Here is a 72,089-nt window from a genome sequence, read left to right on the forward strand (position 1 = left end):
TTATTTCAAATTTACTATAAAAATTAAATGTTTAAATGAGATCAAGACGTGCCATGATGAGTCGCCCAAATCGTACTCTTCAAATTTCAACTCCTCTCGTAGTCAATTTTCCTATTTTTAATTTCTTTGTCTCTTTTTATGAATAGATGATTTGTTATTATTTACGTATTTTCTGGGATATGCATTGCATGAGACATATAGGAACCTATTTTTGACCTTGTAATTAATATTTGGTTTGGTAAAAAGTGTTTCAGATCGGCTATATATACATATGGATTCTTTATTCAAGTCTTATTAATTATTTTGTTTATAGTAATTGGATGGAAAAGGATGTTTGTTAATGCCAAAATTATAACAGAGATGACTGAAATATGAAATCAACAAGTGATATGATAAGTTAAAATCGAATTGTATCAAGATTCAGATACTATATTGGATAAAAAAAACCACACAAAATTCTTAATATTTCATTTATAATAATAATAAAAAATTGCCTCTGTTATGCTAAACCAACCTTTAAATAGTTCTCTTAAAAAAACAAAAACCTAATCCCAAAATTCAAAGGAAAAAAGAAAATTAAACAATTATCAGAAAACTCTAAAAGTCCCAAAACTTGCAAAAACACGCCGTCCAAAAACCCATTTAAATGATTCTGAAAGGCTAAAAAATTGACAAAACCCTTTCTTTATACTGAGCCTAACTTGTTTGGCCGTTCCGGAGTGCCCTTGCCAAATTTAGTAGCATCTTGACATTGTCTAGACTATTCATCCCATGGGCTCTTGCATCATCGGTATTTTACCAAAATATAATTTGTAATATCTATTAAATAGATTGACCTAAATTCAATTGGGAAGGGAGCTTTTTCCACTACAGTTTTTCTAGAGTCCGTCTCCACCATAGGGTAAGTCGTAGTCTTGTTTGAAGATTTGAGAGGATAATGCATCTTTGAGAGTAATAATATACATACTATTTAGGGTTTGATGATAAAAAAATAAAAAGAGGTTTCACGAGTCCTTATATACACTAATAGAAGTGGCCATTAAGGAACTTAATTGGTTGTTAACTTCAGAACATCGAGAGATTAGTTAAAATATGTGTAAATTTATTAAAAAATCTCTAGTAAATATATATATATATATATAATATTTGTTCAACTTCTCTCCATCAATGCACTGGAATTCGAAGAATGGTGTATGTGTAAAATCAAAACTTAACTTGAAAATAAAACGATGGAAAAGGAGATTTTAATGAGTTTTATAAGTTGCATTCTTCAAAACTTAACTTGAAATCATGATGATGAATTTTGAAGTCAACCTTACCTAATAAAAACCATTTTTATTATGTTGGCCGCTTCTTGATCCTATTTTTATGTATATCTTTCAAACATATTTATAAAAATGAAGTGACTTGACCGATGATATAATCCTATCATAAGTTTTATTATAAAATTATAATGTCTTATTTTTATGTTTATATACAAATCGTGCCTTTAATTAACTGGTTCATCAATAATTCCATTTATAAAATTATTTAAACAAATATAATTATCGTTTTCTAACATACAAAATTGTATACAGCTATAAACAATGCATGACCGTTGATATTCTATCTTCATTGTATTTTAATATAATTTTGATATTAAACAATAAAATATAAAAAACGATGTCGAGTCAAACAGTCACTTCTACAGTTGGACCGGGCGGCCTGATCTGGCATGAGGTGGAACCCACTGGAGCTGGGGCTTTTGCTGTCTTGTGGGGCCGTACAACAATGTCGTTTTCGAAACAGTGAGATGCGACGATGCTGCCGTGCCACCTCGCCGGTTCAACGAACTACTCCACACCCTCCACGTGTGTTTTCACCAAACTGACAAACCCGTGTCTGCCACGTCATTACTCGAAATATATTAATATTCGCTAATTATTGGTGTTTTTTTTCATGTTCGATTTGCCACCTTGCTGTGCAACGGTAACGTACAGGCCGTTCAATTATTTTTAGATGGTTAGATGGTTGGATCGAAATTTTGAATGTATTATTTAAGAGATCTTGAGTTTAAGTTATCATCGTATGCTAATAAGGGTAGTCATTAGAGTTTATACTCGATCGATAATTTTAAGATTTTAGATAATTAATTGAAGTATGTGTAAACTAGTTTGAACAATCTCGATTATTAAAAAAAAATAAAAAATGTATAAGCTTCACTGATTTGTTAATGGCAACCAAATTTGTTAATTTGTATCATTGGATTTGTCACTCTCTCTTAATTGATTTAGGAGGTAAGTAAAATTGACGTGATTATTTTACACCATCTTCTAAAATTAAACATATAAAATCAACCCTAAATAATTGGAAAATAATATGATTTGTTCAAGTCCTTGTCATATAAACTAAATAATATTTGTTGACATCCATCCGCAAACGAGACTGGTTAAGGAGTTCATTGAATAAATATATTTCTCAATGCTGGCTGGCTGGTGTCATAGTTGACCAGACAATCTTCAAAGACAAAATTATTTGTATTATATTATTACAATATACACAATTACAAAATATTAGGTTTATCAAAATTAAATTTTTTTTTTCTAATAACCGAAGTGTTTGAATCAGTTTATACGCAGTTCAATTAAATTTTAGAGTCATTGAACACGCTATAAACCCAAAATAACTGGTTTTAATATTTAAACCTAAACAGAACTTTTATATCCTTCAAATTGTCAAAATAAAATTCTAACTCTAGGAAACGTGAGAGAAATGTAACTAGGACAAGGGTCAAATCGAACAGGAAGAAAGGAGGAGTTGGGGAACACGGCCATGGCACGGTTGTCAGGAAAGAATGGAGCAAGGAGCAAAGCATGTGACAAACTTTGAAAGAGATACCGCAGCAATTTATCCCATCTTCATATTCATATTGATATTATTGAATTGAATGGTGAAGACATGGCAGTCGGTTGGTTCACGCGCTCACTAAGCCCCACCAAGCTTTGTCATTTGTTTTATTTTCTCTTCTCTTCTTTTATCTAAATGCAATCTATTTGTCTTCAACTATGCCAATTGCCCACCAAATATTTGTGAAAATGATCAATACACAATAATAAAATCAACTTTGTTCATGCAACAATTTTGTGTCAGACCAGGTGGTGGTGCTGCTGCATGTGGGCAGTGGCCTCAATTCTTGGTCGGTTTAGGATTCCATAAAGAAATAGAAATTACGTATGAAAAGGGAATTTTAGAAGTCAAACAAATGGATATAGAATTTTGCATTAATTTGTGCCTCAAACAATGCAAAATTCATACAACAAATCACCAAATAATTGGCTGGTATAAAACTTAAGTCAAGCGTGGTGAGTTCAACATTAATTGTTAGATTGTTATGCTAAACATTTTGCCATTATTTTTACGTTGAATATTATCAAATAATTCACGAATTATTTACTTGTTCAATAATCTCCATCTTAGATTGCCTAGTTGCTGTTTCAACCCAAATTTGGCCCAAATTTATTACCACCAACGAAGCCCGAATCTGACAATTTTGTTTCATAAAGTTGCATCATTTTCGGAAATTTCCCGGAACTAAACCACGAACATGAAGATTGAAGTTTCTCTCCGAAAAAAAAAAAAAACTGTAAAATCTGGCAGTGACAGAAGCTCCAGGAAAAAATTGTCTTGTAATTAAAGAGAGGTAAAGGTAAAGAAATTATTTGCATCGAAAGCACAGTAACAGTAACACCACCCACCCAACAAGCAGAAATAATTTTTGTCTTGGAATCAAATTCAAGAAACGTTTTAGGTGTACATAACTAAAATTGACAACTCACTACTCACTTGGGAAATGTCACTCTCAACTCTCTTAACCCTTTGTATTTTATTATGTAATTTTTTTTATTTTTTTGATGGTGAATATTCTCTGCCAGGCTACAGTTTCCATGTGTTATTGGTCATTCCAAAGAGTAATATTGAACTACTCCGTCTTCACGCTTCATTTCAACTCTATTATAAAAACGGAGTTCTTGATTGTTTAATTGGTTGCTTACTTGCTTTGTATTAACTTTTAGCTAAAAATAATCGAAGTTTAACGTGGTTGATCCATGTGATTTGGTTTGAATCCATAATTTAACCTCCTTTAGATTATAAGTTAATTACCTTTATTGGCTGTACATGTGAAATCCATCAATCTTAACATGCATGCTTTTTAACTAATGTTATATAATTAGGCAGAAATCAAAGTAGTTAAAACGAGAATTGAACACTTGATCACCACAAACCCACGTAAAAAAGTGAAAGCTTAAACATTGAAAGTTGATAATATGCTTTCAGTTTTACAGATACAGTATCCATTTTCTATTTTCGTGAAAACAAGCCTTGAGTGAAAGAAAAGAGAAAAGTGGTGAGTAACTTCAATTGAAATGTGACAAATGAGCAGCCGACCAAGAGAAAAAGAAAAGCAGCCGCCCTACTCTCTGAAACTTATCAATCTTGATTTACAACATTTACAGCGGCAAACAGTGAAAAAGGGCAAGCTTAATAAATGCCATCCTGAAATGACATAACAAAGCCGTCTCGTTTTGCCCAAGTAATATAGAGTTGCAGTTTCGAGTATAGTTTTGAAAATGGTGATGGCCAATGACACCAAAACAAAAAAACATACAATAAATAAGATATGGTGACGTTTCGGTTTTCAAATTCTTAATAAAAACACAAACGCCAGGCTATGGATCTGCTGTGTTTGTTAGGCTTGTTCAGTTTAGGTCTTTTTGTTATTTAGGGTTTTGTGTTTGCGTGGTTAAATGGTTAAGATTGATTGGACGGTTGGATGGTGTTATGGGGAAGTGGATTCGTTAAGTCACAAATCCATCTATCATTATGCAAAGAAAAAAAAAAAAAAAAAAAAACAGAAAATTTATTAAGAGACAAGAGCAGAAGCTGCCTCACAGAACTGGGAAACTGGTATTTTTTTGCTTCTAGTGTCAGAACCCGTACCGTCATTGCGTCATTGTGGATGTAAGCAAAGGGAGAAAGATAAGAGAGGTGTAGGTAGCTGTTCGAGATCTTGGAGAATATATCATAGTAGATAGGTCAAAGAAGCTATTATCCTGTTGAATATAAATATAAATACATAAAGGAGTGGAGAAAGAATAGTGTTTCTTTAGTTCCATTAATAAATGGAGATTTATGGACGGCTAGTGAAAGATGCAAGATCTGGTTAATTGGAACTTAAGACAGATTCAGAACATTATAAGAAAGTATCAAATCTGTTGTTCCAATCTCCAGCCGTAACTTAAGACGGATTCAGAACATTGAGCAGANAGATATGGTGACGTTTCGGTTTTCAAATTCTTAATAAAAACACAAACGTCTGGCTATGGATCTGCGGTGTTTGTTAGGCTTGTTCAGTTTAGGTCTTTTTGTTATTTAGGGTTTTGTGTTTGCGTGGTTCAATGTTTAAGATTGATTGGACGGTTGGATGGTGTTATGGGGAAATGGATTCGTTAAGTCACAAATCCATCTATCATTATGCAAAGAAAAAAAAAAAAAAAAAAAAACAGAAAATTTATTAAGAGACAAAAGCAGAAGCTGCCTCACAGAACTAGGAAACTGGTATGTTTTTTGCTTCTAGTGTCAGAACCCGTACCGTCATTGCGTCATTGTGGATGTAAGCAAAGGGAGAAAGATAAGAGAGCTGTAGGTAGCTGTACGTGATCTTGGAGAATATATCATAGTAGATGGGTCAAAGAAGCCATTATCCTGTTGAATATAAATATAAATACATGGAGGAGTGGAGAAAGAATAGTGTTTCTTTAGTTCCATTAATAAATGGAGATTTATGGCAGCTAGTGAAAGATGCAAGATCTGGTTGATTGGAACTTAAGACAGATTCAGAACATTATAAGAAATTATCAAATCTGTTGTTCCAATCTCTAGCCATAACTTAAAGACAGATTCAGAACATTGAGCAAAGGTCATTTTCAGGACTGACTTCTTTCATTCCAGGCAAAACCCCCTTGAACATCAACTAATGCAGGAGGACTGATATTAGACAACAATTTTTTTTTTTTTTTTTTTTTTTCACAAATTAGGAAGTTTCGGATATAATTTAGGTATCAGCAAAATTACCATATATAACACAAAATTTCTCCGCCAATTCTTTCTAGTGAAGCTCCGGTTTGTCATTATACCCCGAGAATTAGAGAGAATTATAATCCCCGCCCTGTCTAAAATTCTCAGAATTCGTTGATAGTTCGAATAGATTCGGAGACCGGATTGACTTATTCAATTTAAATTTAAATAGGTTCTATATGGTCTTTTCCTAAGATTGAACTTTCTACAAAAGGTTTTAGATAATAAATAACCTTAATTTTACACAATGCTTCGATTAAAACTAAATCTAAAAGTAATCTCAAAAAATTTAAAAAAGGTAACCACTTGAATCATACGTAAAAGACTGGCATAGTTTCAGCTGGGATAAGGAATGACATAATTTCAGCTGGGATAAGGAAATATACCCTGCCAATCAATAAAAATGGAAAGACACAAGATGGTAATTTTTTTTTCTTTATTAAATGCCAACATCCTAATCTAATTTACTTACACGGATGATTATGGGGCAATCATTAGCCACCGGAGAATAAATGTAAACGAATGAGGAAATTTGAACTTAGTCAAGGAGTTGATCAGAAGGGATATGGCCAAAAATATCAGGACATAAATCCCAATCTGCTTTCTCTCTGGCTTCCCAATAACCGCCTACATAGCGATACGCACCAGTTACTTCATCCTTAGCAAACCATCTCGGTTTCCAGCCACTCTCTTGCATCTTTCTAGCCTGAATCCCATTCGAAACAGCAATTCATTACATTCATATAACCAACTAATATAATCAGCAAGTCTTAATGAACATATATGAACAAGAAATGGTAATATACTCGTATGCGTCTGTGCAGACTAAATGTTAACACAAAATTTACCTGCCGCTGTCGCTGCTCTAGCCGTAACTTCTCAGAATTTGCCATTTCGTACTCCCCATTTTCCAAATGCCTTTGGTCAGGTCTGAGTCTTGAATCTGTTGGTGGCAGTTTCTCCTTCACATATAAAAGAAAAAAAAAAAATTACACATCAAACAAAGAATTCTGAATGCATCTAGAAAGCACCTTTTTTTGTTCTCTTGGAATTCAAGTATTCACTATGTGTATCAGACCATATGATGAAACATTATAGTATGATATGACATGTAAAATAACCACCTTTAGATCAGTGGTGAGCTCATTCAATGTGATAGCAAAACGTGTGAAGTTATATCTAGTGGGAAATGTAGGAGGAGCACTTCGCTTCCAAAGTAGACGAGCTTCTGATAAAGACTCAAATCCTTTTCCTTTCCCTGAAAAGTCTCCAATCACAAAATGCATGCTCTCATCCCATTTTCCAAATAGGGTTGCCAGTGTTTTCCCATTCCTATCTTGAACTATGCCTTGCACCTGAAAAAAATCAAGCATATACGTAAGACATGATCTATCAAAGATACTACTCTTTATCATGTCATATCGGCCAAACTACAATCATATACTACTGAAAATATTCTAGGACACATATATAGATGATATCTGAAGAGAGAACCTGGTGAGGATTGCGGTCAATTATAGACTGCTCCTTGAATTTCAGCTTGCATGAATATTCATGATTTCCCTCAATACGCATTGTTCCATAGTGATCGCAATACAACTTTCCCAAAATGAGATTATATATTGATGTGGTAACCTGACAGAGAAAAAATAAATTAGTAACTAGACCTTACTAAGAGCATGAATGTTATTTCGGTTGTTAGAATCATACCTTACTCCATTGAAAGACTTCTCCATCATCAAATTCCAAAGTTAAGACACCAACAGGGTCAAGCTGAATTGAGCGACCCCAAAATTTGCTCTTCAGATTGCTATCTCCCCAAAATTTCCAGCCAGTACCCTCACAATGACAGGCAACAATCATGGGGTGATGACTGACCTGACACCAAAATAAAATGAGATCAGCTGCTCAATATGTTAAAATCATAAAGGATTTAGCACAGAACTTAAGTTAACAGTATCGTCAAACTATGAGGGTGAATTAGTAGAGTTCATCTCGAGTAATGAGTTGTATTTTACACCTAAAATGAAGCGTGCAATGAAATTTTCCCATTAGCATATGGTACAATGCATATCATACTCATCTAAGATTCACTCGAATTTAGAAATTTATATGCCTGATATACTCCTACAAAGTTAATACATGTTGACTCTAAAGAAGATTTTGCCAGAGCTATGTTACAGTACTCATAAGAATTGAAATATTGTCTAATTGCATAGATGAATGAAGTGATCCACAGAAGAAACTGACTATATAATTTGAATTCTGGGCATGGAAACAAACCTTCTCTGAGAAAAAACGGAGGCCTTTATCTGGATAGTCAGCTTCGTATGTTTCGCCTAACAGTGGATTAAACGGTTTACATATTCTTCCTTCAGTTGAAGCATAACCAGATACAGCAAAGGCAGCCACATTTAAAATCCTCATTAGTTTATTACCCTGTGAAATTTCAAGGAATTGTCAAAGAAGCTTGTGATACAAGTAAACACTTAACAGAAATATATGCATGAAATGGTTGTCTGTAAGAAAGAGAGAAAACCTAAAGAGCAGTAAAAAGGAGCAAAATCAAGATGTTATTCATAGACTTACCCTTTTCCCCCATTCATATGCTCGGTCAAGAAGATATGAATACTCCAATTCTTCAAAACACTTTTGTAGAGAAGAAAGGGGCTCATTAAAGTAAACAGGAAGACAAATTTTTGTGAGGTCCTTGCCAATGTTATCCTTAATCATTGACCAAAGGCTGATACCCTTCTCTTTTTCAACTGGATCAGGGAGTTTCTTACGCCTCTTAATAAGAGGATAGTTAGTTCCAACAGATCTGATGGACGGATCAATGTCGTCTTCAGACTCATCTATATGAAGCCCTTCCCCGTCTGAAGAGAAAGATGAAGTACGAAAATCAGACCCATTACTTCTGAAAGAACTTGACGATAAAAAGTCACGAGTATCAAAGAAAGCTGTTTCGTCTTCATCTGTTTCTTCCTCTGCCACATCAACTCTTTCAATATCATCATCAGATTCAGTTGGACTTTCTGACAATAGGAAAAAGAAAACCCAAGAATAAATATGTAGTTTTGAAAAAGAAAACGTAGAAATGACAGTATGGGTCTAATATGTATCAATTTCTGAACACGTCTGATAGGCATTTTAGATAATGCCAGAAATAATTAGCCATTATAACAGAATACGTTCTACACAAGGACCAACTCTAAATGTTAATTTTATGCATGAACTGAGAGTCAGTACAACTCACTGTAATGTAGTAATATCACATGATTGTAACCTTAAATAAATGGATTTACTTTACACAACTTACCACTGAATTTGTCTTGCCTTAATGTCGAGGAAGCACCTAGATCACTCAACTGTCTTTGGCTCTCATCAACTACTGTATTCTCCAGGTCAACCTTTTCTGTCTACAAAATACAATTTAAAAGAATGTTTTACCATAACAAGGAAAAATTTAAGAGATAAAATCCTGCAGTAGAAACATAACTTAACCAACAAGGATGCATGGATTCTCTAAAAAATTATAACACTAGCTTAATCCGTAGACTGAAAACCCTTGAATAACTTAATTATGATTTGAAATATAATTAGTGACTACCAGCTTGAGCCCAAGCAAACCGCAAGCATGAACTAGCTTCTTGAGGTGTAAAGCAAAATCGAGAACCTCAAGCATTATAAGGCACAGCATAAGCCTTGCAACTATCAACTACACTAATTGTAGCAATTTTAATTTTAAAAAATGACATAAATAGCAAAAAAGATTATATGATGATGATATAAATGGCAAGACTTGGGTGGGGGCCACCAATTAACTCAAGGCACTTATATCCAACCTCATGTAAGAGCTGAGAGCATATTAAAGATAGAGGAACATTTTATCAGCTACTGCTAGAACTGGTCAAATTCAGCAACTCTTGCTCAGCAATATTTAAGACAGGCATATGATACTAAAAGTCACCCCATCTCAATAAATCGTTCAATTTGAAGATCATGATGATTGCATGAGATGGGGCAAGATACAGCATAATACCGCTCTTTTTTTTTTTTTCCTTATTTTTTTGCTTCCTAAACCAAACTAACTTAAGCTTGCTATTACCAATTGACTATGGTCAAGAAAGCAATTTAGCAGGAAATAATAAACACACTTGCTAAGTGCAATAGTCAGAGTACTCCCCAGCCTTCATTAAGGATAGTTTAGCAAATTGTGATATCCAAACACTAACAACTATGTTTAGCTAAATTATCCTTTAATCATTTCAAAATCGTATCTCCAAAATCCTATACATTGAAAACAAAAAGTTCTTTCATAAAGTTAATCAGATTTTCCAAGCCAGAAACATCTGTGGTCACTCAAACAAATATCCTATGAGGATATTGCTGTCTGATGGTAACGATATGTTAGTTTTGCATTATGAAAAAAAGGACCATGACTATACACACAATGAAGCATGAAAATTGTATGTCAGAATCTACATTGTTAAAATAATCGCTTACTTTGTGAATTCATAATTTTTGAAGAATGATTTACGAAATTCTAAAGCACTCAATCCCAGGTCAAGTGCCCCAGCCTTGATAAAACCATCAAAACTGCCTGCACCATTGCTGTTCCACAACTGGCAGTGATCCCAGCACCAAGAGCTGCACCTGCCACTCACCACCATCACTGTCATTATGACCACCACCACCACAACATACCACTAATATCGCGACCAACCCCACTGCCATTAATTTCTAATGCCTCATATAAATGCAATGATCTTCTCTCATATCAACAATATCTTAATCTTGAACAAATTCGGGTCAGCTACATGGGTCCTTTCATCCATAGAGCCGCCCTTTCCACTGAAATTTCTTGTATGACAGACAAATATCAATTTCCTTTTGATGCTTCTACATGAGTCATTTTCTTTTACTTATTTCCCTTTGGCCACTTCTGTAAAAGTGAGGAGTAGTCAAATAATACCACGCCACTTTGTGAGGCGATACAGAACTTGAGATATCGATAACAGTCAGCAATTGTTAAAGACGCCACTTTCCTACCACTCCTACTAATGTTAAGAGTACTTCAATCATTAGACACTCATACACCACCACAGAAAATACTAGAAGAATTAGAAGCAGATGTCACGTACTAGCAAATCTTGTATAAGGGAGACAAGAAATACAAAAATCATCAGTTACATAAATTCTGATTACAAACGTTGAAGGACTCTACTACCTCCTGTTCTAAATAACATTACGTCGACTCTTTTCCAAAATTGCATAAATAATCTCACAAAGGATCCTCAATAGAAAATTTTGGTTGTATGCACAAAATTCGTAAGCCATAGAAATTCTCAATAGACACAGGAAAAAGAAAAAAAAAAAAAAAAGAGATAGATAAGATATATGGAAATCATAAAAATACAAAATGGTAATATAAAATTTAGATTGTGTTAAATTATCAAAATAAAGAAAAAATCTGTCAACTCGCCTTCTCACTTAGTGACCAGACATGAACTCCTAAGACCCAATACATCCATAAAAAACCAACATCCCCTTCGGGACTTCTACTACACTACTCAGAAAATTAAAAAAAGAAAGGGAAAAAAAAAAAAAAAAAAGGACTACACCATATACGTCGTATACAAGCGTTGAACCGCTCTACAAAACTCCAACACGAAGAATCACATAAACACCAACAAACTAGACTTTAGACTAAACACACCCAATTTCATTCGGGGCACATTTGGGAAAATTGTTTAAACTAAAAAATAATAATCATTTGGCAATGCGAGGAGTATTTGAGGCGGTAGAAGAATTCTTAATCCTGTTTCTAGTTTTCATTATATGTACCTCTAAATGCCTCAGCGTGTCCATCAGTAAACACTGCTTCTGCTTCAGCAACAGCAACTGATTCTGCAACATGGCAAACTCGTCCTTCATTATCTTTTCGCTCTCTTGTATTACTTCTTCTCTCACTCCCTCCTCCAACAAGCGTTGTCTCAATTTTTCAGTAGAGAGGTGAATGTTCTCAGACGGAGCCATCAATTCACTGTTCGACATTCTTGGAAACATGTCCTTCACTGCTTGCAGTGCCTCTATCCATGCCAAACGGTCCTCCCGCGTTTCAGCCCTTAAGTGCAGTCGTTTTGTGCCTGTAAATATCGAGAATCTCTTGTCGTCCGATTTGCTCTCACGGATTGAGGACACCTGTCAACCAATAAAACCGAATGCATTTAAAACATTTTAAAAAACAATACCGTTTAAAACAATTTTTATAAAAAAAAAAATAAAAAAAAAATAGAAAGACCTTGAGATGGATTTCGCCGAACGGTTTGCGGTTAAGGTGGTGTTGATGAGACGGGGCCGTTTCGTACTTATTGCAACGCTTGGAGATTCTTCGCATGGACTCTTCGCCGATAATTTTGCAACCTTTCTCGGTCTCTTGACTCAGGACGATCTTATCAGGTCCATGGATCTTGAAATACGACAAAACGCCGTCGTGTAATACGAACCATCTCGGCCTCCAACCTTTCCNGCGTTTCAGCCCTTAAGTGCAGTCGTTTTGTGCCTGTAAATATCGAGAATCTCTTGTCGTCCGATTTGCTCTCACGGATTGAGGACACCTGTCAACCAATAAAACCGAATGCATTTAAAACATTTTAAAAAACAATACCGTTTAAAACAATTTTTATAAAAAAAAAAATAAAAAAAAAATAGAAAGACCTTGAGATGGATTTCGCCGAACGGTTTGCGGTTAAGGTGGTGTTGATGAGACGGGGCCGTTTCGTACTTATTGCAACGCTTGGAGATTCTTCGCATGGACTCTTCGCCGATAATTTTGCAACCTTTCTCGGTCTCTTGACTCAGGACGATCTTATCAGGTCCATGGATCTTGAAATACGACAAAACGCCGTCCTGTAATACGAACCATCTCGGCCTCCAACCTTTCCCGTAATTCACCCACTTGTACAGCACTCCGGCTATTCCGTTCCCTACTAAGTCGTTTATCTTCACGTCCACCGGCTCCGCCCTATGGCTCAGCCTTTGATTCAGTTCCGTCCAATTGGCACTCCCGCCGTTGTGGTTATTGTTATTGATGTAATTATGATGATGGTTCACTTTCGCCGGAATGGATCGGGCCGACGGGTCGAACCGGGTTGAAGACGTGGTTGACGTAGTCGTTGAAGGAGGGAGCATGGTAGGGAGATGATCTGTAAAGTCTTTATGAGACGCGTGGGTGTTATCGGATATGGTGGAGACGCAACAAAACGGATGCATATCCAATTATAAACTAAAAAACTACCAGATCGCCAGATTTGACACTGCTGACGGGGCGGCGGAACATGGCGGCCGAGTTAATTGCGAATTTCATGCTATTTTTCGTTTTTCTTAATCTATGAGACGAGAGATTGCGTGGGAGTATCGGATTCGGTTTGGGTAAATTGAGTGTCGGTTATTAAAGGGTAATAGAAAATTTTGATTCTATTTATCGGTTAGAAATAGGTTTATCCTCGAGAATTTCGGGGAATGAAGAAAGAGATGAAGTGACTTGCGAGAGAAGGAATGTCCGGTGAGTTTCTCTCCGGTGGGGGGCTAGTGAGAGATTTAAAATACTCGGACAAATGTTCCAACAAAATTGAAGGAGTAAATGAATTAATGCGATTGTTTAAATATGAGGCGGTTGGTGACTCATTTATACGATTTTCTTTTTTGAATTTTTGTTTATTATTATTATAGAGAAGTGGGGCTGTGATCCTGTGCGACATGGTGTAGGCGAATAAAGGAGGGGTGAGCCGTCGGCTAAGTGAAATTGTGACATGTGGAGAAGCAAAAAGAAATACTGTGAGTGGAGGAAATGATTCCTGGGAATGGGCAGAATTTGGTTTTGGTGGCGGCCGACAGATGTTTTGATCTTCATTCTTCACTATGAACTGTTCTAATTTAATGTAAGGAGTGTCTGATTAGAGTGGTCCATGCGATTAACGTGGTCCTTTTTAGTATGCAATCATTTCACCTTCTACAATGAGATATCCCATGTTTAAAGAACTTGGCCTAAATTTTGTGCGATTAGATATTACTCCATTTTCATGTTTTTACGGATAGATAGGTATGGTAAGCCTAAAATAAAAATAGTAATATTGTATTTTAGAGTTAAAATCAATTTTTATTTAATTTATCTTTCGTATTAGTTTGATAATTGTAAAATCAGCGGCTGGAATTGGGGTTTAATATAAAGACCCCACAATCACAAGTGATAAAATCTACAATAAGAAAAGAACAAAAAGTAGAGGCATATAGAGGGTTATACAAAGACGCCACCAACACCTTTGGAAGTTGGAACTTCGATGGTGATTGGTGAGTGTCTTGGCTGGATCCAATCCCCAACAGTCTCACAATTTTATGCCACACCCAAAAGCCTTGATGCTCTTGTTGGTGCTCCTGCTCCATGCTTTTTTAATCTAACTATATCATTTTATTTTTAAATTTTTTTAATGATAATGAAGTAGTATCCACCACGACAAATAAAAGGCTGTCTATCTATTCAAATGTTGTTGTACTTGTACCTATCAATCTTTGTTGATCCAAATATTGCGCCTATCCAAGATTTCGTATGGTAGCCACCCTAATTTATTCCTTGTCTTTGGCTGATTGACAAAATTTTCAAACATATTAAAGTTAATAGATGAATATAATGTATGGTTCATGGATTGATTGGATTCTTTTAATATCAAATTGAAACTCTCTTAAATTAACATAAAACAAGGTACTAATTTTCATTATTAATCATAGACAATAATGAACAATAGTCATTTTTAATGATAGAAAAAACTAATAATTAAACTTTACTTTGGGGGGAAATGACTTGAAATTTAAAATTAATTAACACCTAAAACACGGCTATTTATTAATCATAAACCATTAAACCCTTGCATTTGGTGTACCAACACGCTTTCAATGTGGGGGATAATTGAATAGACCCCACAATCTGAGGGAGTTGACGTGGCCGGAACTTTTGGGAGAAGATGATCAAAACTCAAAAGAGGATAAACCAAAGTCCGTGAAACGTCCAACCATATGCACCACGTGAGAAATACTACGACACCGTTGTAAGCGAATTGTCATTGGTGAGTGCTGTTGCAAAATGACACGTCTCCGTGTCCGACTGTTTCGTGTGTGCGTCGTGTTTGGTGTCGCCTCCGTATGGCTCACTATTAAATTTACTGTACTATTTTCCGTTACAATGGGAACGGAAACTTAGAGAGAATTTCTGACGTTTGAGGTGACAACTCACGCGACGAAACTACGGTCACATCATAATTAAATACATACACGAAGTTTTAGCGATTTATAAAATTCCAAAGATTATTATAATTTATAAAAATAAAAGATTTACAAAATTTTGCTCCTGATATCTTCATTATTTATACTAAATATATTTTCAAATATCTAAAACCAACATACAACCCAATTTTTGGATTTAAATTTAAAAATTATTGTGTACATAAAAATTTATAAATTTCGTGTACACCTAATTTTAGTATAATATACAAAAATTCTGGCAGAATAAAAACATGTTAAACAAGCTTTTTTCTTTTTTTTTTTTTTAAAAAGTCAACATTAACAATCAATACGATTATGCTAAAAAAAACAAATTATGTACGTGGTAAGTGTTATTGGTTTGATAACGTGTTATACATGAAGGCTTTGAAAAAAAATCTCAGTAATTCCAGTATTTTCAATAAAAATATAAGAAAAAAATTATGCCCTTCACTTATATTTTGGGAATATTATAAAAAAATGAGCAATATTATACATTGACTAGGTCCAAAATTGGTACATGAGTGTTGGGTTTTACACGCCAAAGTCTAAACATTAATTGGCCACGAAACTTCCACTAAATGAAAGACGTTTATAACCACTAAAATAAAATGTAAAATATTCGGCAATGAAATTTCCTCTAATATAATACCAACGAATAAGAACAATAAGATTTTTATAGAACATGTGGATTTATAAAGAAATGGGATTCCTTACCCTCCTCCGTTTGAATACCAACGAAATGCAACAAATGTATTGGATCCTTCTTTTTGTCAATTTTGCACGTTTTGACCAATTCATATTATAAGCATATATTTGAGTTCCTGGGTTCAAACCGTGAGACTACCAATCACAATAATATTATGATTTACTTACTCTTTTGGGTTTGTAAGGTATTCAATGGACTTTAAAAATTGGTTGAGGTGAGTGTAAATTGGTCAAAACACTCCCCGATTAAGTGATTATCAATATATATATATATATATTACAAGCATATGCTCCAAAAAGTTTAATATAGCTAGATGATGGCTCTAATAACAATGTGACCAAGCATATATTAAATTGAAATCCCAAATACATCTACCATTGAAAATGCTAATTAGTCTTTAACTTACTGATTATGTTACATTTAATTAATCTTGACAATTAGCATTTCCAGATTTGAAAGTTTCCCAAATTTTATTGATACATCATACAATTATATATTTTACGAGGTTTTATGTTTTCATTTATTAATCCTATTGAAGTCAAAGGAAGGAAAAAAAAAAAAAAAATTATATGATTAAATAAATTTTATTCGATTATCTTATAAGAGAACCAAAGTATATTCGCTTCCTTGATGATCGTACAATTCTTGATGTTTATGGAAGGAAATTATTCCCGTTCAGATGGTACACAAAATGATGAAGTAATCAAACAACATATGGAATCTTTGCCTTTTTGAAGATCCCCCATTCCCACCCAAAGTTTCAAAATACTACATTCCCACCCAAAGTTTATATTCTATTAATACAAAAAATACATTTCACTTTCTCTATCGGTGTTCGACGTGTTACCAAGAGCTTGTTTTATAGAATGGAGGCCAATGGATTGAATAATGATGACTAATTGAATATTCACCGTCAGAATCAACCGAAAATTAGCTAAAAATAGGAAACCCTTTATTTGTGGTGGCTGATAATCGACAAAAAATTAGGTGCTAGAGTGAGAGAGATTTTGTAAAGAGGAGACCAGAGGTTTAAATGGTGATAAAGAAAAAAAATTTGCCGTTGAAATCAGCTTTGGGTAGTAATGGAATATTAACTTTGGGTGAGAAAGTGGTATTTTAAAATTTTTTGGGTAATAAAGTCATTAAGGCAAACCTTAGGTGGGAAAAAGTGGTTTACTCATAGCATGAAAGCATATGGAATCTCTGCCTTTGGAAGATCCAACATTCCCACGTATAAACATTTTTTGATTTTTACACTAGAAATGATATTTTGAATTTGATTCAACCAATTCGTTGTTAATAAGAGAAATACTTTAAGCAGTCTTATTTTTGGCATTTTTTTGGAGTTTCCATATCATGGCGGTACTATATATAATTATACAAATATTAGTGAAAAATTAAAATTCATTATTGGTAAAAATAAAGAGATAAATCTGTAATAACGCTATTTTGGTGCTGCAATTTGTCATTTAATACTTAACTAGGGGCAAGCATAAGCAAAGCAATGTTTCTTGCCTCCACAGAATACGTGTTGGGAGGTCACTGTCGGTGGTTGAAGAGAGATATTTAATTATTTATTTAATACAAAGAAGGAAGAGGACAATTCACAACTGTTCACTGAACGTTAACATGTATCAGAACACAGAGGATCAGCATGCAGAAAGCCGTTTCGTGAATGAATGATTATTTGACCGACAGTGAAGTCAAAGTTTTCAGAAGCTGACCTGTACAACACGTGGTGCTCTTTCCATCGTTCACTGCATCTAATCGTCCTCGTGAATAGTAAGAAGAAGCTGCCTTTTACTGCTCACAAGGCACGACATAAGTCGTCAATAAATAATTGGGAGCTGCCTAATCAGTTTTCCTGTGGTTCTAAATTCAAGTTGTATTTTTTGAACCCAACATCATATCACTCGGCCTTATAAAATCGCCACCGTTGATCCTTTCATCCCTGAACGTGGCATAGAAAGGTAAGTCAAAGTAATCATAACAAATATATATTATAAATATATTTTTATAACTTTATAATACCCTTTTAATAAATAATTATATTGGATCTTACTCATTCTCAAAAGTAAAAAATGGGAGTTTAAAAAAAAATGAGTGGGTGCATTAGGTAATGAGTGGAACAATCTTAATTAGGTACTAAAAAGATTGAAAAAGAAGGAGCGGGTCCAGTTGGTAATTAGTTAGTAGTGGAAAGCATGTGCTTTTGACTAACTCATATTAATCAGTATCCAATTATTCATTCATAACCATAATAAATCTAACAAAATCTTTGCATGCGTGCTGGATTTATACATCGACTATAAAGACTATAGAGAGAGAGAGAGAGAGAGAGCAGCTTTAAGTGTGGGAAAGTCGTCAAATTGTCACAACTCACAAGCAAAAGGAATATCAACCCAAACTAACGTCTATATATCGTTTGTTATTCATGAATCAACTTTTTTATGTTCTATTCACACCCACTTAGATCTTATTTTTTAAAGTGACCACCCAATTGGTATATTTTATTTTTTTATTATTTTTTTTGGTAGTCGGTGTCTCCAGACTAGCTTACATATATTGCAACTAATCACTAGAGTCCATTTAACACCCTATAAACCTAAATGACTATGTAAACCACAATATTATTGTAGTAGGTGGTTTTAAAATTTGAACACAAGAACTCAAAGAATTGAATAAACCTAATTGACCGTCAGACCAACCTCTTGAGGGTTAAAAATAAGGAGTACAACACGAGGACTTCACAGAAGGTCGCCCATTTTAGTACTGCTCTCGTCGAAACATGCTTAACTTTGGAGTTCTGATAGGATCCAATATTACCGTCTTCATTTTAATTGTGCGGACTATGAATTGAACTGATATATCTTAGAAAATGTATACCCATTTTTTAAATAGATGGCTAGAATATATCAGTCTGTTTAGTTATATACTTGAGACATTGGAATCATACGATATCGTCGTTCTTAGAACCTAACAGAAGAGATTCGAGAAAGAAAGAAAAAAAAAAAAAAAAAAGAATTATGGAATTGTTAACTTGCAAGTGTGTATGATATATGCTCCATTTTATCCTGCTACCCGTTCCAACTTAGTTCCATCCACACCTAAACAGTAAAGAGTATTTGATTCCTTCTCTTAACTTGGTCCACCATCCGAACTTGCCATGTGACTCAGTGACTAAGGATGTTTGACTGGTTTGGTTTTTAGCTTCTCTATTGTGTTTTTCACTCTTAAGAAATAATCNTTATATACTTGAGACATTGGAATCATACGATATCGTCGTTCTTAGAACCTAACAGAAGAGATTCGAGAAAGAAAGAAAAAAAAAAAAAGAATTATGGAATTGTTAACTTGCAAGTGTGTATGATATATGCTCCATTTTATCCTGCTACCCGTTCCAACTTAGTTCCATCCACACCTAAACAGTAAAGAGTATTTGATTCTTTCTCTTAACTTGGTCCACCATCCGAACTTGCCATGTGACTCAGTGACTAAGGATGTTTGACTGGTTTGGTTTTTAGCTTCTCTATTGTGTTTTTCACTCTTAAGAAATAATCATTAGTTCATGTGCATATTGACATTTTCTCGAGTGAAATTAGCTGTATTTCGATCCTCTTTTGAACTTCTATTTCTTTCTCTCTCCCTCATCTCCTTTATGACTTATTTACACTAACATGTCTTTTCTTTTCACATCTTATTTATTAGATCAAGAACATCTCTGAAAGTTTTACCTTCAATACCAAGAAAAGTTTAGTGCAATTATTGAACCAATAATTCTCAAGTTTAAACCTGATTTTGATTTGCCATGTAGCTCCCTCTCCCTTTGTCCCAACACCGACAATATATTATTATTATTTTTTAAAATTATTTTTAAATAACTTCACAGTTCGCTTGAGACTCATGGGTATATTATTCAAGAAGTTATGAATTCGAATCACTACTACTACTAATAAAGAGTGTAACCATTAGAGGCTTACCTAGCTGTCATTAACCTAGATGACTAGTTGAGGTACGTACAAACTGACCCGAATACCCTAGATACATGAAAAAAAAAAAAAAAAAGTTTTTTTTATAAAATCAGAATCTCTTTCATATTTAACATAAATTTTTCTTTAAGTTCAATGAAATTTCGATGCAAAAACGGAGGGTAAAAAGTCCAACCACAGTATCTAAATTCATTCCAAAACATTTGTTGTGATTTATGAATTTAAAACGATCTCTTCCATGGAATTTCTTAACCTACACAAAATTTTAGCTTAACTTTATCTATATTGCCAACATGTAAGATGTAACGAAGGATCCAAGAAATTTGCCTTTTTCTTTCAATTTTCAAAATTTTCTGCATCCGACGCCAAATTGGCAGTAGATAAGCACGGTGAAATAGTCACACAGAGAAGCACAATTAACTGGGTTTTCCTTCTTGTGTGTGTGCCACATTTTATTCAATTTTCACAGGCTCTTTGGAACCAATGTTAACCTGTAAACTTAACCCATATCCAATAGGCAAATTGACTTTGACTAGATCGCGTACTTCAATTTTTTTTTTTTAATCTCTATCTATATCACCACAGCTGTTTCTTTTATCATTAAAAAGATGTCACTTGTGCATCAGTTAGATGTCGTGTGTGACAGTCACAATACAGGGGATTGGCATATCGAATAGAACAGCCTGCGACAACAATATTATATTTCAAGGAAGACAATGTCACTCAGTATAAATCTATGACTTTTCACACTTAAAAACTCTTTTAACAGATTTAGTAATCTAATTCTGTAAGAGTCACTTTGCAAGCACAGACGTATCAAACAACTTTTAGTTTGCGTTTTTCTTCAAGCAAATCCTTTTTAATTCTTCTATTTGAAAGTTCAAAACATGGAAGACACTACTACTAGTCAATAAATTTGTGACTCTTAAGATTATCCCACCATCGAATCTGATTAGGCAAAGGCATCAAGTGTTGACATCATGATATCTAAAGGATAAGATATCAATCACAAATCTAAAACAGCATAGCGCAGGCAATCACAACTTTGAGTTGCCGTAATGTGCGGGCTTACATTATAAACTCTCCGCAAGACAAGCAAGGACAAAAGCTGCAAAGTGATATGCTTTTGGTGCACAGAGGGACCCTAACTTAGAAATGGAACCTAGAAGCCTTCATGTATGACAACCAAAAAGAACGTAAGGGCATTTGTATTACCTATACCTGCTTTTGTCAGACTTTGTCAATGACTAAACCTCAATTTAGTTTCATCAAGTGATGGAGACAATGTCTGTCAACTGTCAAGTGGACCTGATGGGCTGTGGCCACTCCAATAATAGAACAGCTAGAACCTTCCTCTCAATGTAGAATTTTGTGCATGTGAAGCTGAGTGAGTCTCTTTCTTTTCATACCAACAAAATATAACAGACACAAACACAGAGACACACAGAGAAAGTAAAGAGAGTGACAAGCGAAGAATGAAAGAAAGAGAGAGAGAGACAAGCAACAATCAGAGGACATACCCATGTCTTAGGGTCGGACTACACTAGTGTCAAGATATCCCCAGTGAAGATCATTGCCTTCTTGAAGAAAAGCTTCTATTTATCCTGCATGCATGTTTCAACAAATCAACAGTGATAGAGGTTAAACAAGTCACGTCGACATCACAATGATGGATCCATGCCCAATAGCATAATACTGAGACACCTGGTTCATAAATCATAACGGGTCAATCAATTATGGAGAAAACAATAAGCTTAATTCAATTATTATCAAATAAAGATGATGGACAATCAATTATATAATTCCTAATTCGTATCAGTTGATAGCTGGCAAAGAAGACATCAATTTTTCACCAATGAAGGATTTCTTAGCAAAATCAAGACCATAATTTCCATATGACAGAACATATGACCATAAATATACAATCTCAATTTAAAGCTGTACAAAACATTGTACAAGAGTCTCATTTATTAAATCTGAACTAATGGAAATAGAATAAGTATTGGGACAATGAGACAAACATAAAAACAACAAAAAATCTTCAGTTCTGCACATGATGCAGCGTGACAGTTTCCTCCAGTGGAAGGGTACTCTGAAATCTCCTTCATTGAAGTTTTCTTCTGATAAGTCCTTTGAAGAAGTCAAAACTGTAGCCAAAGGAGAAAAAATGGTATCAATACTTGTTCTGATCTATTATTCAAGTTAATGTTGCATTATGCATATACAAACCACAGCATCCAAAAGTATAACTGCAATGAAATTTTAAAACGCTATATAAAGCTTTATACAATCATAACATCCAAATGTAAAATGCAATACAGCTTTAAGAAGGTTGTACTATGCTTTCCTATAATGTCTCCATGGCAGAAATATGATATTCATTCTGGGGGAAGAAGACCCTATTGAAAGTAGAGTTAGCATAATATACATCAATAATATCTGGGTACTTTTTGGAACAGAAGTCAACCAAAAAAAAAAAAAAAAAATCCTCCTTCTCTCATCCATAGGAATTCCCGTTCCTATATTCTACACTGCTTATAAAGAGATTTGGGAGATCTGATAAAGAAGAGAAGGCTGAAACAACAGATATTCTTGAAAAAGGTCTTAAGGAAGGGAATTGGGAAATCAAAAGCAGATTGCCATATCTTCAGAAGGCCAAAAAAAAAAAAAAAAAGGATACTACGCTGAAGATTAGCCTAGGAAGAATGTTTATGACTCCACAGAAACAAGAGGTAAATCAATCAATTGAACATAGTGCCTAACTTGACTGTTTGATATCTCAAATAATATGCCTGACTCTGAAGTTTAGATTAATGGCCAAACACAAGCTTAGTAGACATGGTTCTGGTAAGCAACAAAAAACTGATAAATAACAAGAACATGAGTTTAAAATCATCTATAGAACCCTCTGATATACCAGTGTTTTCAAAACTGACCAATCCATGAGTATTTTCATCATTCATTAGCATATAATAGACATAATCCACATACAGATAGATAACTACAAACTAATTTAAAAATTACTATTCAGCAATTTACTTCTCTTCTTCTATGCTTAAGCCACAAAAGAGTAAACTTAAGAGTTGAAGTAGTTTAGCCAGCACACCGCCTACACCCTTTGACAGTCTTTTTATATAATTTTGCAGGCTGACAAATATTTTCCCTCCAATCAAATATCCAGAGTCAGCAGTTATAAACATACACATTGACCAATTGTTTTGCTACATCAATAGATATATGTGTGGATTGTCATAATTATGCCAATATCATTACACAAAGTGTTTTTTACTAATTATTCCTTTGTAAAGATCTGGCCTCTGTGTAAGAAAGGAGTACAAAAATTTTCAGGCAGTGGATGTGAGGTTGATGAGAAAACTGAAGATATTAATCTGAAGATCTGGCTTCATATTGTTCGTGATAGCCTATTTGCTCTACTTTTAACTTACAAATGAAACATTAAGACAATGTAGTATATTTTCTTCATGGTGAACGGAATCAATGCAAAAATTATTCGTACAGTCTACCTATTGCCATCAGGATGAAGCTCACACATTTGATTGTCGTCACCAATTGCTAACAAATATCCAGATGATGTCAATCCCTGCAAATAGAATCTAAAGGTGAAAAACACAATATTTCAAGCTCTAGCTCTGAAGCATTGAGCTACTTCTACTCATTTAGCACCTTAGTAAAGTGGAATGGCACATATGTTAGTACCGAGCATCAATAAAATTCAGTATAATATATCTTCTAAATTGCAACCGGACATATGTCATTTTAGGTTAAGGATGTACATGCATTTTCTTTTGCATCCTTACCTCCAGCCCCCTCAAATGCAAACCAAATACACTGCTCTCCTGGTGTAGGGAGGATTTGATCCCAATACAAGTGTTCTTACCAACTAACCAGAAGCACAAAATCATCTAGACATGGATGCATATCAAAATTTGCATGACAAAACTTATCATGAATCCTTTAACTCTATCATACCTGAATAGTCACAACACTCTCGACTACTTGGTCCTCATTCTTATCCTGTACAATAACTCTCTGCCCACTGCACACAGACGAAAGAAATCACCACTAGAACAAAGCATTATGCCATGTAGGTATGCAAAAAATGATAAATGTATCATACAAATTAAAGTTTGGTTATTTCGAAAATAAAACAAGCTCAAGCTCACTTGAGTTTAGCATGCACCATCTTTTAAATTTTTCTATAATGGTCGGTCATGATACATAGCAGCATATATTTAACCTTCTAAATGAATGCACAGTTCACTGCCAGCATAACTGATACTGCCACAGTTTTAACAGTCTACACATCTGCACTAGAATCTAGATGTTAGATTTGACATTTATCATGTCGTGAAGCAATAACTTGGCATCACAACAAAAATGAACAAAAATGGCTCTAATTTGCCATCGGAAAGAATATTAGTAAGATTGGGTAGGAGGACACAGTTTGACCCTAAAACAAAGGGAGCGTTTATGAGATGTTTCTACGGTCAAATACTTCTAATCTTATTCTTTTAGCCAGGAAAAGATGTTAGTCTTCAGCATTAGTAGTTGATTTACTTTGAACATATTAACTCACTTCTACCTATAATGTGGAAAATCAAGATAAAACAAAATATCCATTAATGAGAAATTTCAAAAGGTGAAGAAAAACACATTTGAAGACGAGTGAACGTTAGCCAGGAAAACCAAAGAAAAGAGAACTGGAGTTAAAAAAACTCCTGAGAAGATAGTGCAAACACCAATTGGGGAGAGAGAGAGAGTAGGTCAACCTCATTTAGTTATGCACAAGAGCAAAGAGTGCATTCAAGTGGAGGTAAAAGTTTCAAGTATACACCATTGAAATATACAGGAATGTCAAAAACAAAAAGGGGATGCGGTGAGAAATGTGGCCCAAGATTTCACCAAAAGGTAAAGCCTTGACAATGCTAAATGCATAAAGAGCATTTCAATCATGGTCAAGAGGCTTCTTAAGTTGTTACAAGTACAGACAAATTTATTTTCGGTGTACACAGACAAAAACTGCAAACTATAGAAAAGAGTAATCAAAATGTCTGTGTCACCTGTGTAGCCAAGTCTTATAATATAGCTCCTCAAGAGTTTGAAATCCTGCAAGCCATGCAGGAAAGAACCAGGTCTATTATCATTCCAATGACATTTCTGAGAATGGAAATGCCGTCAATTTGAAGTATTGATTTACCTTGTTTTATGAAAAGATCATAAAAGGTCTCAAATTTATTAAAAAAAGCTGAAAGGATATCTTCTCTCGTGTACTGGTAAGCAGAATTGGACAACTTTCTGAGAACTTCATTCAAGCATGTTGTTGGCTCTTCATTACTTACATTTAAACCTATACCTGCAAGAACAAGATGATCGACTAATTCTATCATGCGTGTATATGTGGATTAGCAATTTTAAAATAGGTAACAAAAACCAGAATCTAAGTCATGAAGGTGAAGAAAGCTTCAAGCAGAATAATTTAGCCAGTTACTAATACAGAATTCAAATGCATCTGCTTCATCATCATCCAAAGGCAACCATATTACTATCAAAGATAAGTCTATTTACCAGCACTGACATTGAACTTCTTCAATTTATATGTTGAAGTGCACAATATGCCTCCAACTTTTAGGCCATTTAAATATAGATCATTTGGCCATTTTATTTTAACGTCAATGTATGGTAATCCCTGAAATACACAAAATTTTGAAAACAACTTTATCAGTGCCTAGCACTTTAAAAAGCTCATATAACAAAAATTCAGCAATACAATCATCATATATGATGTGAAAGTTCCAAGAAGAAAATGTACAAAGAAGAAGTAAAGAAAGCAATCTTTTGCACATTACAAAATCTGATCATTTCCATAGTAGTTTTGGCTTCAAAATTGTTAAAAGTCTTTCTAAAATGAAAAATTTTAATGAGGCCAGATACTGAAGATTTTGGAATTGCATAATAGTTTTCAGGTTTTGATTTTGAAGTATGGTGCTTAAAAGATTCAGTGCTTTAAGTAATGCAACACTCCTTTAAGCTTGTTCCCTCCATATGCCTGACAAAGTAACCTAAATACATTGGGCCACTAAAATGTTAACTTTCAGTGCAAAAAAGTTTTGAGAGCTTCACTCTATTCTGAATGAGAGCACAATTTTTGTTTTTCGCAGTCTTTTGTATCAACTGAATAGCAAAAGCTTACTTGGTTAAATTTTAAAGTTGCTGCATATTAGAAGCTGCAATGAAGAACATATGTTCTCCAATGTAAATATCATTTTTTGAAACAACATATAGAATGTCTTGATCAATCACGAACATGTTTACCATTATACACTTTTGCATATAATTACTCTTTGCAAAGTTGGACTTACATAGCTTACTTAACTTATGATATTTCTAGTTGCTCTTGTAACTAAGACAGACTGAAATTCAGCAACTAGCAGCTGAAAAAAATTCTGACAAAGTAGATCTTTTGACCCTGTTATCCTTTTTTCTACACACAATAGAAACAATGCGTTTGTGCAACACTTACATGTCTGTCACAAATATCTTTTATAGCCTCTGTGAGAGCAAGAGACACCACATACTGTAACAAAGGCACAATTCTTCCATCCTCCATTTGTATAGTAAAAGAAAACATAAGGCAACCCTTAGGAGACTCCCATGCATTCTTTGATCGACCTACATAATTAAACGTCAAAAAAATCAGACAGCACTCTTTGATCATAATTCTTTGATCGACCTTCATAATTCCGTGTGTAAATGTTTACAACTCTGTTTTAAAATTTTTGTAAGGAAAAAATTATTGATACTCCATCCTATCATGACAGTTATAGGATTAACTGATACTAGTTCAGATATTATGTACCATGTGTATCACTCACAGCTACGTTAACCACAACTTGGGTAACACATATTGGCTAGTCTTAAGGATTATCTCTTAGGTTGTGCACCACTTGAATGTCTATCAAATAAAACCATTTCATTGTACTACACAAATTTATCTTTCCTTCATATCATGATCGGAAGTTTCAAAATGAACACTCGTGTAAGAGGAGTTTATTAAATAAAGCATATGAATATCGTGATAGTTGAATGCCTCATTCGTACCTCGCCCTTTAAACTGAACATCAGCAACACAAACCGAACCAACTGGAAGCTCACAGAAGTTGCTGTCAAAAACTAAAACAGAGTTCAGTATTTGATAAAAAAAAAAAAAAAAAAATCAGGTATTCATGCACAGTTGAAAAAAATATTTACATACTGAGAAACAACGTCGTGCGTAGAAGACAACTGCGGAGACCAAATCAGGAATTGACCAAATTGATTGGTGGAAAGAGAATTCATGTACAGTTCAACATTGAAAGACTCTTCTTCAACAGGTTTACCAATTTCTGATTGCAAAATTATTGAAACTTCACTATTATCAGGGAGTTTAAGAATGTTATTAGCCTTCAATGACTTAGCAACTTCATTTTCAGCCAATGACTTTCCACATAGTACCAGCGTGCCAGAGAATTGCCATCCATTGCTGAACAAAACAAATGAAAATAAAATAAAAACCTTGCTCTCAATTGAAAGTCGATTCATTAATACAACACCGAATCCAACCTGCTGTAGAGACAGACGGAGCCTTTATATTTGCAAACACGACGCGTCGTAGAGAGTGAAAAGACGGAAAAAATTAGTGGTGAGACGAAACGCAGGCAAGTCGTAGTGGCTGACTCTGTTTCCAGGAGCTTTAAGACGGAGGAAACTATTTGACTTAAACTTAAGAACAGCGTAAATTTGTTATTGTCACAGACGCCTTGGAAGCCGTTTATTTTATTTAGCAAGACACGCATCACGTGGGACCGTGCTTTTGATTTCAATTTCGATGATCTAGCGGATGTATTGTAACAAGGTGAAGTACACGTGACCCTAGCAAGTATATATATAATATAATGTATTGTTTAGTTTATAAAACGCTCGCTGTTAGAAAAGAAATTAATTCCAGGCTTACTAGAGTGTTTTGCGTTGAGCATCCATGGAGCAATACAGACGGCTCTTCAAGACCGGGGCTATTGTTACCGATTCACCTGAAAAAGGCCGTTGTCTCTTTACCACCAGAGATTTCTGTCCAGGTCTCTCTCTTTGTCGATATATTTCATTTATAGAAGTTTCATGTGTTGATTTGGAATTGATTTCGTAAGCATTTGTACTTCAGGAGAAGTTATTTTAAGTCAGGAGCCTTATGTTGTGTACCTAACTCCTATTCGGAGTCAAAATGTGACGGGTGTTTCGCGTCGAGTAACTTGAAAAAATGCTCACTTGTCAGGTTGTGTGGTACTGTGGGAGCGATTGTCAGGTGCGTGAAAGGTTTCAACTTCTATGCGTTCTCGCTCTTTCAAATCCTTTAGTATTTCACTAACTTTTCTTGTAATAATTTTCAGAAACTGGAGTGGAAGTTGCATCGACTTGAATGCCAAGTTCTCTCTAAGCTTGACAAGGACAGGCGAAAATCTGTTAAGCCTTCTATTCGTCTCATGATAAAACTCTATCTTCGGAAATTGCAAAGTGAGAAGGTAATTACTTTTTTTTTTTCACTTTGTATAGTTTGTGATTTAATTTTGTCATATATTCATGTTTTTGCAAGCTCAGCTTATTTTTTGAATTAATGTAATGCAGCTTTATTTATTAGTTTGTTTTGACTGCCAGGTTATCCCTACTACGGCCATGGCACATTACAATTTGGTTGAGGCATTGGTTGCTCGTATCCTGCTGAATTTGTTTTTTGGTTTCAATTCATGTCGTGCTATTTTCAGTTGCTGTAAATTTATAGGTTCAATGCTTTTTCTTAACAATTTGTCTGGTAAAGACATGTCGGACATTGATGAGAAGCAGTTGTGCTATATGCACAGATGGCCACCTTGTCAACTTGATTCTTCAAGGCAAGAAATCAACATTAAAGAATTGCGGAAAATTTTTCCAGGTTTCATAGATAAGTTGTGGTTTTTTATAACTTGTTCCTTATAGTTAAGCGTATTACTTAATCTCCCTTATTAGTTTAGATGCCAGAAACTGTATAACTTCCTATTTTATTATGTTTCAAAAATTAAGATTGCAATTAGTTATTTGGAATTTGAGGGTTGCTTCAAAACTTAAAATGGAATCAACGAGGGTGTTTAGGTTGTGCTGTAAACTCAATGGCTACAAAATAAATTTGCAATCTTATTACTGATTGATTCTCTTATTTCTTTTCATATACATCTACCAAGGCAAGTTGTCTCGGTAAAGGTTCATCTCTGTAGAACAGTCCTGTTTTCTGATGAGTGATACTGACATCTGTCAATCAACTATATCTAACGCAGCTTGCATGCAATGCACTAACCATTTGTGACAGTGAACTGAGACCTCTGGGAACAGGACTGTATCCTGTCATTTCATTATTAATCACAGGTAATTTCATTACTTGATTTTTAATTTGTTTTTATGCTTATGCTAGTCTTGCTAAATAGTTCTGGTGTTGTAGCTGCTGCCTAACGCTGTTTTAGTATTCGAGGAAGATTGGGTTTGGTGCGTGCCGTGCAACATGTCCTAAAGGTGCTGAGGTAAGGCATGGATCATGTGCTTTTTATTTGTAAGAGTTTACATTAACCATTGACTATTGAGAGTATCTCTAATCATATGGATTACTAGTAAAACCTGCTTGTTTAATGGACATATCTGGAACTTATCCTCTAGAAGTTAATTTCACTGGAAAGTCAATCTCAACCAAAGCGCAATTTTTTCTTTCTTAATCTTTCTGTGCTGCCAAGTCTGAGATGGTGTGCTTTTCTAATCCTGTTAGGTACTGATAAGTTACATAGAGACTGCTGGAAGCACCATGACAAGGCAAAAGGCTCTCAAAAAACAATACCTTTTCACTTGTACATGTCCTCGCTGCATCAAATTGGTACTTGTTACAGTTAATTTAGTGTTTTCTTTTAGTTGATCTCTTGTTTCTTTCAGCATTGTGTTCTCATCCCTTTAGGGGTGGTTAATGAAGCTTATATTTCTGAAGGCGTTTGAAGTACAAAGAAAGTTCATTCTAGAAGGTTACCGGCAAGGATGATAGATGCAGTGGCTTCTTGCTTCGTGATTCTGGTATGAAACTACTAGCAGTAAGTCTTTTAGATGGCCCATTAACTGTTTTTATTTTCTTTTCCTGTTTGAATGTGCAGATGACAAGGGATTTACATGCCAACATGTGGCCTTTTTAAGAGTAGGAAGAATAAAAACTAACTAGTGAAATCAAAGCATTGTCAAACATTCTTACTTCTATGTCCATGGAGTTCCTTTTCTCTTCTTTTTGGCCACAATTGGAGAAATATTGTCTCGATCATGATGACACAGTTTATCTACATCTATAATTTATGATGACCTTTGACTGACTTTAGACAATCAGAAAGTCTTTCTATCTATAGAAGATTGAAAAACTCCAGAGGAATTTGTGCCATCCCTTTTCAATCAGTTTGATGCAAACTCGAGACAAACTTATAAAGGTATCTTTTGGTTTCTTCTCTATTTTCTAGGAAATCTTGTTTTCCACATGTGGACTTATAAGTTATATGCACCATTGAGTTTACCATTACATTCTGTTTCACATGGCATTTAAATTTAGTCCTTGATTTTTTCTGAATTAAAAAGCTATTATTTCATAAATTATGGTTGGAGGTAAAGATTCCCGATTTTTCACAGATGGACTTTTAGCAATGTGTTGAGGTTGAGAATTAACAATTTGAAATTATCTCGTCAGATACTGATGGAGGTAGAAGATTGGAGAGAAGCTCTGGCATATTGCCGGTTGACATTCCAGTGTATCAAAGTATGTCATGTTTTCTGTTTTTGAGTTAAACAGTTAAATTTAGGATGATGGCTTTTGTCTGCTAAAGATTAATTTGAAGTTGGAAGAGGGAAATTCTTCCAACCAATTTCCACGAACATAAAATTTTCTTTACTACCCCTGGTAAATATTACGGATTGATTATACATACTGGGTTTTACTGGTTTTATAACAGCCCAGAGCTTGCTTAAATTTCTCGTTTTTAATTGCAAAAGGTTCTTGAGATCCTTGAAAAAGCTTCCATATCAATGGTATTGTTACAAGTAGGGTTACTGTATTTATCTGGCTAAATTCTTGTACTATTTCCAATATGCATCAAATTTATGTGTTTTGTGTGAAATCTCGAACTAAGCAATCATCTTTTTATTTCTGGCAGTGAGATATGTAACTTTTTCTGCTGCTAGCTTCCGAATTCTCTTTGTGTTTGACTGCAGGAGTATATCCTGGGTTCCATCCTTTGCTTGGACTGCAACACTATACCTGTGGAAAACTTGAGTGGTGTGTGATTTTAATTTTATATTTTGCTTCTATTCCTCTATATGTCTCTTAATTTTGTACTACCAAACTGTTCTTGTATATTTGATATTTCTCTGTGACATCAACTCACTTGTTTTGGTTGTTTGGATGATTGGCATGGGGAAGAGTTATTGAGCTTTAAACGTCTGGATTTAGCTCACCCACAAATAGGGTTATTGTCTTGAGTTGGATGATCTATGAAATGTTATTAGTTATTTTGTTTTGTTGGCAGAGAGAGAGAGTTCATAAATGGCTTAGGTATGCTACACTTGTAGGCTGACATCTTCTATCATTGTTTCAGGTTACTCGGGAAACAGAAAATGCAATCAAATCACTGACCAAGGCAGTGGATATATTGCGAATTACTCTGGGACAAATTCACTTTTCATGAAGGAACTCTTGTGAAGTTGGAGGAAGCACGTGCTGAAGCCTCTACAAACCTTCATTGGAAGATTAGTAACAATTTCTACTCCCACAAATTTCCGTAATACAGGAATTCTCTGTCTGTCATCAGCCATTCGAAGAAAATATGGGCTGGCCCGAAAGAAAGGACAAGCACAAGATACACCTCTATAATTCAGACGAATTCTCTGTTCAACCCACAACTGCAGTTTCCTTGCATCGAGCTTGTAGCAGAGTTTGTTTACATACACTCTCCAACAGCAACCAAAGATTAAATGGCCAGAACCACTGCAGCACCTGATTGTCTTTTGTCTCAAAAATAGTGTTTTTCTTTAAATTTCATTTTAATTTATGAGAACTGTGCTTTAATATTTTAATTGTGATTCAGAGGACTACTAAGGATATTTAGCTGCATTATCTTCTAATAAAGGTGAATTGCGTATTATCTCCCAAAGAGTAACGTGAAGATGATTACTAGATGCTGTGAGGTGAGCAGTATAGTGTTAATTCACTAGGTGGTCTGTCTATTAACCGGAAGCAGGACGTTACGAAATTAAACGGCCTCGGTTTTCTGTAGCATCCCCAATCTCTGTCGACCATGATCACTTTTATAAACTCGAGTCATAATCGTATATCTCAAGATAAAATATCATTTAAGGTAGGACTGATTCCTACTTATGATGTTGAAATGTATTCAATGGTGTTTTTTGTACATAAATGTGTTCCAAACTATTAACAAAATCACACAAAACAGCAGCCGTTCTACCAGAAACAGGACCATGTCATGATTTGATTGGAGCATAATTTCCTTTCCAACTCATACTCCAAACTTAAAACACACAACAGAAATGTTTATACATAGCTACATATCCTTCTAGCCTGAAACATTACTTCACCCTGTTAAACAATCTAACATAATTTACACTACTGTCTCTACCTGTTCTCTTCATTGATCTGATAACCGTTTTTGGAGCTCAACGCAAAGCTGTGACATTTCAGAAAGCAACTTACTTGTTGGTCTCTTGAGTTGATAACTGGCATGTTATCGGCATGACTGGGTCCTTAAGTAGTTGACTAAGCTGACAGCATAACATTGAAGCTTCCGGCCACTGGCACAAGATTCAGCCAGAAGTTCAAGCAGTTTACAGTTTTGGTCTTGAGATGGAGATTGTTGGGATGGGATTGGGGAACAAGGAAAGGATGTTGAAGGAGCTGAGGAATCCTCCCCTTTCATTGCGGTCCCACGCAAGACACTTCTTCATAAGATCAAGAAGCCATGGATTGGAAACTGGTTCATACGTATTTCATGGTTAGGATCTGTTATAACTTTAAACTTGGCCCAGAAGGTTTTATAGTCGGAAAAGGGTGTCCTCCCATACACCATTGTGTAAGGATGCACCAAGAGACCATATATCTGTGGCCGACCACATTTTATCACGTTTCCATTTGCGTCACTTTCATTGCACATGAATGCTTCAGGTGACATGTAGCTCAGGGTACCCACCTGCAGTAATAGAAATTAATTAACTGAGTGAAGTGCATCGAATCCAATAATACTGACTACTCTCCAGCTCAACTGGAGACTGATCATAATTACATCACATCAGGTGTGTGCACGCCATGATGGCAATACTATGAACATGCATTAACTGCCACTGACTTTTGGCAGAATATGAACAAGAAATTACCTTGTTAATACAAACTAAACACAGATGGCAGAGGCAGTACTCTGTGTTGACAACATCCATCAATCAATTGTGCAGCACAAAATCAATGAAATTTGCATCATGTTCCCATGAAAATCTACCAGAAATTAATAAAAACATTAACGAGGGCCATGAGTAAGGATCACCTGTGAATCCCTTGGATGTTGTTTGTATCACTATTTATGGCTTTGGCAATACCAAAATCATTAGCTTTAGATAACCTTTGACAAGAAGGAAATTAGCTGGCTTCAAACTAGAGTGGACAATACGTTCCTCATAATGGTGTTCACAGCTTCAAGTTTTGCTGCAGAGTGTTTCAACAAATTAAAGTCAGCCTTGTGTTTCTGAATGGTGAAATTCAAGGCTAAGAGCAACAAATCATCACATATTATCGAAAAATGAACAGCTTATATAGACGTTGAATTACAACCCGAGATAAAGTTTAGCTAAGAGGACCTGCCAGTAAAATCGAAGCCATTTCTGTTCTATGGTCTGATTGGAGCCATCCATTTCCTTCCATTTCTGGGACAGCATATGAGCCAAATCAATTTCCCCATACTCTAGTACCATGTATATATATCCATCATCCTTGACTCTACCGTCTTTGTTGCTCATGGAGCCATTCAAGACTTCTCGAAGCAAAGTTTTATCTGTCACCTAATACCAGAGAGAACATTGGATACTACTCAACCAAAAAAAATTACTGAAGTCCTATTCCAAGACTAAGCCTTGAAAAGCATATAACTCAGATAAAAGATAACTCAACTTATTTGGACAATGATAACTTTCACTAAAATAGTCCTGTATTATTTTTAGGTTCATTATTTCAAATTCTTTATGTTACAACCATTAACAAGGATTGACTTCTAGTAAAGATGTTATCAAAAGCATTAAAGGATGTCAAGCAAAATGGCATATTTAAACAACAATCCCATTTATCCCAATGCTTGAAAAAGAGCTCACACCGGGTTCTAGCTTTTCTCATCACATAAGGATATCATACCATAAGAAATCTTCATAAATAGCATCAATCAAATCTAACATCCCACTCTAAGATGAGAGCAAGGAGTCCAATTATCAAATTTTGAAATAGAATCAATGCCTATAGTGGACATTGAGGGTCAAAATCCAACAAATTATTTTTTTAGCAATAATTTAACTTTTGCAATTCATTTACAATTACCACAAATAGACATGCATTTCAATTACTTGGGTTCAAATCAAGTACCTCATAGTCTATTAGCTGTATAATATTGTTCTTTCCCTTCAACTTGTTTAAATACTCAATTTCCTGACAGAACCCATATGCAGTAGCATAATCACGACCTTTAAGCTTGATTTTCTTAAGTGCATAGATTGTACAGTCCGATGAAATGACTTTGTGAACCTCACTGCTTCCTCCGCTACCTATCTTGCCAAGCCTTTGATAGAGCTTTCCATTGACTTTAAAGAACAAGTCAGGATCATAATTTCGTTTACGAGGTGCAGACACTCCTTTACCACTTGCAGGCTTTTCTTGCTTTTCAGGTTTAAAAGTCTCTAACTTCACATCAGATGAAGAGCTTTTGGACGATGGAGCCTGAGATTGTACATTGGTGATATGGCCTGCAAGTTGACGCCTTTCCATTGACTTATCATCATGCAGAGAAAGATCCTTGGGGATACAACTTTCCTTTATCACATTGCCTTGTTGCTCCTTTGACAATTCATGTTCCTGAACTTCAACTCTGGTGTCAATAACAGAGGTAGAAACCTGGGCACTGTTTGCTGTCTGATCAACTTGAATTCTATTGATATCTTTAAGTGAAGGACATGAAGGCTGCATCATATCTGCTTGATTTACAGGCTCGGAATTCATATTGCAATCTCCCCGAGGTTCTCCAGCACCATGAGCACTGCCATCTTGATAACGAGAGCAATAGGTTGTTGAATTCAGCATGGGTGCTGAAGTAGAATGGATTGATGTTGAGGTGGCACATGATGAGCCTACAACAGAAACTTGAGTAGCAGGCTGACTTAGAAAGTTTCTAAACTGGTGCAGCTGATCCTGGACAACAATTGTTCTCTTTGCCAATGAAGAAGAAATTCCACCATCAGGTTTCAAACTTATGTCAGATTCTGTGTTCAGCAAATGCTGCTTGGAATCATTATTCACAACAGTTGATGCTTCTACTTGATTGCTTCCATCCCACTCCATTTCTGTCAATGCAAGGGAATTCATATGAGATGATAAATTCTCCATTCTAGTGGCCATTTGGTCATCGGCCCCTGCATGTTAAAAAAAGGCAATATATATTGCAGCGCATAGTAACAAGCTAACAATTATACATAACACCTAAAATTCAAAAAATATCACTGAGAAAGCTGCAAAAGTTGCACTGAATCACAGCAAATGGAATCATAAAATAACGATTCAAGATAAAAGAAACTAAGAAATTACCCTGACAACTGGCATTGTTTCCAAGTGAAAACTGAACTTTTCTCTGACCTTCATCCTGTTGAGACGCTAAATGGGATGGATTAATTTCTTTACAAGAAGTAACAGCTTCAGGACAACCTCTCTGTGCATCAAATGGGTTAAAGTTGTCATCAAATGTATTGGTGATAGTGCCAGAAATTGAAGGAGGTGTAATGGATACATAATCTTGAGTTTCCCCAACAGCAGCTGCTGCAGCTACATTCTTTGTCTTAACAATTGAATCCTTCACTGCATGATCCTGACTGAATCGAACCATGTCTTGAGTTTTCTTTGTGTCTGCACAAGGACCCACATTCGAACCCAAGTTCCTTGATGCTTCACGTTTAGGAACTAAACCACGCTTGGGCATTATACTATTTGACTGCATTGTACCTTAAAATTCCTCATGTAAACATAATTAAAAATTTAGGGATATGAACAATCCTCTAATTCAAAAAATTCAACATTAACTTGCAAAACATTATCTAACTGGTCAGCAGCCTATTGTAATTTCAAATTTTGCTTCAAAACCTGATAGTTCATCTACTCTTGTCAAACCAACAACTCTACAAAACAGATTGGATTAGGATAAAAGAATGGTCCAGAGTTTGCCTCAAATACTTAAGTTACAATATGTTAACGCTAGTCTAATTGATATGAATAAATTTTTTCAAAGTAAAAACAATCTAACATTCTCTACTAACTTGCAAACCTGATTACAAATAAACTCTTATAGTGTACATAGCAACTCTAAACTAGTTGTATACATCAGATAACAAAACCCCAAATTCTAACTTCATATTTAAACAAATATCAAATTTGGATATCCTAATTCCAAAAGAAACCCTAATTAAATAATCCTCAGCGAGAAATAACAAATTGATAATCAGATTAACCCATGGAAGGGGAGTATACCTAGAGGACGGTGTCGCTTGAANACGATAAAATAAACCCTTCAGTAATCACCTCTATTCTCATCTACGGAAACTCAAACTCATGAATTCGTATTTCAACGAATTCTTCATACTCTAAAGTTGACGACAAGATAAACCTTTCAGTAATCACCTCTATTCTCATCTATGGAAACTCAAACTCATGAAACTCCTTTTTACACTCTTTTACCATGAAGACAATATGATGGTTAATATCTTTACTTTTATTGTCATTTTTAATCTTCACTCGCGAATTTTAAGTCCTTCTGGAAAGAGGGTGGAACACATTGCAGATCAAATACATGCCCATTTTGTAAGAGGGAGAGATACAGATGGTTGGGGCAGGGTAAAATTCATAAAATCGATTCTCATTTCTTGCCTATAGATTAATCACATGGTTACATTACATACAAAAAAAGAACTATTTATTCGTTTAGTGTATTCACTTCGACACATTGTTATTCTTTTTGTTGTTCTCTCAACTCTCTTCTGGCACAAAAAAAAGCCCATAATGAGGAACTAACAAAAAAAAGAAAAAATGAAGTGTTCGGCTCATATGCACACACAAATGATGCACAGGCCTGAAATTGCAGCTTCCCAGAAGTCCAAAGAAAAGGGCCTCATGGTTCAAGTTGGGTAACAATGAAGCCTCAAGCAGATCCAAACTCCTCTGCAGGAACTCAATGGAGTGTTTTCCTCTACCAATTCTTCACTTTCTGTTTCTTCTAATAATTCCTCCTCCTTAATGGTGGATCTTTAGGAATGCCTTAGGAGATTCTCTGGCTGTTATGAGTGTGAATGGTGGTTGATCCTGTTCTTGTAATACAGAGATCCTACTCTGAGAGGTAGTATTTATTCTTGTCCTGAATGTTGAGATCTTCATGAAGCTGAACATTTGGAGCTTCATCAAGCTGTTAGACATGCTGGGTGCTAGCTTCAATATTCTCTCTAACTACATCTATTAAAAAAAGGTCTATTATTCACAAAATATGTTTTTTGTTTAGAACCAAGTCTATTTCAGCACTAAATTTTAGACTTTTCTGTCTTAAAATTTACTTCAATCCCTCTTGGACTACATGCATTTTTTTTTCACACTTTATCATTTATGCGTCTCTTTCTTTTCAGTACCAATTCATTGTTCAATGCACAGTAACCAATTTGACTTGTCTGGTTTGTGTACTAAAATCATTATCGAACTGGGTCCAGAGGACACAAGCAGAACATAGTGGAAATCATATTCCAGTCAGCTGCTAAAGAAACAAGCACCCATATGACAGATGAGACCGAATCCTCAAAGTCCACACACTCAAAGAACCATTCCAAATTTGAAGAGTACCGAGACTCATCAAGCCAAGGCCCCAGCTGCCAAAGACCCCTCGTGCATAGCAGATGGCAATGAACTCCTCAGGTTCCACTGCACAACCTTTCATGTTCACTAGGCCTAAACGCTCATCCAACTTGTGCAACTCAGTTCCTCACTGCAATGTATGTCATTATCAAGAGCGGCTTTAAAGTTTCCCAAGAACCCAATAAGATGTCTAAAAATGGTATTTTGACAACTGCAACAAGTGGAAAAGCGCATGAATCTGAGTTGAGATGGAAGTGACACGGAGCCATGCTTGTTTGCAGGGTAATTGCAGGGAGAGTTAGAAGGGAATTGAAGGTAACATGGAAGATTATGACTCAGTGGCTGTGCCATGGGAATGTACTCGAATTTAGATGAGCTGATGTCTTAACCCAAAGGCCATTTTGCCTTGTTTGTTGTTACTACAGAGGGTTTTAATTTTAATCAGTTGAATCTAATAACATTTATTTACCTTGTAAAACTTCTTTGTTTGTTCTGGTTGTTTGATTTGGAAGTAAAGCAATTCATAAATCTTTGATTCTTGAAGGGAGTAGTAGATGTACACGTGCAGTTGGATGGCTCGGTGGTAGTAATGCTTCAACATTAAATGATAAAATTTTCAGGACCATCTTGGGAGAAATCACCTTGATAGAGTTATAAATTTGGAATTGATGACTTTTCTCAGTTTCCACCAACCCAATACGGGGCATTAATCCACACTTGGGCATATAAATAGTGTGTAACAGCAAGGATAATGGTGCTGGTTTAATATCTAGGAACAAAATTATCAAAGATACAAAATTGTATGTGTTAGACATTGACCACCTTGAGTTTTACAATCTTGGATCATTTACAAGACAGTGGACGTGTTAATATGTAAATGGGGTGATTATTACATTTTAAAATTGCCTTGAAATGGAAGATGCTTTTGTTCCTTTCCCTTCAATTTAATTGTACATGAAATGACATAACGACCATGACTGTGAATTAAACTACCGCAGAGATTGTTGGGAAGAGAAGAAGAAAAGGGTAAAGCCAGAAGGCAAGGTTGATCTTCTTGTCCCTGTCTGGTGTCCTTTCGTTTTTTGACCCCTCACCAAAGTCCAAGATCATATTTTTGTCTCTTTTTTAATTATAACCCCTTATTTCACACGCTCCTACTTCACAGATTCAATTTAAAACCACTCACCACGATGTAAAAGACACAACTTTCAGTTATCTCTTTAACATAATATGACGCATAAATCTCATGTTTTTCATCCATTATTACCCAATATGAACCTATGGTACACAATCAACGTTTACACACGGAGTACCGTCAGTGATTCCAGCACAAAAAGTGTTGTTGTACATCTCTACATTCATGTAAAAACGATCTCTCTTCAAGGTCAAACTCAATGATTTAACCTAGCCACCTAACTTGAATATTTTATGAAATAGTGAAATGGGTTCCTAAACAAAGACTAATGCCTCGTAATCACTGAAGTTACCGCAGTGAAGGACTGAGCTATAATTCAAATGGTGGGTGAAAGCTCTGGAAATTGCAGAGGCTAGTGCCAAATGGACACCGAGCAGCTTAGTGTTTGTTCTCTGGGCTTTTTGTAGCCTGTATATAACGGTCGCGCATGAGTTATTGTTTATGGGTAACATTGATTTGCCGCCTAGATTCTGCCATTCTGACTCTGTTGTACTCATTGCCTCATGATTTGAGGTTTCTGATCGTTACGTAAGCAGCATAAAGGCTGTGGAGAAGCACTACGTATCCTAAATATTAAACAATTCCTCCTTAATCTAGAATTTAAAAGAATCCAAATGGGATGCATGGATTCCACAGCAACCCACGGTATCCGGTTTGGCCATGTAATCAATGTCATTACTCATTAGTCAACATTTCGCTAGAAAAATGATGACTCAGCTCGCGCCAGAAGGAATTTTTTTTAATACAAGTCTGGTGTTGCGTAGCTTTTGTGCAGTGGTTACAGTTTACAGTCATTGGAAAGAGTAAAAAGAAAGAAATACACATGCTGGAGAGGAAAACACATTCATAATGAGGACATTGGGAGAAAGAGAGTGTTGGTGAATGATTGAAGAAGAAAGCAACGTAGTATGAAAGACTGAAAGTCTGGTTTAAAAATAGGCAATTACCACAACGTGGTAGGTCTCAAGATTGGGCTCTGCATTAACATGATAAAGATAAAGAGGTGGTGGTGGGTGGGGTTGCGGGCTACCACGACTATCTAATAGGTGGAGCCTACCCACGTTGCTTGTTGACACGTCCTAATTTTTGAGTCTAGACCAGAGTCGACTCAATCCTATCCCATCTTACTTCTGTGTTAAAAGGATATTTATTGCTTGAGACAACGAAAAATATGCAAAAAATTTAGGCTTAAGAAAGCTTGTTTAGATGAATGGGAGTAGAGCTACCCTTAAGGTAACTGCTGCTGGAAGTCAAACATAGACCGAAGGATGTGAAACTAGTAAATATCTTTTTTATTTATTTACTTTTTTTTTTCGTGCTTAGTGTTCGGTCAATTTATCGTATTCAACGAATTCTTCATACTCTAAAGTTGACGATAGAAACGAAGCGAGAGTACTGACAGTAGCCATTACCAAGCAACGAGAGAGAGGGAGAGAAATTTGGAAGTTTGAATGGCTTATTGGCGCTCTTCACAGTCGTATCGTAATGGGTCCTAATCCAGGCTCCCTGATCCGGTACTCTGAACAGAAAATAGGCCATACTGGTGGGCTTTGGTGACCCAACTCTCGAAATTATAAGGTTGGGCCAAAACCCAGGGTGGCCGGTGCTGTTTTACAAACAAACTTTGAATAAAATTTATATTTTAAACTAAATTCGTTAAGAATTTATCTTAAATCTTTTAATCTACATTAAATTTAATTAAAATGTTCTCTCAGAAAGATCCTTGTGCATAGCATAAATGAAAAATGGCAATGATTTTGTTTGAGATTAGCTCTTTTTCAACTTAAATTTAACATTGTAATTATCCAAAATATGTGAATAGTACATTTTCAACAACTTTAAACTCTTTCTCAAAAGTTACGACCTTATAACTATGAGGTGTGCGTTAGCTAGTAGCTAGACTCCAAATGGGGTGAATTTTACCTGCAATGTCAGGGTTCGAATTGCACTGAAAGCACCTTGTAACCTTGGATACTTACTCGAGACCGATCTTACCTTAGAGTTAACAATGATTTTGTATCTAAACCATACAAATATAGTAGAAACCTATTAGCACTCTTAATTTTACTGTAATTTCATGTCAAGTATAATAAGTGAAGGCCATTTCTTGCATGAGAATGTTAAGGGCAATTCAAATCTTTGTAATATGCTTCTAAAGCTAACTCAAACCTCCCAAATCCCAATTATTTCATTGCAAACTACTTGGGACTGCAGATTAGAACCAGCTGGGATATGTTTTCTTCAAGCAACAAGATCTGATTTCAAGTGGGGCATCAAGATCAAATTGGCATCCCACTAACATAGTACATTAACCTTTTTTTTTTTATAACTTGAAAAGGTAAACAAGCCTGGTATAACTTGAATCTGCTCATTCAAAATTCAAATGAGACAAAGTTCTACTAATAATCAAGCCAGTAGACAGAGTTCTTGATAGTTTATAATATATTTCTTCTGTGTTGTAGTATATCGAAACATAGGGGAGACAATTAGCTTTACAATGACTTATATTTTTTTTATTTCCTTGGCAAAAATGTAACACAAAAGCTTCTCAAATTTAAAGTGACAGTGAATATTATCCAATGAAGACTTTATCTTTAGAATACTTAATTAGTAACGGTTACAATCGCTATGTGTCTTTCAGTAAAGAAGAAAGTTAAAACAGAGTTAATGAAGTTTGACAAGTAGAAGTGATTAAAGTAAAAAGCTTTATTCGATGAGCATATGGGTAAGCCACAATTTTGAGGCAGAAGGAATCAAGCAGCTTTTCCCCATAAGAGGCATCATTATGGGGTAATTAGTGAGTGTCTAGTGTCTACCTAGTTGTTGGCGTCTAGCACTTAACCCCAAAAATCCACCTTGGGAGGAAAACGGGTCAATTTGATTCATGACCCGACCCGACCTGTATGCATGCAGTAATAAAGATCATGACCATCCATCGCGTGATACATTTGTTAATAAGTTTACTAAATTTTACTGGACGGCAAAGCCTAATAAGTCTAGAACAGAGGGGCCCATTAAATTACTTCACCTATTGACATAGTGTTATTCTAATCCGACGGTGAGATGCTCCTCATTAAAATGGTCATGCACACTGCCATTAATTTATTTATATAGCAAATTTGTCCATATCAACAAGCTACAAATCTAGAATCACACTCTGAAGAAAGTGAGGAGCTCCTCTGCATCTTCACCTTCCTAGTTGTTTCAATTCTTGTCTCTTAACACCACCAGAAATGAGATTCTAACTCAGAAAAAAGCCCCAAAAAACCCACATTTTTTTAAGCTTAAACATCGTATTAGTATCTCTTCAACAATGGCTAAACCTAGAAACCAAAGAAAACCCACCAAGGAAATGCAACAGAATGAAAAAAACCTGCCTAAAAAACCAGAGAAACCAGCTTCTTGGGCAGTTGTAAGAGGCCTTTTCACTTGTAAACATCTCCAAGCACAACAGCAGCAGCAACAAAAGCAACCGGAGCAACAACAGCCGGAAGAGAAAAAGATAAAGCAAAAACAAAAGCAACAACAAGAACAAGCCCATGAGGAAGCTAACAAAAAAAGAAAGAAAATGAAGTGTTCGGCTCATTATGCAGCAACACAAAGGTGATGCACAGGCCTGAAATTGCAGCTCCCCAGAAGTCCAAAAGAAAAGGGCCTCCATGGGTTCAAGTAGTGGTAACAAGAAGCCTCAAGCAGATCCTGAAAGCTCCTCTGCAGGAACTCAATGGAGTGTTTCCTCTACCAATTCTTCACTTTCTGTTTACTTCTAATAATTCCTCCTCCTTAATGGTGGATCTTTGAGGAATGCCTTTAGGAGATTCTCTGGCTGTTATGAGTTTAGAATGGTGGTTGATCCTGTTCTTGGTATAACAGAGATCCTACTCTGAGAGGTAGTTTTATTCTTGTCCTGAATGTGGTGAGATCTTCATGAAAGCTGAACATTTGGAGCTTCATAAGCTGTTAGACATGCTGGTGCGTAGCTTCAATATTCTCTCTAACTAATCTATTAAAAAAAAGGTCTATTATTCATCAAATATATGTTTTTGTTTGAACCAAGTCTAATTTCAGCACTAAATTTTAGACTTTTCTGTCTTAAATTTACTTCAATCCTCTCTTGGACTACAGCATTTTTTTTCAACTTTTATCATTTATGGTGCTCTTTCTTATTTCAGTACCAATTGCATTGTTCAATGACAGTAACCAATTTGACTTTGTCTGGTTTGTGTACTAAAAATCAGTATCTGAACTGGGTCCAGAGGACACAAGCAGAACATAGGGAAATCATATTCCAGTCAAGCTGGCTAAAGAAACAAGCACCCATATGCAAGATTGACCGAATCCTCAAAGTCCACAACACTCAAAGAACATTTCCAAATTTGAAGAGTACCGAGAACTCAATCAAAGCCAAGGCCACCAAGCTGCCAAAGAAGCACCCTCGTGCATAGCAGATGGCAAGAACTCCTCAGGTTCCACTGCACAACCTTTTCATGTTCACTAGGCCTAACGGCTCATCCAACTTGTGCAACTCAGTTCCTCATGCAATGTATGAGCATTATCAAGAGCGGCTTTAAAGTTTCCCAAGAACCCAATAAAGATGTCCATAAAAATGGTATTTTGACAACTGCAACAAGTGGAAAAGCGCCTGATGAATCTGGAGTTGAAGATGGAAGTGACACGAGGCCATGCTGTTTGCAGGGTAATTGCAGGGAGAGTTAAGAAGGGAATTGAAGGTAACATGGAAGATTATGACTCGAGCTGGTGCCATGGGAATGTACTCGAATTTAGATGAGCTGAGTCTTAACCCAAAGGCCATTTTGCCTTGTTTGTTGTTATCTACAGAGGGTTTTAATTTAATCAAGTTGAATCTCTAATAACATTTTATAACCTTGTAAAACTTCTTGTTTTGTTCTGGTTGTTGATTTGGAAAGTAAAGCAATTCATAAAATCTTTGATCTTGAAGGGAGTAGTAGATGTACACGTGCAGTGGATGGCTCGGTGGTAATGGCTATCAACATTAAATATAAAATTTTCAGGACCATCTTGGGAGAAATCACCTTGATAGAGTTATAAATTTGGAATTGTGACTTTTCTCAGTTTCCACCCAACCCAATACGGGGCATTAATTCCACATTGGGCATATAAATTACAGAGTGTGTAACAGCAAGGAGTAATGTGCTGTTGTTTAATACTAGGAACAAAATTATCAGAAAGATAACAAAATTGTATTGTTTAGACATTGACCCACCTTGAGTTTTACAATCTTGGATACATTTACAAGACAGGGACGTGTTAATATGTAAGATGGGGTTGATTATTACATTTTGAAATTGCCTTGAAAATGGAAGTCTTTTGTTCTTCCCTTTCAATTTAATTTACATGAATAGACAAATAAACGACCATGACTGGAAGTTAAACTATCGCAGAGATTGTTGGAGAAGAGAAAGAAGAAAAGGGGTAAAGCCAGAAGGCAAGTTGATCTTCTGTCCATGTACTAGATGAGGTCCCTTTGCTTTTGTTGAATCCCTCACCAAAGTCCAAGATATATATTTTTGTCTCTTTTTTTAATTATAAACCCTTATTTCACACGCTTCTTACCAAGATTTCCAAGAAATTAATAAAAACAGGCTCACGCACGATGTAAAAGGAAATCTCTTCAGTTTATCTCTTTAAACATAATTATGACGCATAAATCTCATGTTTTCATCCAATTAATTACCCAATATGAAACTATGGTATCACAATAACACGTTTACAACAGGGTAGTACCGTCAGTGAATTCCAGCACAAAAATTGGTTGTTGTACATCATCTACATTCATGTAAAACGATCTTCCTCTTCAGAGTCAAACCCAATGATTAACCTGCCATCCTAACTTGAATATTTTATGAAATAGTGAGAATGGTTCAAACTAACAAAGACTTAATGCCCGTCGTAATCACTGAAGTTACGCAGTGAAGGACTGAGCTTATAATTCAAATGGTGGGGTGAAAGCTCTGGAAATTGCAGAGGCTAGTGCCAAATGGGACAGCGAGCATGCTTAGTGTTTGTTCTCTGGGCTTTTTGTAGCTGTTATTAACGGTCGCGCATGAGTTATTGAATTATGGGTACATTTGATTTGCCGCTAGATTCTGCCATTTCTTGACTCTTGTTTTGTACTCATTGCCTCATGATTGAGGTTTCTTGACTTCGTTAAAGCTGGTAAGCAACAAGGCATGGGCTTGAGAAGCACTACGTATCCTAAATTATTAAACAATTTCCTCCATTAATTCTGAAATTTAAAAAATCCCTAAATGGGATGCATGGATTCCACTAAGCAAATCCACGGGTAATCCGGTTTGGCCATGTAATCAATGTATTACTCATTAGTCAACATTTCGCTAGTAAAATGATGACTCAGCTTTGCGCCAGAAGGAATTTTTTAATACAAGTCTGGGTATGCTGTAGCTTTTGTGCAGTGGTTACAGTTACAGTCATTGGAAAGAGTAAAAAGAAAGAAATACACATGCTGGAAAGAGGAAAACACTATTCATAATGAGGACATTGGGGAGAAAAGAGAGTGTTGGTGAAATGATTGAGAAGAAAGCAACGTAGTATGAGAAAGACTGAAAGTCTGGTTTAAAAATAGGCAATACCACAAGCGTGGGAGAGTCTCAAGATTGGGCTCTGCATTAACAGTGATAAAGATAAAGAGGTGGTGGTGGGTGGGGTTGCGGGGCTACCACGACTATCTGAATAAGTGGGCCTACCCACGTTGCTTTGTTGACACGTCCTAATTTTTGAGTCTAGACCAGGGTCGACTCAACCTATCACCATCTTATCTCTGTGTTAAAAGGATATTATTGCTTGAGACAAACGAAAAATTATGCAAAAAATTTAGGGCTTAAAGAAAGCTTGTTTAGATGAATGGGAGTAGAGTACCCTTAGGTAACTGCTGCTGGAAAGTCAAACATAGACCGAAGGATGTGAAACTAGTAAATATCTTTTTTTATTATTTACTTTTTTTTTTGACATTAGTGTCGGTCAATTATTCGTATTTCAACGATTCTTCATACTCTAAGTGACGATAATATCGTATCCTCTATTTCATCTCGAACAATCATGATTGTATTTACGAATTCTTCATACTCTAAAGTTGACGACAAGATAAAACTCGTAACACCTCATTTCACATGGAACTCAAACTCATGAAACTCCTTTTTACTCTTTTACCATGAAGACATATGTGGTTAATATCTTTACTTTTATTGTCATTTTTAATCTTCACTCGCAATTTTAAGTTCTTCTGGAAAGAGGGTGGAACACATTGCAGATCAAATACATGCCCATTTGTAAGAGGGAGAGTCAGATGGTTGGGGCAGGGTAAAATTCATAAAATTGATTCTCATTTCTTGCCCTAGATTAATCACATGGTTCATTACATACAAAAAAGAACTTTTATTCGTTGTAGTGATTCACTTCGACACATGTTTTTCTTTGTTGTTCTCTCACTCTCTTCTGGCACAAAAATGAATGCGAGATAGCAGTCTTTAACAGGGCTGTAAAGAGTAATCAACCTGAGGCACCATTGACAAACCACCATGTAGAAACGAACAATCATGAAATAACAATTAAAAAGAAACACGAAAAGATATAGGAGAGAGAGGTACTGCACTAGAACTAGTTGGACTTTTGAATTAGAAGCAAGCAAATAAGATGAAAGCTCAATAATACCAGGAAAAGTCTCTAACCTTAATAATTTTGTCCTACCTGCGTGAGGTGGGAATGGATGATATGTGTCAACCAAGTCAAATAAAATATGAAGATCGTCAAACCATCCACCATTTCTAATCTCCTTTTTAGACCTTCAGCATATTTTTTTTCTTTAGTTAGTCTCTCATTCCCTTCTCAAATTCTTCACTTTCAATTATGGATCCTGTTCACAGAAAGCAGGAAAATGGAGCTCAGCACTTCGTTTGAAATCAAATATTCACACATGCACACACAACATTCAAGAAACAAAGTAGCGGCAAAGCAAAGTACAGCTCATTCATTCTCTAAATTTCAATTTATAGGTCCAAAATCCAGGGGCTCAATAAAAATTCCATTGATTTCCCTTCAGGAATTTAAGCGTGGTAAATGTCACTGCTATCTTTCAGGAGCTACCAAGGGCAATGTTAATTCAGTGGTTGGTAGTTCAACTGCTTGGCAGTGTTTGTGTCCAATTGGGGCAAATCATATTCAGGAATTCCGCCAGTGTCAGATGAAACTCATACAAACCAAAAGTAGGGTTGTTATTGTAATATATCTTTTAGAATCAGGAGTCGATATATAGTATAACATCATGAAAGACCTTTTTCAACTAACACTGCAAAAGCAACATCTAAACATGGAATACACCAAAAACATGGGAAAGGGATAGGAAATAGAAGGGTAATTTCCACATTAAATTTGACCTTGAAAGAAGGTTCTATGAGAATTTAAGCTTTCTCCCATAAATAGTCAACAATGCACCATATTTTAACCATAGATTAGTTGATGTTACTAATAAGCCATAGTATTAAAGCTAAACTAAGCCAAAATGATGCAGCCAAATGTATAACAGCCAACACATAAACAGGATATAACTTGAACAAGAAAGGTTAAGTACGATAAGGATGGAAACTAATGCCAAAGTGCAGAAAATTAATAAACTGAAATGCAACATCTCTTATTCTTGTTAGACTTTGATAGCAGTGGGACCTTCTAAGTGAGATCCTCCAGATATCAATGCCGCAGGATGTTTCTGCATCTAAAATTTCCATTAGCTCCAAACCATTTTTAGCTTGTAGTATTTAACCTAATGACTTAATTTCAAACGTTTGACAATAGCAGTTGCTTAATGCAATGTATAGGGGGATTTCTTAACTTGAAATCTCAATCCAGCTCATTCCTGCCTCTTTTGTGCCCAGTTTCTTACCAGCATTCCTCACTTTGCTTAAACTATCACATTTCCAATTCAGCATAAACGTTTGAAAGCATACAATATATGGAAGGGTCTTCTGGTGATGCTGCAATTAGTTGTTCAGAACAACACCAACCAGTTCAATATTCTTGTAAATTCCACAGGCCTTGAGCATGGAGCTCCAAATGTTTTGTCAGGCTCAAATGGCATGTCAGCAATCAGTTTCCTTGCCTCTTGGAGGATCCAGCTTGACCAAGAAGATCAACCATGCAATAATAATGCTCTAAATGAGGTTCCACTTCAAAATCAGCTTTCATGGACTTAAATATGGTCCATGCCTCTCCGACCAAACCAGCATGCTACAGGCAGAAAGAACACCTAGAAAGGTGACCTCATTTGGCTTCAATCCTGATTGTATATTCATTAAAAAATGTAATAGCTCCTTGGTTTCCATTCTGCCACACCCTACAATGATCCCAGTCCAAGACACAATGTCTCTTTCTGGCATATAGTTAAACAATGCTAAACCAGCCTCAATTTGACCACACTTTAAATACATATCAATAAGGACGTTAATGTAACTTCCTCTGTGTTGAATCCACTCAACAACAGTGTATGAACCTGCTTGCCCCTCAAGAGATGCCAAACTTGAACAAACCTTTAGAACACTTGAAATAACAAACTGGTCTACTTCAAGATCTGAACGTACATGTCTCTGAACAGTGAAAATGCTAAGAGTTCAATCCCATTAGCAACACCCATTATCAACCAGACCAAGCTACTATCTTTCTTTGGAAGCTTGTGAAACAGACCAACGCATTTTTTACATTTCCCAGTTTTGCATAGAGATCTAGAGAATGCTTCCTACAAACATATCTAACTGATACCCACTAGTGACTATCAAACCATGCACTTGAAGCCCAAGTCTCAAGTTAAGTAAGTTGATGCAGACTTCAAAGCACTACTAAAAGTGTAAGAATCATATACAGACCAGAGCTATGGATTTGTAAAGGAGACTCACAGCTGCTTCATTCTGTTCATTAATAGCATGCCAGAAAGCATAGAATTCAAAGTGCCAAGTTGTTAGAAGCCAAAGCATCGCAACTCAAGTATTGATCAAAAACCTAGCTTCACTAACACATTGCAATTTGAATACATGTCAACTAATGCCGAAACAGTGAAACAACTTGTTCAAAACCTGACTTAATAACATGACAATGAATCTGTTTCCCCATATCTAACAAACCAAGAGAACTGCACTGCTTTAGACTACAGGGTATGTTGAACTCTCAAGGTCTAAACCTTCTTTATGCATCATACACACAAATTCCAGCGCTTGCAAACTTCCACTGTCGCCAAACCAGCAATTATAGTATTCCAGGAAACAACATTCCTTGCTGGATTTGATGAAACAAAATGATTGCCTCCTCTATCAAGCTCTTTACAATACCCGAAATGATAGTATTCCAAGAGGTTGAATTCGCACTCAAAGCTTATCAAAAACTTTCCTGCATCTCCCAAACGTCCACATTAACATACATGTCCCAAAGGGTATTCATCAAAACGTGTCCTTCTTAAATTCTCTCTGAAATTCGTTTAGTATCAATCTACCCAGTTCAGATCTCCTGCCACAGCACATGCTTTTAAAACCGCAGAATACATAAACCCATTTGGCGTTCTAATTCAGACTCTAACATATACTCATATAATCGATAGCTTTGTCAGGTCTTGTTACTTGTATAAGCAGAGACCATAGCGGTCCAGGTAACAATATTCTTGTCAGGTATTTCATCGAACAGTTTCTGTGCGTCGTTTAAAAAGGTGAAGTCTACGTACATCGAGAGCAAATTGTTGGCAACGAAGATATTGTGAGAAAACCCATGTTTGATTACGTAAGAGTGAAGTGATTTCCCTTGTTTGATAGATTGAATTCGACCACAGTGGCGCAAGGCTACCATGATATGTTTCAAGCCCATGGCTGTCCATGATAGATGAGAGCTCATAGGCTATCATCAAAAGTTTTCAGTGCATTGCAATACCGAATAAGAAGCGTTAAGCAGCGAGTGTAGTACGGTGAGGTAAGTATATACTCGTTATCAATAAACTTTACAACAAGATCATGGGGTTTAAAATTTAAGTTTTTCAAAAATTAAGATTTCAGATTTATTTAGTTTTGTAAACCTTATATTTTAGGATTTTGGAGTTTTAATAAACTACTCCGTTTCAATATACTGTATATGTCGTTTTAAAATTATTATTTTTTTCTAAAATAAATGTCGTTTGACAAAAAAGTTGAGCGACCCCTTCTCTCTTTTTGGTTTTATGGCCTTGGTCTCCTCTCTTTTTCTTTTTCTTTTTTTTGTTGCCTCCTTGTCTCCTCTCTCTCTCTCTCTCTCTTTTTGTTTCTTGGTATGCCCTTTATTTTCAGCAAATTCAAAATCCCTCTTGTCTCAATTTTGAGTCTGTCACCGCAGCTTAAACTGATATTGATCTTAGCTTGTTATAGAGAACCAGAAACACAACCCATGTAAGCCTCTTCTACATCTCTCAGTTTATATATTGTGTTTTTGTTCATTCTTTCAAACACCATTAACTCTTCCTCAGCTATGTCATCAACTTCATTAGTAGCTTCTAATGTTGGAAGAACATTCAAATCGATTTCCCCAAGCACATATCTTCTACTATGACATTGTTCACCCATGGTGATTAGTGAAAAAAAGAGATAAAATAAGGTGGCAAAAGAAAAAATACTTAAATTTAGAAGGTGTTATTGCTATAATGGCGTAATGAGAGAAAGAGTAATACGGCATAATGAGAGGGAAAATACTGTAAAACCAAAAATTTTCCCACCCGACTTTGAGAGGAAAGAGTAATTTTAAATTTGATAATTTGTCAAATTGTTAATTTTTCAATAATTGAAGAGTAAATAAGAGCCGACAAAGTAGGAGAGAGAAAATTTGAGTAGCTTTTGTTAATGTAAAAGAGTGCTAACAAATTATTGACGATGATTTGTTTACATTAAAAAATTACTTTCTTATAAGAGAGAAGTATATCATCATAGTTTATTAAAAATTGTGTAATTTGTTAAAACGATAGATATTTTGAAATGGAGGGAGTAAATGTTATAAGAATTTTCTTTTTATGAAACTTATATTTTAGAGTTTTTAAAATATATATTTGATGTTTTTCTTTTAAAGATTTATTTTATTTTTGTAATGTGTCATACACAAGTCAAAGTTAGCACCAAATATAAGGACATCTGGTATCCTTGGTACTTTCTGTACTTTATGGATCTAACTTCACGAGTTTAGGAGTGTGAATAGCTTCCATCGTATGATTGTTGGAAGTTTTTTTTTTTTTTTTTAGCAACCGAGGAAAGAGTTGGTCTCAGAACCTGTTGATGCGTGATTTTGACACCAACCAAACGCACGTGTGAAATACTGAGCAGGCCCAGAAGACACACATGAATGTGAAAATAAGAGTAAATGCGATGAAAACATAGTTTAAAGTGGTTTGGATGCTAAGGAAGCGAATCCTACGTTCACTGATTTTTGTATTAATTATAGAGGTCAAGTCGCGTTAGCAGACTGACTTATAAATAATTGTACAAGAGAGAGAATGCTATATATTTTTTGAGAGAGAGTAGCCAATCCCTGTAACGCCCCGCTTGAGGTACGTTGTTATTGTTTCCTCTTTTTCCCTTAATCGAGTTGGTTTTTTGTTAATATTATTTGTTTGAGTGTTGTGTTGATGTTTGCCCTGAAAATTGGACGAAAACAGAAGAAGTTCAGTCTGCCGTGCTTCGCCGGGGCGAAGAAGAAGCTTCGCCGCGGCGAAGATGTGTTGAAAACAAGGGGAACTCCCTGGAAAGTTTCGCCGCGGCGACAGATGTTTCTTCGCCGCGGCGACGGGCCGAATAAAAGGTTGATTGAGTTTTAGATATTTTCTTCCTTAAGGACAATTTGACCTTTCTACCCCTAATTAGCAGGAAAAGTGGGGAGTTAATTGTAAGGATTTTTCATGGAGAATAGGTTGAGATAGCCATAAGACTTAATCACATGGTTACATTACATACAAAAAAAGAACTATTTATTCGTTAGTGTATTCACTTCGACACATGTTTTTCTTTTTGTTGTTCTCTCACTCTCTTCTGGCACAAAAATGAATGCAGATAGCAGTCTTTAACAGGGCTGTAAAGAGTAATCAACCTGAGGCACCATTGACAAACCACCATGTAGAAACGAATCAATCATGAAAATAACATTAAAAAAAGAACCACGAAAAGATATAGGAGAGAGAGGTACTGCATCTAGAACTAGTTGGACTTTTGAATTAGAAGCAAGCAAATAGATGAAAGCTCCAATAATACCAGGAAAGTCTCTAACCTTAATAATTTTGTCCTACATGCGTGAGGTGGGAATGGATGATATGTGTCAACCAAGTCAAATATAACTATGAAGAATCGTCAACCATCACCATTCCTAATCTCCTTTTTAGACCTTCAGCATATCTTTTTTTTTCTTTAGTTAGTCTCTCATTCCTTCTCAATTCTGCACTTTTACAATTATGGATCCTGTTCACAGAAAGCAGGAAAATGGCTCAGCACTTCGTTTGCAAATCAAATATTCACACATGCACACACAACATTCAAGAACAAAGTAGCGGCAAGCAAAGTACAGCTCATTCATTCTCTAAATTGCAATTATAGGTCCAAAATCCAGGGCTCAATAAAAATTCCATTGATTTCCCTTCAGGAATTTTCAAGCTGGTAAATGTCACTGCTATCTTTCAGGAGCTACCAAGGGCAATGTTTAATTCATGGTTGTAGTTCAACTGCTTGGCAGTGTTTGGTCCAATTATGGGCAAATTCATATTCAGGAATTCCGCCAGTGTCAGATGAAACTCATCAAACCAAATAGTAGGGTTGTTATTGTAATATATCCTTTTTAGAATCAGGAGTCGATATATAGTATAACATCATGAAAGACATTTTTCAACTAACACTGCAAAAGCAACATCTAAACATGGAATACACCAAAAACATGGGAAAGGGATGGAAATAGAAGGGTAATTTCCACAATTATTTGGACCTTGAAAGAAGGTTCTATGAGAATTTAAGCTTTCCTCCCATAAATATGTCAATGCACCTATTTTAACCATAGATTAGTTGATGTTACTAATAGCCTATATAAAGCTACTAAGCCAAAATGATGCAGCCAAATGTATCAACAGCCAACACATAACAGGATATAACTTGAACAAGAAAGGTTAAGTACGATAAGGATGGAAACTAATGCCAAAGTGCAGAAATTAATAAACTGAAATGCAACATCTCTTATTCTTGTTAGACTTTGATAGCAGTGGTTACCTTCTAAGTGAGATCCTCCAGATACATATGCAGCAGGATTGTTTCTGCATCTAAAGATTTCCATTAGCTCCAAACCTATTTTTAGCTTGTAGATTTAACCTAATGACTTAATTTCAAACGTTTGACAATATGCAGTTGCTTAATGCAATGTATAGGGGGATTTCTTAACTTGAAATCTCAATCCAGCTCATTCCTGCCTCTTTTGTGCCCAGTTTCTTACCAGCATTCCTCACTTTGCTTAAACTATCCCACATTTCCAATTCAGCATAACGTTTGAAAGCATCACATATATGAAGGGTCTTCTGGTGATGCTGCAATTAGTTGTTCACAACAACACCAACCAGTTCAATATTCTTGTAAATTCCACAGGCCTTGAGCATGGAGCTCCAAATTGTTTTGTCAGGCTCAAATGGCATGTCAGCAATCAGTTTCCTTGCCTCTTGGAGGCATCCAGCTTGACCAAGAAGATCAACCATGCATAATAATGCTCTAAATGAGTTCCACTTCAAAATCAGCTTTCATGGACTTAAATATGGTCCATGCCTCTCCGACCAAACCAGCATGTCTACAGGCAAAAGAACACCTAAAAGGTGACCTCATTGGCTTCAATCCTGATTGTATCATCTCATTAAAAAATGTAATAGCTTCCTTTGGTTTTCCATTCTGCCACACCCTACAATGTCCCCAGTCCAAGACACAATGTCTCTTTCTGGCATATATTAAACAATGCTAAACCAGCCTCAATTGACCACACTTTAAATACATATCAATAAGGACGTTAAGACTTCCTCTGTGTTGAATCCACTCTTAACACACAGTGTATGAACCTGCTTGCCACTTCCAAGAGATGCCAAACTGAACAAACCTTTAGAACACTTGAAATAACAAACTGGTCTACTTCAAGATCTGACGTACCATGTCCTGAACAGTGAAAATGCTAATGAGTTCAATCCCACTTTAGCACACCCATTATCAAACCAGACCAAGCTACTATCTTTCTTTGGAAGCTTGTGAAACAGACCCAACGCATTTTTTACATTTCCCAGTTTTGCATAAGGATCTAGGAGAATGCTTCCTACAACATAATCTAACTGATACCCACTAGTGACTATCAAACCATGCACTTGAAGCCCAAGTCTCAAGTTAGTAAGTTGATGCAGACTTCAAAGCACTACTAAAAGTGTAAGAATCATATACAGACCAGAGCTATGGATTTGTAAAGGAGACTCACAGCTGCTTCATTCTGTTCATTAATAGCATAGCCAGAAAGCATAGAATTCCAAAGTGCCAAGTTGTTAGAAGCCAAAGCATCGCAACTCAAGTATTGATCAAATAGCCTAACTGCTTCACTTAACACATTGCAATTTGAATACATGTCAACTAATGCCGAACAGTGAAACAACTATGTTCAAAACCTGACTTATAACATGACAATGAATCTGTTTCCCCATCTACAAACCAAGAGAACTGCATGCTTTTGACTACAGGGTATTGTGAACTCTCAAGGTCTAAACCTTCTTTATCATAACACACAATTCCAGCGCTTGCAAACTCCACTGTCGCCAAACCACAATTATATATTCCAGGACACAACATTCCTTGCTGGCATTTGATGAAACAAACTGATTGCCTCCTCTATCAAGCCTTCTTTACAATACCCTGAAATGATAGTATTCCAAGAGGTTGAATTCGCACTCAAAGCTTATCAAAAACTTTCCTTGCTCTCCCAACGTCCACATTTAACATACAGTCCAAAAGGGTATTCATCAAAACTGTGTGATTCTCTAAATTCTCTCTGAAATTCGTTTATGTATCAATCTACCCAGTTCAAGATCCTGCCACAAGCACATGCTTTTAAAACCGCAGAATACATAAACCCATTTGGCGCTTCTAATTAGACTCTAACATATACTCATATACTGATAGCTTTGTCAGTTCTTTTGTTACTTGTAAGCAAGACCATAGCGGTCCAGGTAACAATATTCTGTCCGGTATTTCATCGAACAGGGGCATTAATTCCACATTGGGCATATAAATTCAGAAGTGTGTAACAGCAAGGAGTAATGGTGCTTGTTTAATATCTAGGAACAAAATTATCAGAAAGATAACAAAATTGTATTGTTTAGACATTGACGCACCTTGAGTTTTACAATCTTGGATACATTTACAAGACAGTGGACGTGTTAATATGTAAGATGGGGTTGATTATTACAGTTTTGAAATTGCCTTGAAAATGGAAGATGCTTTTGTTCCTTTCCCTTTCAATTTAATTTTACATGAAATAGACAAATAAACGACCATGACTGGGAAATTAAACTAGTCGCAGAGATTGTTGGAGAAGAAGAAGAAGAAAAGGGGTAAAGCCAGAAGGCAAGTTGATCTTCTTGTCCCATGTACATGAGGTCCCTTTGCTTTTGTTGAATCCCTCACCAAAGTCCAAGATCATATATTTTTGTCTCTTTTTTTAATTATAAACTCCTTATTTCACACGCTTCTCTTACCAAGATTTCCAAGAAATTTAATAAACACAGGCTCACGCCACGATGTAAAAGTGAAATCTACTTTCAGTTTATCTCTTTAATACATAATTATGACGCATAAATCTCATGTTTTTCATCCAATTAATTACCCAATATGATACCTATGGTATCACAATGACAACGTTTACAACATGGAGTAGTACCGTCAGTGAATTCCAGCACAAAAATTGGTTGTTGTACATCATTCTACATTCATGTTTAAAACGATCTTCCTCTTCAGAGGTCAAACTCAATGATTTAACCTAGCCATCCGTAACTTGAATATTTTATGAAATAGTGAGATAATGGGTTCAACTAAACAAAGACTTAATGCCTTGTCGTAATCACTGAAGTTACCGCAGTGAAGGACTGAGCTTATAATTCAAATGGTGGGTGAAAGCTCTGGAAATTGCAGAGGCTAGTGCCAAATGGGACAGCGAGCATGCTTAGTGTTTGTTCTCTGGGCTCCTTTTGTAGCCTGTATTATTTAACGGTCGCGCATGAGTTATTGAAATTTATGGGTACATTTGATTTGCCGCCTAGATTCTGCCATTTCTTGACTCTTGTTTTGTACTCATTGCCTCATGATTTGAGGTTTCTTGATCTTCGTTAAAGCTAGTTAAGCAACAAGGCATGGGCTTGAGAAGCACTACGTATCCTAAATTATTAAACAATTTCCTCCATTAATTCTTGGAAATTTAAAAGAATCCATAAATGGGATGCATGGATTCCACATAAGCAAATCTACGGGTAATCCGGTTTGGCCATGTAATCAATGTCATTACTCATTAGTCAACATTTCGCTAGTAAAATGATGACTCAGCTTTCGCGCCAGAAGGAATTTTTTTTTAATACAAGTCTGGTGTATGCTGTAGCTTTTGTGCAGTGGTTACAGTTTACAGTCATTGGAAAGAGTAAAAAGAAAGAAATACACATGCTGGAAAGAGGAAAACACTATTCATAATGAGGACATTGGGGAAGAAAAGAGAGTGTTGGTGAAATGATTGAAGAAGAAAGCAACGTAGTATGAGAAAGACTGAAAGTCTGGTTGTAAAAATAGGCAACTACCACAAGCGTGGTAGTGTCTCAAGATTGGGCTCTGCATTAACAGTGATAAAGATAAAGAGGTGGTGGTGGGTGGGGTTGCCGGGCTACCACGACTATCTGAATAAGGTGGAGCCTACCCACGTTGCTTTGTTGACACGTCCTAATTTTTGAGTCTAGACCAGAAGTCGACTCAATCCTATCACCATCTTATCTTCTGTGTTAAAAGGATATTTATTGCTTGAGACAAACGAAAAATTATGCAAAAAATTTAGGGCTTAGAGAAAGCTTGTCTAGATGAATGGGAGTAGAGCTACCCTTAAGGTAACTGCTGCTGGAAAGTCAAACTATAGACCGAAGGATGTGAAACTAGTAAATATCTTTTTTTATTTATTTACTTTTTTTTTCGTGACAATTAGTGTTCAGGTCAATTTATTCGTATTTCAACGAATTCTTCATACTCTAAAGTTGACGATAAAATAAACCCTTCAGTAATCACCTCTATTCTCATCTACGGAAACTCAAACTCATGAATTCGTATTTCAACGAATTCTTCATACTCTAAAGTTGACGACAAAATAAACCCTTCAGTAATCACCTCTATTCTCATCTACGGAAACTCAAACTCATGAATTCGTATTTCAACGAATTCTTCATACTCTAAAGTTGACGACAAGATAAACCTTTCAGTAATCACCTCTATTCTCATCTATGGAAACTCAAACTCATGAAACTCCTTTTTACACTCTTTTACCATGAAGACAATATGATGGTTAATATCTTTACTTTTATTGTCATTTTTAATCTTCACTCGCAAATTTTAAGTTCTTCTGGAAAGAGGGTGGAACACATTGCAGATCAAATACATGCCCATTTTGTAAGAGGGAGAGATGCAGATGGTTGGGGCAGGGTAAAATCCATAAAATTGATTCTCATTTCTTGCCCATAGATTAATCACATGGTTACATTACATACAAAAAAAGAACTATTTATTCGTGTAGTGTATTCACTTCGACACACTGTTTTTCTTTTTGTTGTTCTCTCGACTCTCTTCTGGCACAAAAATGAATTGCAGATAGCAGTCTTTAACGGGGCTGTAAAGAGTAATCAACCTGAGGCACCATTGACAAACCACCATGTAGAAACGAATCAATCATGAAAATAACAATTAAAAAAAGAACCACGAAAAGATATAGGAGAGAGAGGTACTGCATCTAGAACTAGTTGGACTTTTGAATTAGAAGCAAGCAAATAGATGAAAGCTCCAATAATACCACGGAAAAGTCTCTAACCTTAATAATTTTGTCCTACATGCGTGAGGTGGGAATGGATGATATGTGTCAACCAAGTCAAATATAACTATGAAGAATCGTCAAACCATCACCATTCCTAATCTCCTTTTTAGACCTTCAGCATATCTTTTTTTTCTTTAGTTAGTCTCTCATTCCCTTCTCAAATTCTTCACTTTTACAATTATGGATCCTGTTCACGAGAAAGCAGGAAAATGGAGCTCAGCAACTTCGTTTGCAAATCAAATATTCACACATGCACACACAACATTCAAGAAACAAAGTAGCAGGCAAAGCAAAGTACAGCTCATTCATTCTCTAAATTCCAATTTATAGGTCCAAAATCCAGCGGCTCAATAAAAATTCCATTGATTTCCCTTCAGGAATTTTCAAGCGTGGTAAATGTCACTGCTATCTTTCAGGAGCTACCAAGGGCAATGTTTAATTCAGTGGTTGGTAGTTCAACTGCTTGGCAGTGTTTGTGTCCAACTATTGGGGCAAATTCATATTCAGGAATTCCGCCAGTGTCAGAATGAAACTCATACAAACCAAATAGTAGGGTTGTTAATTGTAATATATCATTTTTAGAATCAGGAGTCGATATATAGTATAACATCATGAAAGACATTTTTCAACTAACACTGCAAAAGCAACATCTAAACATGGAATACACCAAAAACATGGGAAAGGGATAGGAAATAGAAGGGTAATTTCCACAATTAAATTTAGACCTTGAAAGAAGGTTCTATGAGAATTTAAGCTTTCCTCCCATAAATAGTCAACAATGCACCATATTTTAACCATAGATTAGTTGATGTTACTAATAAGCCATAGTATTAAAGCTAACTAAGCCAAAAATGATGCAGCCAAATGTATCAACAGCCAACACATAAACAGGATATAACTTGAACAAGAAAGGTTAAGTACGATAAGGATGGAAACTAATGCCACAAGTGCAGAAAATTAATAAACTGAAATGCAACATCTCTTATTCTTGTTAGACTTTGATAGCAGTGGTTACCTTCTAAGTGAGATCCTCCAGATATCAAATGCAGCAGGATGTTTCTGCATCTAAAGATTTCCATTAGCTCCAAACCTATTCTTTAGCTTGTAGTATTTAACCTAATGACTTAATTTCAAACGTTTGACAATATGCAGTTGCTTAATGCAATGTATAGGGGGATTTCTTAACTTGAAATCTCAATCCAGCTCATTCCTGCCTCTTTTGTGCCCAGTTTCTTACCAGCATTCCTCACTTTGCTTAAACTATCCCACATTTCCAATTCAGCATAAACGTTTGAAAGCATCACATATATGGAAGGGTCTTCTGGTGATGCTGCAATTAGTTGTTCAGCAACAACACCAACCAGTTCAATATTCTTGTAAATTCCACAGGCCTTGAGCATGGAGCTCCAAATTGTTTTGTCAGGCTCAAATGGCATGTCAGCAATCAGTTTCCTTGCCTCTTGGAGGCATCCAGCTTGACCAAGAAGATCAACCATGCAATAATAATGCTCTAAATGAGGTTCCACTTCAAAATCAGCTTTCATGGACTTAAATATGGTCCATGCCTCTCCGACCAAACCAGCATGTCTACAGGCAGAAAGAACACCTAGAAAGGTGACCTCATTTGGCTTCAATCCTGATTGTATCATCTCATTAAAAAATGTAATAGCTTCCTTTGGTCTTCCATTCTGCCCACACCCTACAATGATCCCAGTCCAAGACACAATGTCTCTTTCTGGCATATAGTTAAACAATGCTAAACCAGCCTCAATTTGACCACACTTTAAATACATATCAATAAGCGACGTTAATGTAACTTCCTCTGTGTTGAATCCACTCTTAACACACAGTGTATGAACCTGCTTGCCACTTCCAAGAGATGCCAAACTTGAACAAACCTTTAGAACACTTGAAATAACAAACTGGTCTACTTCAAGATCTGAACGTACCATGTCTCTGAACAGTGAAAATGCTAATGAGTTCAATCCCACTTTAGCACACCCCATTATCAAACCAGACCAAGCTACAATATCTTTCTTTGGAAGCTTGTGAAACAGACCCAACGCATTTTTTACATTTCCCAGTTTTGCATAGAGATCTAGGAGAATGCTTCCTACAACATAATCTAACTGATACCCACTAGTGACTATCAAACCATGCACTTGAAGCCCAAGTCTCAAGTTAAGTAAGTTGATGCAGACTTTCAAAGCACTACTAAAAGTGTAAGAATCACTATACAGACCAGAGCTATGGATTTGTAAAAGGAGACTCACAGCTGCTTCATTCTGTTCATTAATAGCATAGCCAGAAAGCATAGAATTCCAAAGTGCCAAGTTGTTAGAAGCCAAAGCATCGCAACTCAAGTATTGATCAAATAACCTAACTGCTTCACTTAACACATTGCAATTTGAATACATGTCAACTAATGCCGAAACAGTGAAACAACTATGTTCAAAACCTGACTTAATAACATGACAATGAATCTGTTTCCCCATATCTAACAAACCAAGAGAACTGCATGCTTTTAGACTACAGGGTATTGTGAACTCATCAAGGTCTAAACCTTCTTTATGCATCATACACACAAATTCCAGCGCTTGCAAACTTCCACTGTCGGCCAAACCAGCAATTATAGTATTCCAGGACACAACATTCCTTGCTGGNATAATAATGCTCTAAATGAGGTTCCACTTCAAAATCAGCTTTCATGGACTTAAATATGGTCCATGCCTCTCCGACCAAACCAGCATGTCTACAGGCAGAAAGAACACCTAGAAAGGTGACCTCATTTGGCTTCAATCCTGATTGTATCATCTCATTAAAAAATGTAATAGCTTCCTTTGGTATTCCATTCTGCCCACACCCTACAATGATCCCAGTCCAAGACACAATGTCTCTTTCTGGCATATAGTTAAACAATGCTAAACCAGCCTCAATTTGACCACACTTTAAATACATATCAATAAGAGACGTTAAAGTAACTTCCTCTGTGTTGAATCCACTCTTAACACACAGTGTATGAACCTGCTTGCCACTTCCAAGAGATGCCAAACTTGAACAAACCTTTAGAACACTTGAAATAACAAACTGGTCTACTTCAAGATCTGAACGTACCATGTCTCTGAACAGTGAAAATGCTAATGAGTTCAATCCCACTTTAGCACACCCCATTATCAAACCAGACCAAGCTACAATATCTTTCTTTGGAAGCTTGTGAAACAGACCCAACGCATTTTTTACATTTCCCAGTTTTGCATAGAGATCTATGAGAATGCTTCCTACAACATAATCTAACTGATACCCACTAGTGACTATCAAACCATGCACTTGAAGCCCAAGTCTCAAGTTAAGTAAGTTGATGCAGACCTTCAAAGCACTACTAAAAGTGTAAGAATCAATATACAGACCAGAGCTATGGATTTGTAAAAGGAGACTCACAGCTGCTTCATTCTGTTCATTAATAGCATAGCCAGAAAGCATAGAATTCCAAAGTGCCAAGTTGTTAGAAGCCAAAGCATCGCAACTCAAGTATTGATCAAATAGCCTAACTGCTTCACTTAACACATTGCAATTTGAATACATGTCAACTAATGCCGAAACAGTGAAACAACTATGTTCAAAACCTGACTTAATAACATGACAATGAATCTGTTTCCCCATATCTAACAAACCAAGAGAACTGCATGCTTTTAGACTACAGGGTATTGTGAACTCGTCAAGGTCTAAACCTTCCTTATGCATCATACACACAAATTCCAGCGCTTGCAAACTTCCACTGTCCGCCAAACCAGCAATTATACTATTCCAGGACACAACATTCCTTGCTGGCATTTGATGAAACAAACTGATTGCCTCCTCTATCAAGCCTTCTTTACAATACCCTGAAATGATAGTATTCCAAGAGGTTGAATTCGCACTCAAAAGCTTATCAAAAACTTTCCTTGCATCTCCCAAACGTCCACATTTAACATACATGTCCAAAAGGGTATTCATCAAAACTGTGTCATTCTCTAAATTCTCTCTAGAAAATCGTTTATGTATCAATCTACCCAGTTCAAGATATCCTGCCACAGCACATGCTTTTAAAACCGCAGAATACATAAACCCATTTGGCGCTTCTAATTTAGACTCTAACATATACTCATATAATCTGATAGCTTTGTCAGGTCTTTTGTTACTTGTATAAGCAGAGACCATAGCGGTCCAGGTAACAATATTCTTGTCCGGTATTTCATCGAACAGTTTCTGTGCGTCGTTTAAAAAGGTGAAGTCTACGTACATCGAGAGCAAATTGTTGGCAACGAAGATATTGTGAGAAAACCCATGTTTGATTACATAAGAGTGAAGTGATTTCCCTTGTTTGATAGATTGAATTCGACCACAGTGGCGCAAGGCTACCATGATATGTTTCAAGCCCATGGCTGTCCATGATAGATGAGAGCTCATAGGCTGTCATCAAAAGTTTTCAGTGCATTGCAATACCGAATAAAAAACGTTAAGCAGCGAGTATAGTACGGTGAGGTAAGTCTATACTCGTTTTCAATAAACTTTACAACAAGATAATACTATAATAGGGTTTAAAATTTAAGTTTTTAAAAAATTAAGGGTGCGTTTGGTTATTATTTTGGATAGGATTTTTTTGAATAATATTATATAGTCGAGTAAGGTTATGATTACGAGAATATGATTTAAAAAATATGTGTTTGGTAGAATATTTTTACCTTGATATTTATGTTAAATATTTGATTGATATATTTTTTATATAAATGATTTATTAATATAATATTTTGGTGGATTTTGTTAAAATAATGTATTATTATATATATAACTTATCAATTTACATTTTAATAATATTAAACATTTTATTGGTAATTTTGTCACCAGTAAATATTAAAAAACAAAAACTTATATTAATTTCAAGTACTAATCCAACTGTTTAAAAACATCACATTAATACATATATGACAAAAGTACTAATTATCAACCCTTACAATCGTTCTTACACGTATACTCCATTAAAAACTACGACATGGTCCACTGTGCTGCCCACAGTGCGTTCGTTATGTTATCCCGTACAATCGTCATATTGTCTATAATTCCTTGCTGCGGTTGACTCGGTCCTTCTCCATTTCGGCCATCTTCTGCACCGTTTTGGTGATCACAATATACTTGCTCATTACCCGTATTTCCAGTATACTGTTCGAAGATAGGGTCCTCCATATTGTACATTCTGATATAATTATGAAGTACACAACATGCCATAACAATTTTCCCTTGTTTGTCTAACAGGTAATTGTTCATTCTATTCAGAATACGGAACCGTCTTTTCAAAACATCAAAGGTTCTCTCGACAACATTGTGCAGGGAAGCATGTCTGTAGTTAAACAACTCTTGTTGCCCCCTTCAGTTACGGCGGTGATCAAAAATATGGTAAGCCACTCGCCTATGAGGAGCGAGGAACCCCTCTCTATTTGGATAACCCGCATCAACCAAATAGCATTTCCCTATAATAAAATCATAAATGTTATTTGAATTACAAGGCCTCAACAGTGGAGCAAATACACTATAATACGTCAAGAAAATACTTATACCTAGTGGAGGATGTGGGAATCCAGAATTAGGATTATCAATAATTGAATTTAAAACTCTTGAATCATGCGCAGATCATTCCCATCCAGTAATGACATAAGTGAACAACATCTTAAAGTCACATGCAGCCATTACATTTTGTGACAACGTTCCTTTGCGATTCCGGTACCTATCAGCAAATTCATGTGGAACCAAAGCGTATACATGTGTGCCATCAATGGCTCCAATACAGTCCTATCATCAAAATTGAATTTTACTGATATTAACCGACTATGAACATGAATAACACAATGAACTTAACTATCCACTAATTGAAAACATAATGAACTAGTACCTTAAAGAAAGGGTAATATTTTCGATTGGCTGATATTTTCCTTGGAACCTCACTGAAGTCAGGTGGTCTGATAAACTCTGTCTGTAACTCACATATGGCCTTGCAAACTGTGCCAACATATCTAGAGATCGTCTCACTCGAATGTTGGAAATCCTCTATCATCGTTCTGATTGTCTTGGTTTTACCAACGATTGTTAGAAATATCATAACTTGTTCTTCTACACTCGTCCTCCTGGATGGTCGCAATATGTCTTGCTTTGACAAAATTTCACATAAGTATGTAAAACAGTCTTCGTTCATGCGACACTTGTCAAAGATCCTATCAGCATGACCATTAAGTACTTCCAACATGTACTCACGACCAGTTAATATGGATGTATGTCGTGGTTCACGCCCAATTGTTTCTAACGTGGCAACACCGCATAGTTCAATGGCTATATCTGTCAGTGTTTCTTCTTCGTCATCTGTAGAACATCGTCTTCTTCTTGTACGGTTAGACGATGTCATTTAAACCTGCACATTTGCAAAACATTGATCCACAATTAACAAAATATAACAGTCAATATTTAATTCTAATGACAATCTAAAACGGGGTTGAAACATGTAATATCACATAAAACAGTAGTACAATTAATAAGTTCATATAATAGTGTTATAAATTCTAATTGTAATGACAAATGCCCACTGACGCATACAAAAGGGTTAGCAAACACTTAGGAAATATAATGTCATCTACAAATTCGGAAAGTTTTTATAAATCCAGTTTGCCTTTTCCTTGGGCGGGAGTTTCACGAATATCTCCCGACACCTTAGATTTTCATACAAGTAGTTGACAACCAGGAGGTAAAACTGTGTGGGTACTTGCATGACCGTCATAATGTCAATACAATTGCTCATGGAAAACGGATCAAATGAACGACTGGTGTTCTCTTCGTCCCTCTCATCTGCACTGCGATTGCTAGCCCTCGTTCCCATAGTCAGCCTCTCCACAAGCTCGTCCATTAATCTATCAATGACAGTTGCAAGTGAGTGTCTCGGGCCACTTCGCCTGCTCCTATTTCTTGCTCTTCCATGGCCAGATGTGTTTGGCCATTTTTCACCTGTCATCCGATCTGGATCAGGTTCAAAGTCGTTATCATCCAGGGGAACCACGCCCTGATTGGAATAACTGGAGGTCTCCACTGGTTGAGATGTAGAGTTGTACGCATATCTCCCAGTGGCAGTTTGCTTCTCAAATATGATTTCATAAAGGTCCTTGTGAGGAAAGCCCTTGTGGTAGAATTGTTGCGCCAGTGGGTTTTGCTGGTAAAGCAAAAGAATAATATATTAATATTTGACAGTTCGAAAAAAAATATGTGTACAATTACGGCGTCGTTGATTAATATTAGTTTAAAAAGTTGAAAATTTACCTTCACATATTCTTGCCAAACCTCTACGGGACACGTTGGACATTACGACTCATGATCCCACCCGAACCCCGTGTGTTGTAGCAATTTCCGTAATGCGTGATATAGTCTTCGTAGGCGAAAGTACTTAGATGTTAGTTATGTGACGTTGAGTCTCCTCCCAGCCACTGATGATATGTCGTCCAACATTTCTTGGTAATCTGCTATTTTAATTGAAATACTGTGCGCAGTTTTCGCCTGCTCAGACAACAGGATTAGAAATTTGTGGGTCATCTCAGCAGACCAGTTCATGTTATCACCCATCTAAGGACAGTACGGTGAGAACGAAAACTAACATTGGGACACCATACGAATCACCAATCACATTACAAACAGACATACACACATGTAAACGTAATCAAGTAAACACAGATAAACTTATACCTTATTCGATCCGACACTGCTTAAAGACGTCAATGAAGGGGAAGATACAGACAATGTCGACCAACAGGGTGTATGACGAACTCCAAGTCTAGAAAAACGTCGAAACTTACGCCTCTGCTGCAAGTAGTAATAAATCCTGCGACGTCGGGACAAATTATACTGACATTTGTGCATATGATCGTAATCTACAGAACAAATATATCAGTTAGTGAAATCCCAACAAATTATTTCCAATAATCAAATAATTTTTTACTCCCAAAATTTATCCATTACATACAGCATGTTACATAAACAACATATGAAACTGCATAATATTTTGACGCATGTGCTAAACATTGTAAGTAACATAGCACATGCTGTAACCGTTAAACCCCACAAACAAATCCATAGATCCAATTGTGCTCACGTGTAGATATCAGTTTCAGTCAACCAATTATAAAGCGCATAATTACAATCGAAATTAAAAAGATTAATGAAAAGAAAAAACAGTAATAACACAAATTATTTCCAATAAAATAAAAATGAGGAAAATTGCGTCTCAGGTGTCTTGAAACCTGAGACGCAATTTGTAAATTGATTAACAAAGGAGTTTATGTCTAAAAATGTACAAATTACACCGAACACTTTCCATATGATAAGTCAATGAACAAATCAACAAAAGAAAACACAAATTAAAAGTACAACAAACCCCATGATTTACCTCTACAGTATAACCTAACATACATCAAGTGGATGACACGTGGAGATTAAAAAGGAAGCAATTGATCTCACATGGCCTTCATCTTGTGTATCACATTCCCATACTTGGTAACACAGATCTAAGACCAACACACACCAAAACAATAACAAATACCTGTGATTGCTTTTTATTGTCACATTTATTCACATTTCTTCTAATCTATGCCTCGTCCACCAAACTATGAGTTTCAAGAATGGTGGAACAAGCAAAGAGACAATGGTCACGAACGGTGGTGGGTGGGTTTCGCAAAAAAACTGACGTGGGACAGATCTGGTGGTGTGAGGTGGTTCACGGTGGTGGGTGGGTTTCGCAAAAAAACTATCGTGGGACAGGTCTGGTGGTGTGGGGTGGTTCACGGTGGTTGACGGTGAATGTGGTGGTGTGGGGTGGTTCACGGTGGTGGGTGGTTGACGGTGAATGTGCGACAGATCTAGTGGTGTGTGGTTCACGGTGTGAAGAAAACTGAGAAAATGAAGTTGGATGCATTATGTTTGGTATTTGCAAGTGGAGAAGAAGTTGGATGGAAGAAGAAGAAGTTTGTAAACGTGGTGAAGCACTGATGCAGTGAAGAAGACTGAGAAAATGAAAAAAAAAAATGAGAAAGAGAAAAAAAAAACTGCAAAAAGTCTTAACGGTAAAAAAAAAAAAAAGATGAAGAAGTTATGTTTGGTATTTGCAAGTGGAGAAGAAGTTGGATGGAAGAAGAAGAAGTTTGTAAACGTGGTGAAGCACTCAGGCTCGGCTCAAGGGGTAGGCAAGTGAGGCACCTGCCTAGGGCCCCCCAAAAATAGGGGCCCAAATTTTTTATAATTGTTTTTTAATATATTTAAAAACGAAAATGGTGAATGATTTTTTATCCAGTCCAAGGGGCAAAAAAAAAAAAAAAAAAAAGAAGCCAAAAAGGCCCAAATTTATTATAAACTTTTTATATATATTCCCACCCAAAGTTTGACAAAATAGTAAGTTTATACCTCTAGTTTTATATATTCCAATTTACACCCCTAAATTAACACATTGAATTTCTTTTAACAATAAAAGCCTAAAATAGTCATTTACATGTCTCAAATTACTCTACCCCAATTTCATCCCGAAATTTGACATTCACATAAATCATCTCCACCCCTCTTCTGCCGCTAGCCGTTTGGAGCTGATTCCGATCAATTTTCTCACCTAAATTGACTGGAATCATCACTTTATCATTTCCCAAGTGTTTTTCCAACCTTGATAGCCCTCGATTTGACCCTTTTTTTACAAATCTCATAACCTAACTCCACCACACACGACAGCCATATGTACCCAGTGTTGTTGGCTTTCCCCGACATCACCATCTTCCTCCCCCCAACCCTTTCACTAAAATCCCTATCATACCTCATTTGTTTACTCCGTTAATCACCAGCCACCGATACCTTTTGGGTTGCGACTTCTCAAGCCTTTTCTGGCCAATCCAGCCATTGGAAATTACCTATTTCACCACCTATCGCTTCTCCAACATTTGCTCTCCAAAACCTCCCACAAACCTTAACCCGTTAGCCTGCCGATCATCGTCCACTTCTCCTAGTGATTTTACATCTCAAAAGGCAAGAAAATAAATTTGAAATAATTTTTTTAATAAATGCTTATATTATTAGAAGGCCCCCAAAGTAACTCTTGCTTAAGGTCACAAATGTTTTTGAGACGGCCATGGAAGCACTGATGTAGTGAAGAAGACTGAGAAAAAAAAAAATGAGAAAGACAAAAAAAAAATTGCAAAAAGTCTTAACGGTAAAAAAAAAAGCTGAAGAAGTTATGTTTGGTATTTGCTGGTGGAGAAGAAGTTGGATGGAAGAAGAAGAAGTTTGTAAACGTTGTGAAAAGACTGAGAAAATGAAAAAAAAAAATGAGAAAGACAAAAAAAAGTTGCAAAAAGTCTTAACAGTCAAAAACATGTCAGGATCATTTTTTCATAATTCAATTGTGTGAATAATAAGCCAAACACTATTCAAATAATCGGTTTCAGAATATGAGAATAAATAATAAGCCAAACGCACCCTAAGATTTCAGATTTATTTAGTTTTGTAAACCTTATATTTTAGGATTTTGGAGTTTTAATAAACTAATCCATTTTAATATATATGTCGTTTCAAAATTATTACTTTTTTCTAAAATAAATGTCATTTGACAAAAAAGTTGAGTGACCCCTTCTCTCTTTTTGGTTTTATAGCCCTGGTCTCCTCTCTTTTTCTTTTCTTTGCCCCTTTGCCTCCTCTCTCTTTTTCTCTTTTTGTTTCTTGGTGTGCCCTTTATTTTCAGCAAATTCGAAATCCCTCCTGCCTCAATTTTGAATCTGTCACCACGGCTTAAACTGATACTAAGCTTAGCTTGTTATAGAAAACCAGAAACACAACCCATGTAAACCTTTTCTACATCTCTCTGTTTATATACTGTGTTTTTGTTCATTCTTTCAAACACCATTAACTCTTCCTTAGCTATGTCATCAACTTCATTCGTAGCTTCTAATGTTGGAAGAACATTCAAATCAATTTCTCCAAGCACATATCTTCTACTATGACATTGTTCACCCATGGTGATTAGTGAAAAAAAAAAAGAGATAAAATAAGGTGAATGTAGACGTAAAAATCTACCTGTACGGAAAGGAGGGTCTGATCCCATGAGGTTGAGGCCACTAGCGATCTGCTGTACCTGCACACGTAGAGAAACACACGCGTGAAGCGAACGGGAAACACCAGGGTGGTGTTTTCCGTAGGAAACACCAGGGTGGTGTTTGCCGTAGGCACTCCGACGCTCAAGTCAGCAAGGCTGAAAGGCTAATATAGTGAGGGCTAGGGAATGAGAAATTACCGGAAGTCTAGTCGGGGACTGTGACTAGTGTGACTCTGACACAGACCCTAGAGGAATTAGGGTCGTGGTGAGTTGTCTTACCAGTGTCTAAATAGGAAGGTGACCCTGTTTAGGAGAATTAACTGAGTAGGAAAGTGATCAGGAATAGGAAGGCGGCCTTGAATAGGAGGTTGATTAGGAGTAGGAAAATACTCTGAAAGGGCTGTGGGCTCTGGATTCGTCCGTGGACCTAGGAAATGGACTAGGTTTAAGAGGCTTGTGCCCGCGTAGTTTGGGCCGGCTATACCTCATGTCAAAATAGGACTAACCTGGCTTGGGCCTTTGTAGGACTGGGCCTGGTCTTTCTTCACTAATGGTCCTATTTCCCTATTTGGGCCAAGGACGATTTTTGGCCCTAACAGTTTGTCCTCCACTCTCTGAGTTGAGAGTATCTTAAGTCAGAGAGTAGGTTGCGCTCAAGGCGAGCTCGGTCTTTCCTCATGGACGAGCGATCATTGGATAGTGATCTGACCGCCGCAAGTGATTTGATTGGACCTCGTTCGGTATCCACTCCTGAACAAGAGCATGCCACCATCGCGATGTGCCTGATCGGTTCGACGAGCCGAAGAGCAGAGAACTAGGTATGGTTGCTCCGTACGTCCACGCGATTAGCAAGGAAACCGCGCAAGGGGCAATCATTCGTCATGCCGGAACGGGCGAGTTCAGGAAGTTCACCGAGGAGCTTCATTCGGTCGGGGTGTCGGGACGACCAGGTAGGTGAGGTGACCGAACTACACGTTGACCACTCGTTCGCCGCGGGCGGACGAATGGACGAGGCTTGATGCTGTTCTGAAGAGAGCTTAACCCGGGCTACTCCAAGCTCATGCATCGATCGACCGGGTCTTCCGGGCTGGCTGAGTACGAGATGCCTGGGAGGGCTCCTGACCTGAGAAGCTGAGTCGGTCGGACGGATTAAATGGCCAAGTATACTGTTGGGGCGAAGGTTAGATGCGTGTCGAACATACTTCTGGAGGTACAAGCTGAGTCGGCCGGGAGGGTCAGGCGACCGAGATGCAGAATCCATACAGGTCCACGGTTTCCCAGGTGGTCTGGATCGCTGCCACGTGTATGGTGGCGATCAATTAGTCGTTTCGAGAGTGGGAAAACGAAAAGACTCCTGACAACTGACCAATCACAGCCTGCCACGTGTCTACATTTTCTTTACAAAATTGGGGAGCAGACTGTTCATCTTCCATTTGCGTTGGGACAAGGGCGGTCTTGCTTGGCGCGAAGGCTGCTGGTTCGGGGGTAGGGTACGGTACTAAAGGTCCTCGGACTTCCAGGCGGTTTTTCTTTTGGGCAGCTGTTCACCGTTGGCATCCGAAAAATCTCTCCCCCTTTTTTTCTGCGTTTTTGTCCCAGGTTCTTGAGCAAAGGTGGTCTTTTCTACAATCATCCAAGGTAATTTCTTCATTTTAGGCCATTTTGCTGTTCTGTAGGTAGATTTCTTTTTTGTTAAAATTTTTGGGAGGTAGGATAAAGGTGTTTTCAACTTTTGAGCGGGTTTAAACTGGGTTTCCAAGTGTTTTAGTGTTAGGATTTTGGAGAATAGGCGTAGGTTTGAATTTTTCGGTGGATATCAGGGAAGAATCCGGCAGTTTCGAATATTTTCTGGGTTTTTTGGATTGGGCCTGGAAGACGAAGTCGACTTAGGCGTTGTTTGGGTCGGTCGGTACGTCTGACCGAGTGGTGAGGGGTCGTCTGGTGTGGACTAGGCGGTCGGTCATCCATAGCGAGTGGGAGTTTTTAGGTTCGTGGGAGTGAGCGAGGTTAGTAGGTGACTCGGTTTGAGCTTGGAGGTAGGTCGGTCGCCTAGGGCGAGCGAACTACTATACTGAACCTGGTTCTAGGGTCGGTCGGTCGAAAGGGTCGACCAAGGGTAGGTTGTCGTCTAGTTATCTGATAGGTCGGATAGTAGCGTCTCTTCATTCGGCCAATTAGGCGGGGCGACTGAGATTGAAGAGTGACTTTCGCGGGTGTCGGTCGGTGTTGGAGGACGACTGGTAGCTGGGTTGACA

General features: G+C 36.4%; 6 protein-coding genes and 1 pseudogene across 7 annotated transcripts; 1 reads left to right on the plus strand and 6 right to left on the minus strand.

Moving 5' to 3' along the window:
* Positions 1–6,512: 6,512 nt before the first annotated feature.
* Positions 6,513–13,747, minus strand: LOC116132087 (oxysterol-binding protein-related protein 1C-like). Of its 2 annotated transcripts, XM_031417765.1 has the most exons (11): positions 13,056–13,746; positions 12,419–12,639; positions 11,962–12,318; positions 9,434–9,533; positions 8,704–9,149; positions 8,398–8,553; positions 7,825–7,992; positions 7,609–7,749; positions 7,239–7,469; positions 6,963–7,076; positions 6,513–6,820 (listed from the first exon to the last, which is right to left on the minus strand). In XM_031417765.1, exons 1-11 carry the CDS (start codon positions 13,387–13,389, stop codon positions 6,653–6,655), a joined length of 2,436 nt encoding a protein of 811 aa, XP_031273625.1. In that variant the 5' UTR covers positions 13,390–13,746; the 3' UTR covers positions 6,513–6,652. The 2 variants fall into 2 exon arrangements, with proteins under 2 accessions (XP_031273625.1, XP_031273626.1); XM_031417766.1 differs by lacking the exon at positions 12,419–12,639 and having other exon boundaries at positions 12,835–13,747.
* Positions 13,748–22,077: 8,330 nt separating this feature from the next.
* Positions 22,078–27,726, minus strand: LOC116132147 (biotin--protein ligase 2-like). The gene is made up of 9 exons (XM_031417807.1): positions 27,401–27,726; positions 27,247–27,308; positions 26,669–26,817; positions 25,714–25,834; positions 25,346–25,501; positions 25,209–25,254; positions 24,118–24,184; positions 23,652–23,728; positions 22,078–22,274 (listed from the first exon to the last, which is right to left on the minus strand). The coding sequence occupies exons 1-9, from the start codon at positions 27,724–27,726 to the stop codon at positions 22,232–22,234; spliced, it is 1,047 nt and encodes a 348-aa protein (XP_031273667.1). The 3' UTR covers positions 22,078–22,231.
* A 395-nt stretch (positions 27,727–28,121) lies between these two features.
* Positions 28,122–32,543, plus strand: LOC116132110 (histone-lysine N-methyltransferase ASHR1). Its single transcript, XM_031417784.1, is given in 23 exon segments — positions 28,122–28,259; positions 28,343–28,369; positions 28,372–28,443; positions 28,446–28,483; positions 28,569–28,700; positions 28,834–28,888; positions 28,994–29,020; positions 29,023–29,120; positions 29,487–29,574; positions 29,634–29,672; positions 29,675–29,718; positions 29,966–30,076; positions 30,179–30,219; positions 30,221–30,261; positions 30,339–30,381; positions 30,383–30,448; positions 30,563–30,659; positions 30,914–30,965; positions 30,968–30,982; positions 31,435–31,502; positions 31,818–31,881; positions 31,884–31,916; positions 31,919–32,543. Coding segments are annotated over 23 exon segments (1,434 nt in total). The 5' UTR covers positions 28,122–28,162; the 3' UTR covers positions 32,005–32,543.
* Positions 32,544–32,625: 82 nt separating this feature from the next.
* Positions 32,626–39,623, minus strand: LOC116132148 (serine/threonine-protein kinase MPS1). Its single transcript, XM_031417808.1, is given in 14 exon segments — positions 32,626–32,928; positions 32,930–33,023; positions 33,026–33,106; positions 33,109–33,144; positions 33,147–33,218; positions 33,221–33,422; positions 33,771–33,784; positions 33,787–33,831; positions 33,834–33,916; positions 34,055–34,281; positions 34,853–35,892; positions 36,065–36,475; positions 36,998–37,013; positions 39,549–39,623. Coding segments are annotated over 14 exon segments (2,460 nt in total). The 3' UTR covers positions 32,626–32,864.
* An 8,813-nt stretch (positions 39,624–48,436) lies between these two features.
* LOC116132093 lies at positions 48,437–50,453 on the minus strand (annotated as a pseudogene).
* A 7,947-nt stretch (positions 50,454–58,400) lies between these two features.
* On the minus strand, positions 58,401–61,369 carry LOC116132149 (pentatricopeptide repeat-containing protein At4g08210-like; the record flags this gene model as incomplete). Its single annotated transcript, XM_031417809.1, has 3 exons — positions 58,401–58,520; positions 58,701–58,890; positions 59,719–61,369. A coding segment is annotated over one exon (1,485 nt), but the record flags the coding sequence as incomplete, so codon positions are not given.
* Positions 61,370–61,373: 4 nt separating this feature from the next.
* Positions 61,374–63,152, minus strand: LOC116132152 (pentatricopeptide repeat-containing protein At4g08210; the record flags this gene model as incomplete). The annotated part of the gene is made up of 1 exon (XM_031417812.1): positions 61,374–63,152. A coding segment is annotated over exon 1 (1,776 nt), but the record flags the coding sequence as incomplete, so codon positions are not given.
* Positions 63,153–72,089: the final 8,937 nt, after the last annotated feature.

Source organism: Pistacia vera, unplaced genomic scaffold (assembly GCF_008641045.1).
Source record: "Pistacia vera cultivar Batoury unplaced genomic scaffold, PisVer_v2 Contig249, whole genome shotgun sequence".
Lineage (NCBI taxonomy): Eukaryota > Viridiplantae > Streptophyta > Magnoliopsida > Sapindales > Anacardiaceae > Pistacia > Pistacia vera.

Excerpts from the sequence above, each read along its gene's own strand:
- LOC116132147 (XM_031417807.1), bottom strand. The coding sequence starts at position 27,726 with ATGAATCGACTTTCAATTGAGAGCAAGGTTTTTATTTTATTTTCATTT. Across the intron at positions 25,502-25,713 it reads GAAGTTCAATGTCAGTGCTG|GTATAGGTTTAAATGTAAGT; the intron begins GTAAATAGACTT and ends TTGTTCTTGCAG. Across the intron at positions 23,729-24,117 it reads AGAGTGTTGTGACTATTCAG|GGATTGACATCATCTGGATA; the intron begins GTATGATAGAGT and ends TTCTATTTGCAG.
- LOC116132087 (XM_031417766.1), bottom strand. The coding sequence starts at position 13,389 with ATGCATCCGTTTTGTTGCGTCTCCACCATATCCGATAACACCCACGCG. Across the intron at positions 12,319-12,834 it reads TCGGCGAAATCCATCTCAAG|GTGTCCTCAATCCGTGAGAG; the intron begins GTCTTTCTATTT and ends ATTGGTTGACAG. Across the intron at positions 6,821-6,962 it reads TAGAGCAGCGACAGCGGCAG|GCTAGAAAGATGCAAGAGAG; the intron begins GTAAATTTTGTG and ends AATGGGATTCAG.